Source organism: Oncorhynchus mykiss, chromosome 16 (assembly GCF_057628025.1).
Source record: "Oncorhynchus mykiss isolate SJ-2025 chromosome 16, ASM5762802v1, whole genome shotgun sequence".
Classification (NCBI taxonomy): Eukaryota; Metazoa; Chordata; class Actinopteri; order Salmoniformes; family Salmonidae; genus Oncorhynchus; species Oncorhynchus mykiss.
Genome location: NC_143037.1, coordinates 22,812,625 through 22,863,470, shown reverse-complemented (window position 1 = coordinate 22,863,470; position 50,846 = coordinate 22,812,625). Strand labels below are relative to the sequence as shown.

The following is a 50,846-nucleotide window of genomic DNA, read 5'->3' as shown; positions in this document are numbered from 1 at the left end:
ATATATTATATCGTAGGGTTCCATAATATACTCTTAGTACTAATTGTAATTGATCTCTATGACTGCATTATATAACTGAAATATGTTTATAAAGAAAAATAATGGAAGTGGACTTTAGGGTCCGTTGCTGCTGGGTCTCATTTGGATCCGGACCGGAGACCGCCAGTCGAGAAAGTCCAATATACAGACGGTGACATTCACCTGCTTCAAGATGGCCTCACTCACAGCAGGATCACTGAAGTTCATAGGCGAATCAGGGGTCAGCTCCAATCTCATCCATCTGTTTCTTCTCAATGGGAATCTTAGTGGTGGGGGGGAGGAGCTGTAACACTTTTTTGGTGCTGTGTCTACAGACAACACAGACGGGTACACCATCCTGCTATGGGCTTGGAGAAAACAACAAACGTTTCAGGGGTTCCAAAGCTAATCTGCGTAATCTGTATCTTACCGTTGTTGCAATAAAAAAGGGATTTTATTATCAAATGGCCAATCATCCCACTGTCCTGTCCATTTGTCATAACCAGGACAGTTCTCATTCCCATTTTCCAACAACAAATGGATGTACCAAACACAGACCCCTCTTAACTGACTTTGCCTAGTTAAATAAAGGTTCAAATCAAAAATAAAAATGATGCTTCCCAATATCTGAAGGAGGAGTAACTCTGGTCTGACCACATCTAGATCTTACTGTCTTTATACAGTCCTATCCAACTCTCCACTGGGCTTGACCACAGTGTTCATTAGCCTTGGCATCTCCTCCATGCTATCTGTGGCCAGGTCAATGAAATTATTTTTACAGTAACTATGTGCTTTAGTCCAGTTCTTCTCCAGGTTCACCAGATAATACTGGCATTGAGCACAACCAGGGAGCATCGAGAAAGAACCCTGTAAAACACAGACATTTTGGAAAAGTATTTGGAACCATGTGGAAGTCTATGGACAAGGATTTTGGTGGAAATTAGCTTTGTGTTTGTGGTAAATTATCTTTATGGGAAAGCAATTGATGAATGTACTTAAGTTGTAATTGACAAGAACTTGAAATGAATCATTGATTGCCCTTCTCCTTGAACAATTATCCAACCTTTTTTTATCATATCCAAAATATATGACTAATCCTGTGAAAAAGCACCCTGATTCCATTAAACATTTAGTTGTAACAAGTGAAATAAACAACACAGTAATACAAATCAGTGCATGGTCATGTTTGATGGAAGTAAACATTACATGTAGCCAACTTGTTTTAAGAGGTAAAGTCCTCTGATAAATAACTTGGCATAAAAAGTCTAATTGGGACAGGGCCTTGTCACATACAGGAATGTTAAACTCGAACATAACCTACCTTTCGGTAGACCAACAAAAATATGATCTTGTGATGGACCCCTTTGTGTGATGTCAGCCTTTGTGTTGTGTATTATTTATCATCCTCTCATTGTTCTGTCACTCCATTTTTTTCTCTAGATGTATGCAAAACGTGCCAAGCTATGCCCACAAAACCAATTTGTTTATGAGTCATGCATTGTGTAGTGTTACATGCTGAGAGGAAGGACATTATGGGGTTTGTTTTGCATGCAAGGATGTTGCTCCTACCTAAACTCTTCTATGTTACATTTTAATTGTCTCCGGCAATGTTCCATCCCAAAAATGTAGGCACTGAGCAAAGTTCATGTCTGCTGAGTGTACATTTGAATGTTGTGAAAATTCTGTGCAACTTCCAGCGCTTCGTTTACTTTGAACACTGAGGCTTGTACCCACTTTATGTTACAGTTTTTACAGTGGCCAAGTATTTGATCATAATGTGGGCCTACCAGAGTGGCCTACCATAAAAAAAACAATGCATCCCATAACATTTTAACATGGAAATAGCTGTTTTATCAGTCAGCCTACATTAGCAGCCAATGTGTGGTGCTCAATGTAGGCCTACATTCCATAAGACTTTTGAAAAAAAACATGCAGGGCTTGACATGAACCTGTTTATCCACTTGTCCTTCAGACATGGTGACTGAACATTTTGTTGTGTTGTTCGATGCAAGAAACCATTTTACAAAACAAAATGCATTATTTCCATAGCATTATTACAGAGAATCAGACAAGTTATGCTACCCTCTGCCTATTGGCTACTTAGCTTATTCACGCCTGTCTCAAAATACAACACTGCCCCTTTAAGAAGAAAAAAAAGCTCTTTACCTGACTCACTTTTAAAAGATGTCTAGAAATGCACATATTATGCTTTCGTAGGCAGCAATCTCTTCCCTATTGCTGACTACAAACTATCTATAACTGGGTTAATAACTCACTACCTAGCAAAGGATCTGAAATAAATGTGCACACGTGGCTACATGCAGTTTTTACTTTGATCTGAAAACAAGCACATCTTCTCACGACCGCTCATGCTATAAACACAGTCCAGTTCCAAGTAAATGGCACAGATCCATATATGGCAATGGTCTATTTGCCGATTGGCCTACTGCAGCACTGATTGGTTATGCCACACCGGTCTGTGTAAAGTACGGGCTGAGTTGTACAGGCTGAGTCTTACATGTCAATTCAATAAAATCATACTCCGATGCGTTCTGCCTACAACAAAATCTCTTGCATAATTTGTTTTGTTTCGGTATGTTGCATTGAAAGTAACTAATATTACATTGATTCGTTCCGAATTGCCATAGTAAAGAGAAACGTTGAGAGTGTTAACATTTGAGGTTGGCTATATGATCACACCGGTAATAGGTCCATTGTTGTATTATTGAGAGAGCATACATTTCAATCATTTACTTCTTATTTTACTGGGCTGATGGTGCCTGCATCTGATGGTCAGTCTTAGCTGAGGGAGAGATCAGCAGACTGAGGGTCCGCCTCTCAACATCCCTCCTCTCGTCCTTTCCTCCACTGACACTGACCAAAAAGGGACACCGTCTTCCAGTTGATGGCGAAACTCGAGTCCCACCGCACTATTTCTGCCTCATGCACAAATTTGTGTTGTTACTTCTATGAACAGAGAAAGTGAAATATGCCTCGATATTAAAAAGGACCCAAGCTGCTAATAATAACAACAACGCAAGCCTATCGATACACTTTGCTACTCATTCATTACTGCTGCAGTGCGTGTTGTAGTGCTGAGCAGGGACGAACTGGGAGTAAAAAACGGCCCTGGACTTTAATCCGGACCGGCCCACCAGAACCGGCCCCTGAATAATCCACCACGGCCCCCTGCTAATGCACTGTTGAAGGAATGTAATTCCTCTGTTTTAATTCCCAATTAAAATTAAACACTCTGTCAATTCATAAGAATTTGTAAGACCCTTATTTTATAGGAATGGACAGAGCCCCGGTCTTAAAGTCAAGTAACAGCCTTTAATCAAGAGAGTACTCAGTACATACACATTTTACCACAGGTTATAAACTGAAAATGACGTCCTTAGTTCCAGCCCCAATCCGTGCCATATCCGTTCCAGTACAAAGGCTGTCTCTCCAGCCTTCCCACATCCGCCTCCCTACCAATTTAATATAATTTATGACTCAAGGCCTTTTCGAGTAGATAAGCATTCAAATGGCAGTCTGAAGATTTGCACCAAGGAACAGACAGTCATTGTTCTAACTTTTGCCCACGTTCACACACATTATTTTCTAGTACTGGGATCAACAAAGGAAACTTATACATATACAGTAACATTTAGTATTCTGATTAGTACATGTACAGTAACATAATAGTATTCGGATTAGTCAGTCCTGATTGAAATGTATACATAATTAGTCATCATTGATAAAAATTCCCTTAACATGCACGCACGTACACACACGACCAGCCCCTAATACAACCAGCTAACTGCATCACAACCATTGATCACTATTGCAGTACTACTTTAACAAGGCTGCAGAACAAACACACAAACACTGCACATTATTATAAAACATATACAGAACACACACTGAATATGTCATGATTGAACTACCTCATATCACCTGAAGCCTAGAGTGGGGAAAAAAAAGATGATTAAATACCCACAATTCTCGCTGAGACACAGAACTGTCTAACTGCTGCTCAGGGTCAGCTGGCTGGCTTTGAGTCATGGGAGTACACCTTCTAAAAAAACAATGGTTGAACACCTCTCCGAAAATAGAACGTATCCTGTGACTTAGAGCAGCACAAGCCATCATGAGTCATGATTCATCTACATCACCTGAGGCCTAGAGTAATAAAGAGATGCTACAATATCCACAATAATATCCACAGTACTGTGCGGCCGTCTTCATCAACCTGGCCAAGGCTTTCGACTCTTGTCAATCACCCTATTCTTATTGGCAGACTCAACGGCCTTGGTTTCTCTAATGACTGCCTCGCCTGGTTCACTAACTACTTCACAGATAGAGTTCAGTGTGTCAAATCGAAGGGCCTGTTGTCCGGACCTCTGGCAGTCTCTATGGGGGTGCCCTCTACAGGGTTTTCTCTGTATATATCAATGATGTCGCTCTTGCTGCTGGTGATTCTTTGATCCACCTCTACGCAGACGACACCATTCTGTATACATCTGGCCATTCTTTGGACACTGTGTTAACTAACCTCCAAACGAGCTTCAATGCCATACAAACTCCTTCCGTGGCCTCCAACTGCTCTTAATGCTAGTAAAACGAAATGCATGCTCTTAACCGATCACTCCCCGCACCCGCCTGCCCGACTAGCATCACTATTCTGGACGGCTTTGAATATGTGGACAACTACAAATACCTACAGTGCCTTGCGAAAGTATTCGGCCCCCTTGAACTTTGCGACCTTTTGCCACATTTCAGGCTTCAAACATAAAGATATAAAACTGTATTTTTTTGTGAAGAATCAACAACAAGTGGGACACAATCATGAAGTGGAACGACATTTATTGGATATTTCAAACTTTTTTAACAAATCAAAAACGGAAAAATTGGGCGTGCAAAATTATTCAGCCCCCTTAAGTTAATACTTTGTAGCGCCACCTTTTGCTGCGATTACAGCTGTAAGTCGCTTGGGGTATGTCTCTATCAGTTTTGCACATCGAGAGACTGACATTTTTTCCCATTCCTCCTTGCAAAACAGCTCGAGCTCAGTGAGGTTGGATGGAGAGCATTTGTGAACAGCAGTTTTCAGTTCTTTCCACAGATTCTCGATTGGATTCAGGTCTGGACTTTGACTTGGCCATTCTAACACCTGGATATGTTTATTTTTGAACCATTCCGTTGTAGATTTTGCTTTATTTTTTGGATCATTGTCTTGTTGGAAGACAAATCTCCGTCCCAGTCTCAGGTCTTTTGCAGACTCCATCAGGTTTTCTTCCAGAATGGTCCTGTATTTGGCTCCATCCATCTTCCCATCAATTTTAACCATCTTCCCTGTCTCTGCTGAAGAAAAGCAGGCCCAAACCATGATGCTGCCACCACCATGTTTGACAGTGGGGATGGTGTGTTCAGCTGTGTTGCTTTTACGCCAAACATAACGTTTTACATTGTTGCCAAAAAGTTCAATTTTGGTTTCATCTGACCAGAGCACCTTCTTCCACATGTTTGGTGTGTCTCCCAGGTGGCTTGTGGCAAACTTTAAACTACACTTTTTATGGATATCTTTAAGAAATGGCTTTCTTCTTGCCACTCTTCCATAAAGGCCAGATTTGTGCAATATACGACTGATTGTTGTCCTATGGACAGAGTCTGCCACCTCAGCTGTAGATCTCTGCAGTTCATCCAGAGTGATCATGGGCCTCTTGGCTGCATCTCTGATCAGTCTTCTCCTTGTATGAGCTGAAAGTTTAGAGGGAAGGCCATATCTTGGTAGATTTGCAGTGGTCTGAGACTCCTTCCATTTCAATATTATCGCTTGCACAGTGCTCCTTGGGATGTTTAAAGCTTGGGAAATCTTTTTGTATCCAAATCCGGCTTTAAACTTCTTCACAACAGTATCTCGGACCTGCCTGGTGTGTTCCTTGTTCTTCATGATGCTCTCTGCGCTTTTAACGGACCTCTGAGACTATCACAGTGCAGGTGCATTTATACGGAGACTTGATTACACACAGGTGGATTGTATTTATCATCATTAGTCATTTAGGTCAACATGGGATCATTCAGAGATCCTCACTGAACTTCTGGAGAGAGTTTGCTGCACTGAAAGTAAAGGGGCTGAATAATTTTGCACGCCCAATTTTTCAGTTTTTGATTTGTTAAAAAAGTTTGAAATATCCAATAAATGTCGTTCCACTTCATAATTGTGTCCCACTTGTTGTTGATTCTTCACAAAAAAATACAGTTTTATATCTTTATGTTTGAAGCCTGAAATGTGGCAAAAGGTCGCAAAGTTCAAGGGGGCCGAATACTTTTGCAAGGCACTGTAGGTGTCTGGCTAGGCTGTAAACTCTCCTTCCAGACTAATCTCCAATCCAAAATTAAATCTAGAATCAGCTTCCTATTTCACAACAAAGCCTCCTTCACTCATGCTGCCAAACATACCCTCGTAAAACGGACTATCCTACCGATCCTTGACTTTGGCGATGTCATTTACAAAATAGCCTCCAACACTCTACTCAGCAAATTAGATGCTGTCTATCACAGTGCCATCCGTTTTGTCACCAAAGCCCCACCACTGCGACCTGTATGCTCTCGTTGGCTGGTCCTCGCTACATATTCGTCGCCGAACCCACTGGCTCCAGGTCATCTATAAGTCTTTGCTAGGTAAAGCTCACCATAGCAACACCCACACGTAGCACGCGCTCCAGCAGGTATATTTCACTGGTCATCCCCAAAGCCAACACCTAATTTTGGCCGCCTTTCCTTCCAGTTCTCTGCTGCCAATGACTGGAACGAATTGCAAAAATCACAGAAGTTGGAGACTTACTGTATATCTCCCTCACTAAGCATCAGCTATCAGAGCAGCTTACCGACCGCTGCAGCTGTAAATAGCCCATCCGACCAACTACCTACCTCATCCCCATATTTGCTTTTGTTTTCTGCTCTTTTGCACACTAGTATTTCTACTTGTACATCCTCATCTGCACATCTATCACTCCAGTGTTTATTGCTAAATTGTAACTACTTCGCAAATCTGGCCTATTTGTTGGATGTTATTTGTGTGGAAGGACCACCAGAGGGCAGGCTGGGCTCATGGATAGTAGCCCAACAAGGCATGGGAGACAAGGTAACCAGAGGCAATTAAGCACAGCTGACGGTACTAATGACATACTCTCCTTCCCCTATAAGAGAGAGAATGGAACCAGCAGAGATGGGGGAAAACTATCTCTGGAAGAGGGCCACCGAGAGAGAGGAGCTATCCAGGAAGAACCACTAAGACGGTGACAATCCCGTGACTTTTTGTGGTAGTTTAAAGATAATCCTATTATGTTCTTGTTTCATCTGGAGAAGAAGATGTATGTTTTTCCTTGGAAGATTTTCATTGATTATGTTGGAGTGTTTGTGTAGACCAAATGCCCTCAATAGAGAACTGTGTTCAATCAAGAAAACTTACTCCTGACTCGTTTATTCCACCTTCCCGCTTTAGAGTGACGCCCAAATACTTGGTCCGCTCACATTTGGTAGACGTTTCTAGGGTCCAGAAGGGCTAGGTCAGCATATAGAGTGCCATGAGACAGAAACCGCCTGTGGATACTATCTGTGACTGTAACCATAATGTGGACTTGAACTTTATAGGGCACTCTCTGTCTCTGTCAAAGCTTCATCTTGAGCCATCTCTCCAGACATTATTTCCTTCTTTCTTGCCCTTTTCTGTGGCAGTGGCTTCCACCTCCTCCAACTCTGTATCCTCATCCTGTTCGTTGATGTTCTTATTTGCAAACTGAACAAATGTGTCTGTAATTGCCTTAATGGTGTCAACGTCTCTTGACGTGCCTTTCAGGGTTTCCTGTGTAGCCACAACCATTCGATGAGCAGACAGGATGTCCCTCCCACTTGTCTGCAAGTATTTGGACAGTGGTGACGTGTTCTCAAATATCAGAAGAAATATTTGCGCTGTCAGTGTCGTCTCATACCGGAAAAGAGCCTCAGTAAATCCTCTTGCCTTCACCCGAACAGTTGTCTTCACGTTGGCCTGTCCTTGTATGGCTGATGGTGTGAGGAGCACTTCAACATAGAGACCCTGGTCTGGTTTTTCCAAAGGATCCAAAGACCTTCTTCAAAGCACTATCCTTAGCCCACCAGCGTGCTTCTCCGATTGAAGATAGGCGTCTGCGTCGCGTGTCCTGGCTCTTCTTCTCCCGCACATCCATCCTTTGGTAGGATTCACGGAGTAACACAGCAATGTCGTCAAGGAGAGCAAACAGTGACCCACTTGCCAAGACAATTTCAGTTGTGTCAAAACCAGATTAAGGACATGTGCATAGTACCAATAATGCACTTGATTGGGGGACTTTGAGGATAACAGAGTAGAGGAGCCCTTATATTCGCCTCTTGGATAATGCTCTGAATTGTGTGAATGACGGTGTTGACAGTATTTTTTTTGAGAGGAGTGTGATTAGAGAACCTCTGCCTCTTGCCCTAGACTGATGTAGGTTCTTGCTTTTCTCAATTGCATTCCGCAAGATGTTTTTTTTCTTCTCACTTTTATTTAACCAGGTAGGCTAGTTGAGAACAAGTTCTCATTTACAATTGCGACCTGGCCAAGATAAAGCAAAGCAGTACGACACAAACAACAACGCAGAGTTACCCCCGGAATAAACAAACATACGGTCAATAACACAATAGAAAAAAAGTCTATATACAGTGTGTGCAAATGAGGTATGTTTTTTTTCAAGCAGACGTCATACTTTCCCAGCAGTATTTATCATCTCCAAGAAATGACCGAGATCGATACTGGTGTCCTTTAACGTATACGCAGCCTCAGACTGCATCCCCCTGTAACTGAGAGCCCCCTCTTTGCCAATGACTTTCACTCTGTCTACGACACGTTCCAGCACCTGCCTTCTCCTGCGTACCTGTTCTCTGTGGGCAGACACCTGACTTGCCACTGAGCAGACTTTGAATGTCTACTTTGGAGGACCATAAAAAAAGTAGGCCTCAGCACTACTTCTGTGCAGGTTGCGCTTCACGTGCTCCTCTACCCTTTGGTGAACATTTTTTTCCAATCCCGTCATTCCACTCCTAAAAATACGGCTGTCGGTGGGCTTCGCAAAATGCAATACAAATTGAACAGTGTAACGCATGGCTTTCTTCATTGTATGACAGACATTTCCGATTGGTGCCGCCTATTAAAAACCGAAAACCCTCTGTACCATTTCTACAAAGGGTGGAAACAAAAAAATGTTTTTAGGTCATCTTTTGAAATAGTCAAAAGTTGGTCTGGCATCCTGGCCTTCCCTGACTCTCTTCCACTGACACTGGACTGGACCTATCATCAACCTAGATATGAATCAAATATATAAATTAACTACTGTAATAAAGGCCCAATTTTGAAAAAACGACAAAAACCAAGGCAACAGCCCATCTGTTTCATATCAAGTGAATGAATGACAACGTTTGACAAAGTTTTTTTGTATGGCTCCAAAGATTTTCTTTTGGATTCAGGTCTGGAGACTGGCTAGGCCACTCCAGGACCTTGAGATGCTTCTTACGGAGCCACTCCTTAGTTGCCCTGGCTGTGTGTTTCAGCCACGACCCATCTTCAATGCTCTTACTGAGGGAAAGAGGTTGTTGGCCAAGATCGCGGTACATGGCCCCATCCATCCTCCCCTCAATACGGTGCAGTCTTCCTGTCCCCTTTGCAGAAAAGCATCCCCAAAGAATGATGTTTCCACCTCCATGCTTCACGCTTGGGATGGTATTCTTGGGGTTGTACTCATCCTTCTTCTTCCTCCAAACACGGCGAGTGGAGTATAGACCAAAAAGCTCTATTTTTGTCTCATCAGACCACATGACCTTCTCCCATTCCTCCAGTCTCTGAGCTACTGCATGCCCACGGAGAAACGCAGCTTAGAGGGAATATTGGTCTCCAGTAGAGGTCGACCGATTAATCGGAATGGCCGATTAATTAGGGCCGATTTAAAGTTTTCATAACAATCGGTAATCAGCATTTTTGGACACCGATTGTGGCCGATTACATTGCACTCCATGAGGAGACTTCGTGGCAGGCTGACTACCTGTTACGCGAGTACAGCAAGACACCAAGGTAAGTTGCTAGCTAGCATTAAACTTATCTTATAAAAACAATCAATCTTAACATAATCACTAGTTAACTACACATGGTTGATGATATTACTAGTTTATCTAGCTTGTCCTGCGTTGCATATAATCATATAATGTTAATTACTCATCGAATCACAGCCTACTTCACCAAACGGGTGATGATTTAATGTGTGTACCTAACCATAAACATCAATGCCTTTCTTTAAAATCAATACACAAGTATATATTTTTATACCTGCATATTTAGTTAATATTGCCTGCTAACATGAATTTCTTTTAACTAGGGAAATTGATTCACATCTCTTGCGTTCCGTGCAAGCAGTCAGGGTATATGCAGCAGTTTGGTCCGTCTGGCTTGTTGCGAACTGTGTGAAGACCATTTATTCCTAACAAAGACCGTAATTAATTTGCCAGAATTGTACATAATGTAACAGCAATATTTAGACTTAGGGAAGCCACCCATTAGATAAAATATGGAACTGTTCCGTATTTCACTGAAAGAATAAACGTTTTGTTTTCAAAATGATCGTTTCCGGATTTAACCATATTAATGACCTAAGGCTCGTATTTCTGTGTGTTATTATGTTATAATTAAGTCTATGATTTGATATTTGAGCAATCTGACTGAGCGGTGGTAGGCAGCAGCAGGCTCATAAGCATTCATTCAAACAGCACTTTCGTGCGTTTGCCAGCAGCTCTTCGCTGTGCTTCAAGCATTGAGCTGTTTATGACTTCAAGCCTATCAACTCCCGAGATAAGGCTGGTGTAACCGATGTGAAATGGCTAGCTAGTTAGCGGGGTGCGCGCTAATAGCGTTTCAATCGGTGATGTCACTCGCTCTGAGACCTTGAAGTAGTTGTTCCCCTTGCTCTGCAAGGGCCGTGGCTTTTGTGGATCGATGGGTAACAATGCTTCGAGGGTGGCTGTTGTCGATGTGTTCCTGGTTCGAGCCCAGGTAGGGGCGAGGAGAGGGATGGAAGCTATACTGTTACACTGTTTTTGTTTCACTGTCTACTCTCCTCTACCTTCTGTTTTCAGTTCCTCTTCTGTTTGTACCACCATCCTCCCTTTTCTCATCCTCCCTGCGGTCGTCTTGCCTGACTGCTCACCCTGAATTTATTTCCGCTGCTCTGATTCAGAGGGGTTGGGTTAAATTTGCGGAGGACAAATTTAGGTTGAATGCATTCAGTTGTGCAACTGACTAGATATCCCCTTTCCCTCTATCAATCGCTACATACATCCAGTGTGAAACTGCCATCCTAGATGTCGATTGTGTGACTTCAAAATGAGGGGCATTGTAGAAAACATTGGAATTAGCGATTGAATGGTCTCTAATAAATCAAACCAATCAGAGCATCAAAGCTCTGGCCCAACCCATTGGTTTCTTGGACCAATCAGAACGGTCCGAATGTGTTTGCGTTCCACAAATCGTCGGGGAGGGAGGCGAATCCAGAATCATTGTGGAGAAGAACGTCAGTTGGCGGAGCAATGTGGATGGGAAGCCAGGCAAGTGGTCGTACCCTCTGTCTGTCTATCCCGCCACCTGTCCCGTTGTCTCTTGTTTCAGATGGGAGCGTTGATCCCTGTGACTCATTATCCTGCCTATCAGACCTCAGTTTGCACCCAAAATCCTCCAATAATCAAGCCAGTCCCCTCTGTCACACACACAAGCAGGCACACACTCACTCACTCACTCACTCACACACACACACACACACACACACACACACACACACACACACACACTCTCCCATGGACCCCCTATTCACTATATAAGCCCCAGTCAGTTCTGTGCTCTCCCGCTCTTCTCTCATCGCCAGGAAGCACCATTGTCTTTTCCATCTTTATTCTTGGGGCTGGTAAGACTTCTCACCGTTTTCATTGTTTTCAACATGCTGTGTTTGAATGTTGCTTGATGTCAGGCCATAGCAACTGTAGCTACAGCGACTCTGTCGCTAGAAGTACCTGAGAGTAAGTTATTCCCACAAGAACTGTATACGTCTGAGAAATTTGTCTGGTGTCGTGATTTAATATGTGGTGTTGATGCCGGCAATTGTTTTTTTGTGGTTGAGCGCTATGTCTTTCCTGAAGTTTCTTGGCATGGAAGTAGTTGGATGAGCTAAACAAAATATTGTAGGCCTATTTACGGAATGTTCCTTCAACCTCTAGTATCTGCCAGACTGGAAGCACTGTATGTGCATATGAACTTGTGTTTTCTATGTTTAACAGTTTGTTACATGTATGTGCACCTAAAACAAAGGCCGGGATTTATTCGGCCCGACATCGGGAGCGTTTGCCATTAATGCAATCTCATCGAACGTTGGGGAAATTGCCTTTCAAAGGCACATTGCCAGTAATGCAGTGTGCAGCACTGCAACAACCCTCTGCATGAAACCTGGCACGGGTGTTTTACTGTAATGACATTCAAACCACTGTTGCTCTAAATTAGGGATGGGCAATTCCAGTCCTCGGGGGCCAGATTAGTGTCACACTTTTGCCCCAGCCACAGCTAACACACCTGACTCCAATAATCAACTAATCATGATCTTCAGATTAGAATGCAATTAGTTTAATCAGCTGTGCTTGTTAGGGATGGGGAAAAAGTGGGACACCAGTCCAACCTCCGAGGACTGCAGTTGGCCATCCCTGCTCTAAGTGATTATTCACCTGGCTCTGTCTGTCTGAATGTCTTTCCATCTATCTGTCAGTTTGTCTGTCTGTCAGTCTGTGTGTCTTTAACCGACTTAACACACTGAAATAACGAAGCAATGTGATGTGATCCTTCCCCAATCCTCTGTCTGTCGTTCGTTCCAGCACCATGTTTGTTCAGTCACACATACTGATCCATTGAGGTCAGGGCTAAATGCCAACTATAGAGGGATAGAAATGACTCAACCGGCTTGATTCCTTGATCTTCCAAGTTAATGCTCTCAAAGGAAGTTGGTCTAGGCAGCTCTCCAGTTGTTGACTGTGGGTAATCTGGGGATGGTGTCAAAAAATGGTCTCATTGTTCTGCTGTCTGGTCTGCATTGGTCTGGATGTTTATGAATCATTAAATCTGTATAGGCTAGGCCTATATGAATATTAATCTAATTTTGAATCTGACTACATACAGGATCTCCTACAGTATATAAAGTAGACTTTACATTCAAACCCATTGAAATAACAAATAACTGGGATATGAATTGGCTTCCAAATTGTGTTTAAAAGGGAGAAAATGCATGTGATATACAGTCAGGTCCTAAATTATTGGCACCCTTGATAAAAATTAGCGAAAAAGACTGTATACAACTTAACAATACAAAAACTGAGCTATATTGTATGCTCCAAAACATTACAAAATTATATTATTTTATACTAATACAATTTTTCAGAAAAATAGATTTTGTTTAACAAGTATTCATGTTTTGTTTCTCAAAAATATATTGGCACCCCTGTTTTCAATAACTTTTAATACCTTAACTTGCGAGGATAACAGCACTGAGCTTTTTCTAAATTGTTTTATGAGATGGCCAAAGAGCTCTATTTTCATGTCATATGACCAGAGCACTGGATCCAATCTAAGTGGCAATGTCGTTTAGCAAACTTCAGGCGTTTACATTTATTGGATGACATGAAAATTTAGCTCTTTGGCCACGCACACCAGCGGTGGGTTTGGTGTCAATATGAGAATGCAAATGCAGAAAAGAAACCCATACATACTCTAAAATATGGTTGGTGGGTCATTGATGGTCCTGGGGCCCTCTTTAAGGTTAACCGCATCATGAGCTTTACCCAGTACAAGGACACCATTTTAGCCCAAAAAACCTGGCTGAAACTTGGCCGCAAGTGGATCTTCCAGCAAGACAATAACCTCAAGAACACGTAAAAATCCACAAATACAGTGCCTTGCAAAAGTATTCATCTCCCTTGGCGTTTTTCCTATTTTGTTGCATTACAACCTGTAATTTAAATGGATTTTTATTTGGATTTCATGTAATAGACATACACAAAATAGTCCAAAGTGAAATGAAAAAACTAACTTGTTTCAAAGAATTATAAAAACTAAAAACCGAAAAGTGGTGTGTGTGTGTGTATGTATTCACCCCCTTTTCTCTGACTCCCCTAAATATGATCTGGTGCAACCAATTACCTTCAGAAGTCACATAATTAGTTAAATAAAGTCCACCTGTGTGCAATCTAAGAGTCACATGATCTGTCACATGATCTCAGTATATATACAGCTGTTCTGAAAGGCCCCAGAGTCTGCAACACCACTAAGCAAGGGGCACCACCAAGCATGCGGCAGCATGAAGACCAAGGAGCTCTCCAAACAGGTCAGGGACAAAGTTGTGGAGAAGTACAGATCAGGGTTGGGTTATAAAAAAATATCAGAAACTTTGAACATCCCACAGAGCACAATTAAATGCATTATTAAAAAATGGAAAGAATATGGCACCACAACAAACCTGACAACAGAGGGCTGCCCACCAAAACTCACGGACCAGGCAAGGAGGACATTAATCAGAGAGGCAACAAAAAGACCAAAGATAACCCTGAAGGAGCTGCAAAGCTCCACAGCGGAGATTGGAGTATCTGTCCATAGGACCACTTTAAGCCGTACACTCCACAGAGCTGGGCTTTATGGAAGTGGCCAGAAAGTGCCATTGCTTAAAGAATAAAACAAGGAAACATGTTTGGTGTTCACCAAAAGGCATGCAGGAGACTTCCCAAACACATGGAATCAGGTACTCTGGTCAGATGAGACTAAAATTGAGCTGTTTGGCCATCAAGGAAAACGCTATATCTGGCGCAAACACAACACCTCTCATCATCCCGAGAACACCATCCCACAGTGAAGCATGGTGGTGGCAGCATCATGCTGTGGGGGAGTTTTTCATCAGCAGAGACTGGGAAACTGGTCAGAATTGAAGGAATGATGGATGGCACTAAATACAGGGAAATTCTTTAGGGAAACCTGTTTTAGTCTTCCAGAGAATAGTTAGGCACGCTCAAGTTTTCAGTTTTGTTGCCTTACATAAAACAAATTTTGCATCTTCAAAGTGGTAGGCATGTTGTGTAAAATGTTTTAAAAAATGCCAAGGGGGGAGGAATACTTTCAAAAGCCACAGTAAATGGTTTATTGACCACAAAATTAACATTTTGCAATAGCCATCTCAGTCTCCGGACTTTAACCCCATTGAAATCCTGTGCTTTGAATTGAAGAGGGCAGTCTATAGGTGCAGATGAATGATCTCAAGGATCTGGAAAGATTTTGTATGGAGGATAAGATCCCTCCCAATGTGTCAAGTGTTATTGAAGTGTTGTGGTTGCAGGTTCACTTGGCACGTCTAAAGGCTTTTCTTTGGGGTGTTGCTATAGTCCACCAAGGGCTAACAGTCAGTATCTAAATAATGTGTGAAATGCTTTATAGTGTACAGTATGTGATGTAAACAGAGAGGTCTACTTTCTTGGGGAGCTGAATATTGACTGGTTTTCATCAAGCTGTTCGCTCAAGAGGAAGCTTCTCACTGTAACCAGTACCTGTAATCTGGTTCAGAGTATTAATCAACCTACCAGGGTGTTTACAAACACTACAGGAAAAAGGTAATCAACATGTATCGGTCACATTTTTACTAATACTGAAGAACTTTGTTCTAACGCTGTACCCATTGGAGGCAGTGATCACAATGTGGTGGCTATATACAGGAACGCCAAAGTTCCAAACGCTGGGCTTAAAATAGTATCATACAAAATATTTTGCTGTGACTCTTATGTGGATGGTGTTAAACATATTTGTTGGTCTGATGTGATTAATAAGGAGCAGCCAGACACTGCACTAAAGAATCTGACTGTTAGAACTGTTAAGGCTCCATGGATTGATGAGGAATTGAAAAACTGTATGGCTGAAAGAGATGGCTAATAAGTCTGGTTGCATATCTGACTGGCTGACCTACTGCACATTGAGAAAAAGAAGAAGAAACTGTATTATGATGCCAAGATCAATGACATAAAGACTGATGTAAAAAAAACGTTGGAGTACTTTAAAATAAATTATGCGTAGAAAGACATTCAATTCCATCTTTCATCGATTCAGATGGCTTATTCATCACAAAACCATTTGATGTTGCCAATTATTTTAATGATTATTTCATTGGCAAAGTGGGCAAACTTGGGCAGGAAATGCCAACAACGAACAGTGAGCCATCATATTCATGCATAAAAAAACTAATAATGAAAGAAAAGCATTGCAAGTTTGAACTGTGGGAGGGAGAGGTGTCAAAAGTATTGTTATCGATCCAATTATTGTTAATGACAAACCTCCTCGCATTGACAACTTAGATGGAAAGCTACTGAGGATGGTAGCTGACTCTATAGCCACTCCTATCTGTCATATCTTTAATCTGAGCCTGGAGGAAGGTCTTTGTCCTCAGGCCTGGAGGGAAGCCAAAGCAATTCCGCTACCCAAGAGTGGTAAAGTGGCCTTTACTGGCTCTAACAGCAGACCTATAAGCTTGCTGCCAGCTCTTAGCAAACTGTTGGAAAAAATTGTGTTCGACCAAATGCAATGCTATTTCTCTGTAAACAAATTAACAACAGACTTTCAGCATGCTTATAGAGAAGGGCACTCAACATGTACTGCACTCACACAAATTACTGATGATTGGTTGAAAGAAATTAACAATAAGAAGATTGTGGGAGCTGTACTGTTAGATTTCAGTGCAGCCTTTGATATTATTGATCATAACCTGTTGTTGAAAGAATGTATGTGTTATGGCTTTTCAACCTCAGCTCTGAGGTTGTCCTATCTATCTATCTATCTATCTATCTATCTATCTATCTATCTATCTATCTATCTATCTATCTATCTATCTATCTATCTATCTATCTATCTATCTATCTATCTATCTATCTATCTATCTATCTATCTATCTATCTATCTATCTATCTATAGCTCAGTATTTGTAGAATTCATTTTATACAGTCTTTTTTGCTCATCTTTATCGAGGGTGTAAATAATTTTGTACCTGACTGTATCATAGCAATACAGGTCTTGTTTACATGGTGACTTTATGTGTTTAAGCTATCTCCACAATCCAGCCTGGTGCAAGGCGATAAGGTTATCATAATTGACTTGGCTAGTGTAAATCGTGGCATGGGGCCCATCCAAATCTCTCCATCTTGCCATCACTCTTGTAAATTAAATCAACTGAGTGGAAATTCAGCGGCTGATGCCCGTCTTATCCCGGGCAACTTGATACCGCCACACCCTCACCCTCTCTGTCCCCTTCTATTCCATTATTTACAGTGGTCTTTCCCTCATCTCGACCTTCGCAATAAAAAAACATCTTCCCACGTTTACCTGGCTACTCATTTCACCCACTGCTAAAACAGTTAATTCAGTCACTTTACAGTGAGGTCGTGATCCTTTGCTTAGTTAAATGCTTAAGTTTCTCCTAATGGTCATCTGAGGCTTGTACGTTTTGTTTAATGTGTTTGTGGCACGCATCTCTCTCTCTCTCTCTCTCTCTCTCTCCAGATTAACTATGTCTGATGTAGAGGAAGAGAATGAGTGAGTAATCGTCAACTATTCTAATTCAAAGAACTGTTAGTGATATTCTATAACTACATTTTAATACTCTGTTGTGCATATGTATTTAAAACTGATGATGCATCTTTTCTCTTTTTTTTTTAAGGGATCAGCGGGAGGGTAAGGGCATTTTCTGTCACTTGTCTTGTTTCGTTGTCTCAATGTCACCCATTCCTCTCTTATCTGTTATTTTCTTCTCACCTACTCGCTCCACAGAGGACGAGGAGGAAGGAGGTGAGTCACGACTTTATGTCAACATGATCCTTGATATTACACATCCTCCCAATATTATTACTCCATTTAGACCCCCCCGAAACATGACAGTGTTTGCCCTCAACCAATCTCTCTAGAAGGGACATCTGATTGTGACTCTGCTTCTTGCTGCTGGCCCTGCCCATGGGAGGGGTGAACATAATAATCCTCCTTGAATATGTTAAAACAAAGGGCCTGCTCATACACTTTACCACCATGTTGAATCCACTATCTGGAAACTCAGAGACATAGTATTTTGCTCTGTCTGTCAACCTCATATTCAGGGACAGCAAATAATAGCACCCGTCGATCGTGGAGGGTTAGTGAGTAATGAACTCAATGGTAGAGTTTCGTGAACATAAGTTATTTTTGTGTCCCCTGGATCCGTTCATGGCTGCCCCCTGTTTCTCCCTCTCCCCCGTCTCTCCCTCTCCCCCGTCTCTCCCTCTCTCCCTGGGCCTGGTGTTGATCCTGGTGAACAGAGCCAGAGCATTTAGAGTACAGAGAGTGTCAGGTATTGTGCACCAGTAGTGGTGCGTGGGTAAAATCCTCGGGGAAGCCAGGGGGGGATTTCTTTTTTTTTTTACAACCTGCTGTATGTGTTGTGATCATTGTGTTGTTTGCTCTTTAACCTGTTAGTTCATATGCCTTTCCACCATGATATATTGGCCTAAGGCTGAGACAATGAGAAGACACGCCTTTTGTTTCATCACAAAATCGAAGAGCAAAATCTGTCCGGTGAAGTCCACAAAGCATATTGCATGTAACAAACAGTTACATGACCTACAGCATGGTCAAGAAAGTGAATGTTTATGACATTTTCAGAACCACGGAGAGTTACCGCAAGTCCAGTCTGTGTCACAACCGGCCGTGATTGGGAGTCCCATAGGGCAGCGTCGCCTGGGTTTGCCCGGTGTAGGCCGTCATTGTAAATAAGAATTTGTTCTTAACTGACTTGCCTAGTTAAAGGTTAAATAAAAATATATATTTTAAAAAATTGCAAAGAAAACAGGCGCTGCCTCCACTATTCCAGCGCCCTTTCAACTTCAACATTTCAACATCATCTAATCACGTATGCTGCTTAGTCTAATACAATGACAACTAAAAGATACCAAAAACAATTTACTACAATCAATGTAAGCTAAATATGATGTGGCTGTCCATGTTATTGATTTGTGTGTGTGTGTGTGTGTGTGTGTCTGTGGTGTGTGTGTGTGATTGCAAGTAGAAAATCATGCTGACTCCCCCTACTTGTAGAGAAATGCCAATGCCATCCACCTCTTTCATGTTCTCTAAACAGGCTATGACTCTGTCATACAGTACATGCTTTTAGTTTTTGTTGTGCTAGGCTATCTGGCTAAAATGCTTGCTCGCTAGCCTAACTTCATTTCATGAGCAACGATGCGCCAGGCCAGCTAGTTATCATTAGTCTACTACATCCATCTAGATACATGTTGAACTGCCATCCTCTAAGGCCAGGGGCACAATGTATGAATTCATGGTTGGATCAGAATCGCCATTATAATCATTGGCCAGTATGGAGAATAAAGTAAAACCACAAGCTTATCTCCATCCATGGCTAATTTAAGAAAGGGACGATTTGAGCTCGCTAGCCACCAGAGGACATAGACACAAAAAAGACGCAACAATTCTAGTTTTTTTCTGTCAATGTTTGGCATCAAACTGGTTTCCCTTGACTCCTTTTTTCTGGTGAGCCAGGACCATTCACAGCTGAGCTCACTCAGTTTAACTCATTGGCTGATTGGCTATTATTTGATACTTTTTTGCTCGCTGGCTTCCCTTGAATTCAATGCAACAATGTCATACTATTTTTGACCAGAGAGCATCAGATAGATGGGCTATACATACTGAAACAGAGGGGCGCTCTTATGTTCGCTCGTATGCTTTCACCGGTGCGAAACATCCCCTTGTGAATTGAAGAACATTTATGAAACACATTGAGACGAAAGATAAGTGATTTTGTATGGGGTTTTTATCTTGGTCAATTTTTTTGGCACCCATGACTACACGCCACAGTTGTGCACAAACATACCTGCCTGACTTCAAGTATCTTCTAACGCTGTCTGACTTTCCCTTTCTCCCCTCCTACCTATTTTGTAATAGTTTGTTCACCATTGTAAACATGTTAATTGTTGGTGTGTAATATCTGTTTCTCATTTATTTCTCATTTGAAAAAAACGAATTTGAAGGATGATATCCCCAGTCCCACTCAAACCAATTACCTACAAGGAAGTTGAAATCGACCATTGCAAACTATTAGTTGTGTTTTGGTTCGACATTGATTTTCTCTGTCGTTTCTTCCACTCCATGTACTAAGAAGAAGAGGAGCGTCCTAAATACAAGTATGTCTGTCTTCACAAGTCAACAGTTGCTGCGAAATTTGTGAATTAAGTCGTGTTCCTTTTTCTTTTGAGGATTTGCTCTGTCATGACACAGAACACTTGGGGCCGGTTTCCCAGACAGATTAGGCCTAGTGCTGGACAACAAAAATATTCTCAATGGAGAATCTTCATTGAAAGCACCTTTTAGTACAGGACTAGGTCTAATTTGTATCTGGTAAAACCGTCTATTGAAGTTTGATTTCATATTGTACCTGAATACAAAGCATATAATGAAATAGAACAATTTGAATTGAATGTATCTTTACAGTACAAAGTACAACATGCACAGTTGATCAAATCCAAATACTTTAGTAGCAATTTAAGTATATTTAGTAGTTTGGCATTTAGGTGGCCAGTGTGTTTAATCCTGATGTAACTCATTTACGTCATCTGGTTTTACAGGCCCATGGTCTCCCAGCTCGCTGCCCCCAAAAATCCTGAGGGGGATAGGGTGGACTTTGACGTGAGCCTACATGTGGGTTTTATCTCTGTGTTTTTGTTTTACTTTTCTGATCACACTTACGGACAGTTTCCCAGACCCAGATGAATCATAGTCCTGATCTAAAAAGCATTCTCCATAGTCTCCAATGAAAATGCTTATTAGTCCGGGAGTTAACTTAACCCGGGTTGTGGAAAATGGTGCCTTATATGTGTATATATAGACCATTTAATTGATTTACTACTTGTCTTCATTAGCTCTGGTTTGTGACAGGACATCCACAGGAAAAGAATGGAGAAGGATCTTCTGGAGCTGCAGACCCTGATCGACGTCCATTTTGACCAGAGGAAGAAAGAAGAGGAAGAGCTCATTGGACTCAAGGACAGGATTGTAGGTCAATCATCCCATCGCTCTCTCTCACTCTTTCTCTCTCCTATATCCTGTATGTTTTGTTTAATGTTTCATTTAATGTGCTTGTTGCAGGCATCTCTCTCTCTCTCTCTCTCTCTCTCTCTCTCTCTCTCTCTCTCTCTCTCTCTCTCTCTCTCTCTCTCTCTCTCGTGTATACAGTATATACATTGATTCTCCATGGACAAGTCTATGTCCGAGAATAATGTATGTGTATGTGTTTAGGGAAAGGCTGATATGTGATTAGTGTAGTGGTATGCATAAATTAAATAATTAATGGCTATTACGAGGCGAGTCTGCACTCGGTTTCTGTTCCAGGACAACCGCAGATCAGAGAGAGCGGAGCAGCAGCGTGTGCGAGCAGAAAAGGAACGGGACAGACAGTCGAGAATTGCGGTAGGCCTAAGCCGCAATACAGAGCAACTGCTTAAGCTAGCACTATCGAGGCACCTGTTGTAAATGTGCATTGGCAGTCAAAAACAATTAGTCACAGAAATCAATTGAATACATGTCGATATGATAAAACTAGTGTAAACAGATTCGACTTTTGTTACTCAGGAAGAGCGGCAGAGGAAAGAGGACGAGGAAGCCAAGAAAAGGGCGGATGACGAAGCCAAGAAGAAGAAAGTGCTCTCTAACATGGGGGCTCACTTTGGGGGTTTCTTGGCAAAGGTCAGAATGCTAATGATATTGCAGAGACAAAGTGGAATAGCTGTTAAGCATAAACTTTACCAATGCTTACACTTTGTTGGTTGTAAGCGTTTACAGTATACTGCAGGTGCTTTAGTTTGTGTGTGTGTGTGTGTATGTGTAAGAGGGAAAATGTGTGTGAAATACGTGTTAACTTAATTAACCCTCGTAGTGCTATTTTATTCACTGATCGAGTTCTGGGTGATGATGCCCCCCCAGGCAGAGCAGAGGAGAGGGAAGAGACAAACAGGGAGGGAGATCAAGAAGAAGACACTGGCGGAGAGGCGCAAACCCCTCGCTATTGACAACCTGAGAGAGGACGGCCTGAGGTCAGTGATATCCTTTTCGGACTACTGAGCCGAGCCAAGCTGAGCCGAGCTGGACTGCGCTGGCCTGGTTACGCATCTGCCATAGGTCCTGGACCGTGCTGTTTAAGATTAAAATACCATTTGTAAAGAAAATAACTGAGTTAGCCCAGTACAGTTCGGGTTAGAATGATAGTATGAAAAGGGAATTCATGCCCTCTTAGAGATTAGAATGTATTATTTGTTGTTGAAGCAGTGAAAGGGGATACTTAAAATCGGAGCCAGAGCCTTCTGCCATGCCTGCTCCCGCTCCCCCTCCCTGGCACTCAAAGGCGCCAGGCTCCCCAGCATTATGCACTCCTGCCACCATCATTACGCACACCTGCCTTCCCCCGTTACGCGCATCAGCAATTATTGGACTCACCTGGACTCAATCACCTGTGTCATTACCTCCCCTATATCTGTCTGTTCCCAAGCTCTGTTCCCTGCTTCAGGATTAATGTTCGTATGTCGTTATGGTACCCGGTGCTGACGCTGGTCAATGTCTGTGCTATATTAAATGTTGACTCCCCGTACCTGCTTCTCATCTCCAGCGTTGGTTCTTACACCTACAAATGGAATAGTAGGCTTTAATGAACTTCACTTGCATTATCAAACTCCTTGTTCTCCTGAGTGAGCAGCGATTGAGAGTACAAGTCCTCTTTCTCTGACTCCTAATGCTCTGTTTCTTCTCAGGGAGAGAGCTAAAGAGATGTGGGAGTGGATTTACCAGCTTGAGTCAGACAAATTTGACCTGACTGAAAAGACGAGACGACAGAAATACGAGGTGAGAAGACTGCGATTGTACACCACAGTTATTTACGTTAACGTTTCAGTGTAGTTTTCCCCCCTGGAATGTCTGGTTTAGCCCTTAAAATATTTGCTATGTGCGTTGAAATGCCTTTTATATTATTTTTGCAGATAAACGTTCTTCTGAATAGAATTTCTCATGCCCAGAAATTGTAAGTGTATTTCTCCAATTCTGTCTGCCTTAGCACTGAATGATTATAGCACTGAATGATTATAGCACTGAATGATTATCGCACTGAATGATTATAGCACTGAATGATTATAGAACATACATTCAAATCAGCTGCCAATAAGAAAACAAAATATTTTAGCGTTCTTTGCAGGTTATATGACAATTTGCATGCTGTGCCAACTCCTCAAACTTTGAATGTGTCCTCTAATACCTGAAAGCAGAATAGGGTTAGAGGACAGGAAATGTAGGTTATGTAAGGATATATAATGCAGTACCAGTAAAGTTTGGGCACATCTACTCATTCAAGGGTTTCTTTATTTTGACCATTTTCAGCATTGTCGAATAATAGTGAAGACATCAAAACTATGAAATAACACATATCGAATCATGTAGTGACTAAAAAAGTGTTAAACAAGTCTATGCTTTTTGAGATTATTCAAAGTGGCCACCCTTTGCCTTGATGACAGCTTTGCACACTCTTGGCATTCTCTCAACCAGATGAGGTAGTCATCTGGAATGCAATTCAATTAACAGGTGTGCCTTGTGGAATTTCTTTCCTTAATGCTTTTGAGTCAGTCAGTTGTGTTTTGACAAGGTAGGGGTGGTGTATAGAAGTTGGCCCTATTTGGTAAAAGTCCATATTATAGCAAGAACAGCTCAAATAAGCAAAGAGAAACGACAGTCCATCATTACTTTAAGACATGAAGGTCAGTCAATGCGGAACATTTCAAGAACTTGGAAGGTTTCTTCAAGTGCAGTCGCAAAAACCATCAAGAGCTATGATGAAACTAGCTCTCATGAGGATCGCCACAGGAAAGGAAGACCCAGAGTTACCTCTGCTGCAGAGGATAAGTTCATTAGTCACCAGCCTCAGAAATTGCAGCTCAAGTAAATGCTTCAGAATTCAAGTAACAGACACATCTCAACTGTTCAGAGGAAACTGCGTGCATTAGGCCTTCATGGTGGAATTGCTGCAAAGAAACCACTACTAAAGGACACCGATAAGAGACATGCCTGGGCCAAGAAACATGAGCAATGGACATTATACCGGTGGAAATCTGTCCTTTGGTCTGAGTCCAAATTTGAGATTTATGGTTCCAACCGCCGTGTCTTTGTAAGATGCAGAGTAGGTGAACGGATGATCTCCTCATGTGTGGTTCCCACCGTGAAGCATTGAGGTGTGATGGTGCTTTGCTGGTGACACTGTCAGTGATTTTATTTAGAATTCAAGGCACACTTAACCAGACTTGACCACAACATTCTGCAGCGATACGCCATCCCATCTGGTTGGCGGTTGGCGCAAAGTGGAACTATCATTTGTTTTTTAACAGGACAATGACCCAACACACCTCCAGGCTGTGTAAGGGCTATTTGACCAAGAAGGAGTGATAGTGCTGCATCCGATGACCTGGCCTCCACAATCACCCGACCTCAACCCAATTGAGATGGTTTGGGATAAGTTGGATCGCAGGGTGAAGGAAAAGCAGCCAGCAAGTGCTCAGCATATGTGGGAACTCCTTCAAGACTGTTGGAAAAACATTCCAGGTGAAACTGCTTAAGATAATGTCAAGAGGGTGCAAAGCTGTCATCAAGGAAAAGGGTGGCTGCTTTTGTAGAATCTAAAATATATTTTGAATTGTTTATTAACACTTTTTTTTGGTTACTACATGATTCCATATGTAATTATATAGTTTTGATGTCTTCACTATTCTACAATGTAGAAAATAGTGCAAATAAAGAAACACTTGAATGAGTAGGTGTGTCCAAACCTTTGACTGGTAGTGTATGTGTACTACCGTTCAAAAGTTTGGGGTCACAAAGAAATGTCCTTATTTTGAAAGAAAAGCACATTCTTTTGTCCATTTAAAATAACATCAAATTGATCAGAAATAGTGTAGACATTGTGAATTTTGTAAATGACTATCGTAGCTGGAAACGGCAGATTTTTTTATGGAATATCTACATAGGTGTACAGAGGCCCATTATCAGCCCCCATCAATCCTGTGTTCCAATGGCACATTGTGTTAGCTAATCCAAGTTGATCATTTTAAAAGGCTAATTGATCATTAGAAAACCCTCTGCTTTTTTCACACCCAAGCTCCCTCTATCTCTGCAGTAAAAAGGTCCATGGTAAGGGAAAGGTTGGAGGTCGCTGGAAGTGAGCACACAGTGGAAGCAGTGAAGAAAGAAGACCATATATTCTGTTTCAGGAACGCTTTACAAACACAATGCCTCAACATTTTTCTCTTGAACCCATTGAGGTGACACGATTTACTGTGTGACATTAACTGAAACAGATTCTATGTATTACTGTACTCATTAAAACATGTCTATATTTAACAAAACAAGTTACCTTTACTTATTTAACACTAGAGGGAATTGGGTAGGCTACAAATGGGTACAACTCACCTACAGGTCCTTAGAATCATTCGTGAAGCAGACATGCTCTCATTTAATAGGCAATTAACAGAATTAAGATCAAAACAGATGGATCAACAGGCCTAAAATGTGATGGAACTCTCACAAAATGCTACCTTTGCTTTCAATCGGCTATGAACAGAATTGTCTCCTCTGTACATATTTTCCGTATACAGCTCTGCCCCTCCTGCAGTACCGAAGACCGACCTAATCAAACGGGTTAAAGTGTCGGAGTAAAGAGTAGAGTGTCTGCTGGAATAGAACACATTCACTCCTCCTGTAGCGCGAACGTGGCATAAACATCCCTCTTCTCCTCCTGTGAGGGCTCAAACCCCGCCTCTTTGGCGACATCCTCGACTTTCTCAGCAAACCCCACCTCCTGCTCCTTGGTAAGATCCAAGAGGTACCTGAGACATATGGAGAGGACACAGTCACTGAACAGCCTCAAACACAGGAATAATTGATAGGAAAAATTGTGACCTGTCAATAGCAGCAAATCACCCGTTGACAATTTTTAAGTGCATATTCTTATGTTAATTGCAATTAAAAGTATGATATGCAATTAAACAATTATTGTGTGGGTGAATGAATACAAACTGATTTGCAAACACAGTAAAATATAATGAGCATTGCACAATGAGTGAAATATAATAAGTCAATCTGTCTTGTCTAGATGTCCAGCCTGTTGCCGTGGCAACAGTCACAAGTATGACAGAAACTCACTTGGCCAGCTCCACCACGAGGGCGGCTTTGGGTGCAGCAATCTGTCTCAGTGTCGGGCTCAAATGGTGCACCATACTTCACAGTGTAGAAGAGGAATGAGGAAGAGAGAGAGAGAGAGAGAGAGATACAGGCTATAAAACTCACTGGCAGCAGAACCGTGGAACCACAGTAACCCTCACTGCTCGAGTGAGGATCCCAAGAAGGGATTGCGTTTCACATAATACACTGTTCCTCATTCCAGGTCATGGAGTTCACAACGGTAATAGGTTTTTATAAATACGCTTGTGTGATAATCGATGGTTTGAAATGAATAGGGAACGTTGCTGGAGTACCTGGCAGCACAGTAGATGCTGTTGAAAAAGTGAGAGTATTTCTGTTTCTCTGGCAGTTTGGAGAGAGAGTCCAGGGGCAGGAAAGTCACTGACACCCCATTCAGGTGCATGAGTTCTGAAATTGTTTTATTGTATAAGATAAAATAAATATACATAATACAATTCATTTTATCGGATAAAATACATAGTGTAATAGTGGGTGGTACAGTATTTAACTGTGTCAGGTATATGGTATAGTACTTTGAAGTCAACACCAACTTTATAGGCTATATACTATAGCTTAGGGCAGCAAGACATAGTATACAACAGTGTTATTCAAGGCAATGTTCAGCATTGGGAGTTTTACCGTTGATTTGTGATTTGTGATGAGCCTCTGGTTGTGACACTGGCTCCAGTGCTACAAGTGCTTTCCCCTCCTCACTGCATGCCTGAGTAGGGGGAGTGCCCCCTCTACAGGACAAAGACTTGAACAGCGCCTGCACGTTCACATACGAGATATCCTGGGCTGTCTGTCAGCGATGGAGAGAAGGTTGCATGAGAGGGAGGGGGAATACATTTGAAATCATATCTCTAGCTAGGTTTCCATTCATTTGTCGAAAGATTTTCAAGCCAAATATTCTAATATACTATAGATATGCACATCTTACCGGCAAAGGTGTGTTTCCATCAAACTGTATTTTTGAGAATACAAAACGGTGTGTAATGTTGTAGTGCACATTTAACAAAAATTTGCCACACCACTTTTAATTTACCCAATAAAAAAAACATATGTTTTTTTTGTGTGTCTCCATCCCATTTTTAACTCTTTCAATGGTTTTACCACAAAAAGTATTGCGATAAACAGCAAATTAGCCCACTCTGGTCTGGAGAGCACATGCATTCTAGCCAACGGCTCGTAGATACAGTGCATGATGAGATTACGGCTAACAGAACAATCCCACTGGGCACACACTGTTTGAATCAACATTGTTTCCACGTCAGTTCAACGAAATTACGTTGAACCAATGCGGTATACACGTTGAATTGACATCTGTGCCCAGTGGGATAATTCTCAATTGGCAGCCAAGCACTGATAATCAGGTCACCAGTAAACAAATTAGGACACTCGATATTTAATGGAAATGAGCATCAAGCTTTCAACTTGCACTGTCACCACCCTGTGAAGGTCATTATAACGTATTTCATTTGTAGACTTCTTTGCATGCTTTTCCCAGTCCTAGTGGCAGGACCACACAACATAGCATCAAGTGACTGCAGTTTACTTCGGCATGACGTTTATCAACAATTGCGTCAAAAAGCGTTTCCACTGCCATTTGTCGCCAAATGTATTTCCCGTAATTGTCAACATCGAAGAAAGTTTGCTGACAATTTTCTGTTTCTATCAAGCCTGTCATGAGTTTTCTATCTGAAAGGTACTTTACGAATAAAAATGGTTAGATGAAAACTTGTTTTTTCATTAAAAAAAAAAAACAAACATACAGCACCTGTCAAAAGTTTGTACACACCTACTCATTCAAGGCCTTTTCTTTATTTTTTTTAACCATTTTCTACATTGTAGAATAATAGTGAAGACATCAAAACTATGAAATAACACATATAGAATCATGTAGTAACCTCAAAAGTGTTAAACAAATCAAAATATATTTTATATTTGAGATTCTTCAAAGTAGCCACCCTTTGCCTTGATGAGAGCTTTGCACACTCTTGGCATTCTCTCAACCAGCTTCATGAGGAATGCTTTTCCAACAGTCTTGAAGAAGTTCCCACATATGCTAAGCACTTATTGGCTGCTTTTCCCAACTCATCCCAAAACATCTCAATGATTCACGCAGTCTCATCTGAACAGTTGATGTTGAGATGTGTCTGTCAACTGATTGGCTCAAACCCATTAAGAAGGAAAGAAATTCCACAAATTAACTTTTAACAAGGCACACCTGTTAATTGAAATGCATTCCAGGTAACTACCTCATGAAGCTGGTTGAGAGAATGCCAAGAGTGTGCAAAGCTGTCATCAAGGCAAAGGGTGGCTACTTTGAAGAATCTCAAATATAAAATATATTTTGATTTGTTTAACACTTTTTTGGTTATTACATAATTCCATATGTGTTATTTCATAGTTTTGATGTCTTCACTATTATTCTTCAATGTAAACAATAGTAAAAATAAAGAAAAAGCCTGGAATGAGTAGGTGTGTCTACACTTTTGACTGGTACTGTACATACATACAGGATAACAGGATAAAGACATAAAGCTTCATTATTTATGAGATATAATATTTGGATATACCTCAGGCATGATCTCCTCAATATCTTCCCTTTAACAATAAACACAATATTATTACAAGTTAATATAAAGAATTGCAATGTTTAGACAATGTTATGGCAGGTTATACCTTGACGTGTTGCCCATTCTGTTTCTGCAGCAGTTTCTCGTCATCTGTCTCGATGCCAAAGGAGAGGTAAGGACTGGACACAATGTCTCCCCAGTATCCCCTCAGTGCCATTTTGTCACCCCTCTACACACAGGCATGCATGCACACACACACACACACACACACACACACACACACACACACACACACACACACACACACACACACACACACACACACACACACACACACACACACACACACACACACACACACACACACACACACACACACACACACACACAGGAAGAAGAGGGTAATGATACACCACCATTCTTTACCCCAACATTGGCATTGACAAAATCGTCAAAATGATAGTTTTACCAAAGAAACAATAACTTACATGACTGAATACTCTCGTAGAGAGTAAGCTCTCGTTGGCCATTTGATAGATGCCCTCCCTCATCTCAAAGGCCACGCCCCGCTCCCTCCACAGTTTGTAGTGCTGTTTGTTGATGACGCCACACTGATGTGAGGAGAGAGCGGGAAAGGGAAAGAACATGAGGACTTCAATAGTCTGATTCACGACAATCAGTGTGGTGTCAAAAGCATCCCCTTGATTGTGCTACACTATGCCACATACCTAGCCTTGTCCCAAAATGTGCCAACTTCACTATCTTTGTCAGGCCATGTATGTGTAACAGTATAACTTTAGACCGTCCCCGCGCCCATACCTGGGCGCGAACCAGGGACCCTCTGCACACATCAACAACAGTCACCCACGAAGCATCGTTACCCATCGCTCCACAAAAGCCACGGCCCTTGCAGAGCAAGGGGAACTACTACTTCAAGGTCTCACTATTTAGCGTGCACCACCGCTAACTAAGCTAGCGTTTCACATCCGTTACATATTGGACCTGCAGGCTAACACACGCATACCCCTTTCTGGTGTAGCTTCATGGTGAGGTCCCAGTCGAAGCAGCCCGCCCTGGAGTCATAGCGGGTGCCCAGGTGCTGCCGGACCCGGCCGTCCCAGGCCTTGGCTATTGATACATGGGCAGAACGTGCAGATGGGGGAGGGTGGATCCATTGTTTGAATATCCTGTCCAAATCGTCGCGCTCCTTGAACTGTTAAAGTTTAAAGGTAAAAGTGAAATGGGATTTATGGATGATGGATAATTGAAGCATTGGAAACGGTGGAAGAACACTGGTTTACAAGCTCAGCGGTCATTTATCAACATAAGATTCCTCATATTCACTCTGTCCCCAAATTTATTGTGATGGTAGATTTTTCCAAGAATTGAAATATAAACTCTGACAGACAGGTAAGCAGAAAGACGGACAGTTTCTCACTCTGAGATGAGTGGTGTCCAGGCAGGGATTTGTGGGTGTTTCTAGTGTCTCAGTGACTGAGAGAGACAGTTCTGTCGCCACGTGTCTCAGTGTCTCCTCTGTCTGACTGCGGACCTCACTGTTACCAAACAACTCCAGGAAAACCTCAGTCTTTTCTGGGAATACAGACACAGTATAATAAGCACACAAAGTACGATAGGATTTAAAGCCTACTTTAACATACTACAAAGTCCGAATGTATTGCAACATGCATCAGAAAAGAATGTCGTTTTTGCAACCCATTAGTGGATATAAGGCTACTTAGATTTTTCTATTGCAGTTTCTATGGATAGTCTATGGATTATCGCTATAAGGACTAACCGTGAAGTCCCATGCTCTCCTGGGGTGTCAGAGCCAGAAAGAGGAGCAGCAGTTGTCGAGCCACCACGTCCATGCTATTCTCTATCACCCATATCTGCCAGGAAACAGAGACAGGTGATAGTTTATTTGGCATTTTTTACCAGAGTACGAAAAAGATAACCATAGACTTAATATTGGTGAAGCAAATTCAGTCCAACCACTGAAGACATGAAAGACTGAAATCCTTTGGTTTGGGCACTCAAGAGGCACTTGCCATTATGTCACGTTCATTATAAGGATAGGACCAAGGCGCAGCGTGGTATGCGTACATTCTTATTTATTTAAAGAATGAACACTGAACAAACTAACAAAATAACAAAGCGAAACGTGAAGCTATATAAACGAGTGCTGACAGGCAACTACACATAGACATACAAATACCCAAGATGACCCACCCTAGTCATTATCATGCTCCAACCAACACAGAGAAAAAACAGCTTACTAAAACAGCTTACATTAACATAGGGCAGCGACATTATGATGTTATTGTGTTACTAACAGGGACAGTCAGACATTAAGGTTACACATGGTATAACTCACATGAAGGGTATCTGTGTCCCTCAGGCCAGCAATGGTCTTGAGTATGTGTCTTGGGTCGCCACTGCCCACCAGTAAAACATTTACCTCACCCTCCTGCCTCTCTGAGCCTGAGCAAGAGAGAGATGAGAGATGAGAGATGAGAGAGAGAGAGAGAGAGAGAGAGAGAGAGAGAGAGAGAGAGAGAGAGAGAGAGAGAGAGAGAGAGAGAGAGAGAGAGAGAGAGACTTCACCATTAATATGACAAGGGGATTGATTTACATTGGGATTAAAATGCAGCAATCTGCAATATTGTGGCTTATTATTGTTGCAAACAGCTGGCAAGACACCATGGCATCCCTTACCCAAGCTCACTCACAGTCACTACCAATTCAACATCTGTTCCACATTGGTTCAACGTAATTTCATTGAAATGACCCAGAAACAATGTTGATTCAACCAGTGTGTGCCCAATTGTTTTGGGTATGGGATTCATTTTGCACTGGTTAAAACAAAAATACAACATAACATCTCACTTTGCCAAATAAGAAGATAAGCTTTTGAAGATGTAGCACTAACGATAATACTTCATGTTATCTGATAATGCCGTTGACATAACATCTCCTGCAAGTATTTTTCTATATGTATTAGCTATATTGTGGTATTTCTATTTTTTTTAAAGAACGTAGGTAAGAACAAGGTCAAGGCAAGTCATCCTCACCTCTGCGCAGGAGGTCAAGCGCAGGACTGAATCCCCACCAGGTCACACAGCCCGCGCCCTCCATAGTGCGTCCAGTGCTCATTCTGAAGACGACATGTTGTAACGTTAAATGTTTTATTTCCACTGGGTAAATTGCAATGTATCATTTCCTTGTCGCGCATCAATATATAAACATGAATACGCTTCCTCTGGTAGCTTGCAGTAATTTAGTTGATCAAGTTTCAACGAAGCTTATTCCAAATAAATATTAGCATGCTGTTAACAAGACAATTATAGCAATTAGTTAGTTAGATAGCTTACTAGCTAACTTAGCTAGCTAACGTTACAGTAACTTTCTCAAGATGTCAGAATGACTTGACTGGCAATGTTGTTACCATGCATACAAACTCTTGAGCGAAGATACATCATTTTCATCATGATGAATGGTGGAAAGGAAACACAAGTCAAATACAGTTATTTTGAATTCGGTGCTTCTTAAATTAGCTAGTGTCGTGACATTTGGATAAACTCACCTCTCTTGTCAGGGCACTTTCAAGCCAAACCTTTCTGTCTAGTTTATGTGTTGCTAAGCAACCCTTTTCAAATAAGGAAGAGTAGCGCCCTCTATGTCCCTCTTGTGTAACTGCAGCATTTTCCATAGTGGAGAGCAGATGCATGAGACGAAACCTAACACTTTTTTGAAATGATTATTTATTTTGTGTAGTTGAAGTCACTGAACAAAATCATTTCTAGGCAAAATAGGGAGCATTATTTAGCACATTGACATAGCATCTCACACTGAATTTTACTTGTTTACTAACATAAATATACTGCATCGATTTTACTGATTTTACTGAGTTACAGTTCATATAAGGAAATTACTAATTTTCAAATAAATTTATTAGGCCCTAATCTATGGATTTCACATGACTGGGCAGAGGCTCGCCTACTTGGGAGCCAGGCCCAGCCAATCAGAATGAGGCTTTCCCCACAAAATGACTTAATTACAGACATAAATACTCCTCAGTTTCATCAGCTGTCCGGGTGGCTGGTCCCAGACTATCATGCAGGTGAAGAAACCGGATGTGGAGGTGCTGGGCTGGCGTGGTTACACGTGGTCTGTTACAGTTGGACTTCTCTAAAACTAAATTCTCTAAAACTATGTTGGAGGCGGTTTATGGTAGAGAAATGAACATTAAATAATCTGATAACAGCTCTGGTGGACATGTGTAACAAAACTGTACATTTTAGAGTGGTCGTTTATTGTCCACAGCACAAGGTACACCTGTGTAATGATCATGCTGTTTAATCAGTTTATTGATATGCCACACCTGTCAGGTGGATGGATTATCTTGGCAAAGGAGAAGTGCTCACTAACAGGGATGTAAACACATTTGCGCAAAATATTTGAGAGAAATGCATATGGAACATTTCTGGGATCTTTTATTTCAGCATATGAAACATGGGACCAACATTTTCCATGTTGTGTTTATATTTGGGTTCAGTATAGTTGAAGTATCTTACGACCAACAAGCAAAACATAATGCAATCTTAATTCTAACTATAACCACTGCCACTAATTATGTTTTTAATGTAGGCCTACATGACAGTTCACAAAATCAGAAGTAGTATATGTGTGCGGAACGGAAGGTTGTCAATGAGTCAAAAAACAATTGAATTCCTTCATCTGATTGTCTGTAGCCTATAAGGCCATATAACAAGGGTGCATATTTGACATATTTGTTTATAATATTGATTTTTTTACATCTAGGCCTACATTTAGAAACCAACAGAGGGGTGTTTTATAAAACAAAATAACATAGTATGGGCTATAATCAGTCCTGAACATTCAGACAAATCAAATGCAGGTAATTTTAAAAACATCCAATGGCGTCAGAGACACAAACACATGAACGCTCATGCTGCAATGCGTGCACATGCACACACGTACAAACATACGCGTACAAACACACACCCACTTAACAAAAAAAAGTACGCCAAAAAGAGATGACAGAAAAACAGACAGAGGCAAACATACAAAGAGGTCTTAATAACACTGAAAGACATATCAAAATGTTTTGCTTTCCTCGTGGATAACATTAATGATCCAAGGATGTTGAGGGATCATTAACGAGGTGGGACCTTCAGAGCTGCATCCACCTCCTCCTCTGGGCAGAGGACATGCCATTGGGCAACTGGACGTCTGGGATTGGCCAACATTTCGGACCAATGTTTGAGACCAACTCCTGTGGCACCGTAACCCATGAAGGTCTTCCCGATTGCATCGTTGCTCCCAAGCTTGTCGTAGTCATACACTGTTATGACGACCTGCACTTTCTGAATAAGAAACACAGAAGATACATTGAAACACTTACTATACTTCCAGACTACTGACCGGGTACTCTGCAACTACATATGGATTGATAAGGCAAAGATGCAATACCTGAATCTGCTCGAAGGGAATCTCAAAGCTGAAGCTCTCATTGAAGTAAGGGTTGAGTGTGTTCTTCTTGACAGTTGTCTTCTTCTTCTTGATTCGTTTCCCATTGTGCTGCAGAACAATCTTCACAAATGGATCTGAGGGAAGGGGGGATGAGAAGGGAGCAAGCCAATTTGACAATGTTTTTTGGTAGACTTTGATCAGACAAAGCTGCAGTAGACTCACGAGGGCCGATTTTTTACACATATGTCATTGGATGAATCTGCAATTGTGTGAACTGAAAACGTTGCTGATACATTTGCGAGGCCACACAACCTTAGAGGGAATGAGAGAAGACCACTATTTGTTGAGAGATTTAAAATCACCTGATAAGCCACCAACATCCATCTTCTTTAGGTTCTTGGCCTCCATGATGTTGATAGTGAGTTTGCCAGCAGTAGGTACGTAGCGCAAGGAGATGCAGACATCACCCAGTTTCTCTGCCTTACAGGTGCACACCGGAACAACATGGTGTTAAACCACCAGCCAGAATCGGATCAAATAAGGAGGAATCTATTACATTAGGTTGTGATCTATCCATCATGCAAATGTGAGGGTGACTGGATGGATGACCAACGGGTTAGTAATACCACATTACATCATACCTCTTCTTTTTCACTGTTCTCCAGGTCCCTCCAACATTGCATTGGTTGTCCCAGATCCACACTGTTCATGGGGATCTTTATCTCCCCAATCACATCATGCTTGGAGAAACGGTCAAAGTCGAAGACCTGCAACACCAGGATCTTCCCTCCCAACTCCGTGTACGGGATCTTGGAGGAAAGGCAGGGGCATTAGTCACAAGTGCATGTCTGGCCAACTGATGCTCCTCGATAGAGAGAGATTTATTAAAAAACAGCATTGGTTAGTGCAGTTCTTAATAGGTATATCAATGTTCGGCGGTTTTCCGGAATTGATCAAAAACAGTTCAATGTAAAATAATAATTATACAATTAAACTTAACATGCCAACATATGAATACATATAACTAATATATAACTAATATATAATATATAACATATAACTAACTAACAATTCCAGACAAACAAATGAAAACATGCATTGACAGGAGACAAGTAAAAATGCATTCTTAATTCTGCATTTTTAAAGTTGTTCGGGGATACCTTGACGGACGGCAATCAGAGTACGAGAGACAAACTACGAAGGGGAGCACGGACATGGGCTCGACTTCTGCCCACGTGAACTCAGAGACCAACAAGTGATACATCATCAACAACCTGGAACACCAACCACAAGCTGCTACAGAGACAGAAAACAAACAAACAGACCCAGACATGAGACAAACAAACAAAACCACAAGGCCAAGACACCACGTAAACCTTGAAGATGAAGGTCTCGTTGAAAACCGGGCACAGGTTCTTGCGCTGGACCTTAGTTTCATGCTTCTTCTTTTTGTCTGGGAGCAGGTAGACTTTTACATAGGGATCTGAGGTACCCCCCATATCCATGGCAGCTAGATCCTGAGCCTGGAGGATACCCACTATAAGCTTTGGAGAGAGAAGACCAAGAGGATGAGTCAGGATGGTCAGGTGAAGATTAAATCGCCCAGAGGTTCAAGACATTTCTCCCAGAAAGTCTCAATTTCAGACATGGTTGATATTAAAACCTTATTGAACATATATAAAGTAACAGTCAAAAGTTTGGACACACCTACTCATTCCAGGGTTTTTCTTTATTTTTACTATTTTCTACATTGTAGAATAATAGTGAAGACATCAAAACTTTGAAATAACCTATGGAATCATGTAGTAACCAAAAAAAGTGTTAAACAAATCTAAATATATTTTATATTTGAGATTCTTCACATGTGGAGATCATCCGTTCACCAACTCTGCGTCTCACAAAGACACGGCGGTTGGAACTAAAAATATCACATTTAGACCCAAAGGACAGATTTCCACTGGTCTAATGTCCATTGCTCGTGTTTCTTGGCCCAAGCAAATATCTTATTCTTATTGATATCCTTTAGTAGTGGTTTCTTTGCAGCAATTCGACCATGAAGGCCTGATTCACGCAGTCTCCTCTGAACAGTTGATGGTGAGACGTGTCTGTTACTTGAACTCGGTGAAACATTTATTTGGGCTTCAATTTCTGAGGCCGGTAACTCTAATGAACTTATCCTCTGCAGAAGAGGTAACTCTGTGCCACGACTTCCGCTGAAGTCGGTCCCTCTCCTAGTTCGGGCAGCGTTTGGCGGTCAACGTCATTTTCCATTGGTTTTGTCTCGTCTTCCCTCACACCTGGTTTCAATTCCATCAATTACATGTTGTGTATTTAACCCTCTGTTCCCCCCATGTCCTTGTCCGGAATTGTTTCTTGTAGCGCTTGTGTACGCTATACTGGTGGATACCGGGTTTTGTTTGACCCACTCATTTATTGGTCTGTTTACGGTGGTTTTAATGTTTATTAAACGACACCGTTGTAAATCAGTTTTCGCTCTCCTGCGCCTGACTTCTCAGCCGCCAGTACGCACACCGTTACACTCTGGGTCTTCCTTTCCTCATGGGTCCTCATGAGAGCCAGTTTCATCATAGTGCTTGATAGTTTTCGCGACTGCACTTAAAGAAACGTTCAAAGTTCTTGACATTTTCCGCATTGACTGACCTTCATGTCTTAAAGTAATGATGGACTGTCATTTCTCTTTGCTTATTTGACATGTTCTTGCCATAATATGGATTTGGTATTTTACCAAATAGGGCTAGCTTCTGTACACCACCCCCACCTTGTCACAACACAACTGATTGGCTCAAACACATTAAGAAGGAATGAAATTCCACATATTAACTTTAAACAAGGTACACCTGTTAATTGAAATGCATTCCATGTGACTACCTCATGAAGCTGTCTTCAAGGCAAAGAATCTCAAATGTAAAATATATTTTTATTTGTTTAACACTTTTTTGGTTACTACATGATTCCATATGTGTGAGAGACGCAGAGTTGGTGAACGAATGATCTCCACATGTGTGGTTCCCACCGTGAAGCATGGAGGAGGAGGAGGAGGAGGTGTGATGGTGCTTTGCTGGTGACACTGTCTGTGATTTATATAGAATTCAAGGCACACTTAACCAGCATGGCTACCACAGCATTCTGCAGCGATACGCCATCCCATCTGGTTTGCGCTTAGTGGGACTAGTATTTCTTTTTCAATAGGAAAATGACCCAAAACACACCTCCAGACTGTGTAAGGGCTATTTGACCAAGTAGGAGGGTGATGGAGTGCGGCATCAGATGACCAGGCCTCCACAATCACCTGACCTCAACCCAATTGAGATGGTTTGGGAGGAGTTGGACCGCAGAGTGAAGGAAAAGCAGCCAACAAGTGCTCAGCATATGTGGGAACTCCTTCAAGACTGTTGGAAAAGCAATCCTCATGAAGCTGGTCGAGAGAATGCTAAGAGTGTGAACTAAGAGTGTGAAGTGTGGCTATTTTGAAGAATCTCAAATATAAAATATATTTTGATTTGTTTAACACTTTTTAGGTTATTACATGATTCCGTATGTTATTTCGTAGTTTTAATGTCTTCACTATTATTCTACAATGTAAAAATAAAGAAAAACCCTGGAATCAGTAGGTGTGACCAAACTTTTGAGTGGTACTGTATATATAATCAGGGTTGGGTGGGTTACTTTCTAAATGTAATCCTTTACAGTTACTAGTTACCTGTCAAAAATTGTAATCAGTAACGTAACTTTTGGATTACCCAAAGTCAGTGACGTAATCTGAGTACCTTCCGTTCCTTTTAGATTACTTTCCCCTTAAGAGGCATTAGAAGAAGACAAAAATGTATGTTACCAATTGATCTATTGCAGGATAAATCAATGTTAAAGTTTACATAGCTGGCCATAAATGGATGTTCAATTCTTATTTATGGGTTGGTTATGTCGGCTTCTTTTAACCCATCGCTTTCTACTACATGTAATAATACGACAAAATGATATCTGTACATTAAAAACCAAAGTCTATCAGAATTCCAGTCATTCCAATATACATTATACCCCTTGATCTTCAAGAATAGGACTTATGGAAGTATAGGTTAGCCAAATTATGTTACCGGAGCATGACCCTAAAACTAAGGATTTATTAGCCAGCCCTACTCTGTTGTTTATGATTTTGTTGTCATGGAGGACAGATTGGGCTCATTGATTCAAGTTGAAAATGAAATGCTGCGCTCATGGAATGGCATGCTATTTACATGTGAAGAATGAATGCCACATGCTACATTTTCTATAGGTCTATTGTTTATCTTTTTGTTGATGACATTTTGATATCTTGATAATATGCAACTGTTTAAAGGGCAAATCCACAGATGAAACAATACTGTCGCCCCGCCTCTGTTTTGGTAAAAAGCTGAGGGATGGGCCTGGAGAAATGTAACCACTCTCAGATTAATAGACAGGGCTCTGGATGCAAGGACGGACCATCCATGATATGAAAAGGATTGTTTTAACCATGTTATGAGGCTACACAGTGTTTGTTTACATTTACAATGTTTACAAACATTGGAATAAAACAAGTTCATATTTTGGGTTCTCATGGAGTGTGACAGCTAAACTAAGCTCATGAGGCATTTATAAGTTATATTCTTCAAGAATCAATGGATATATATATATATATACATATATATTTAATTTATAAGTCCAAAAATGGCTGTAGCAAATACAGATTGCCCATTTAAGTCTATCAGAAGTGTGAGCATGTGTCCATTAGGCCTATGGATGATTATTTTTTATCAGTATATATTCCATTGAGCAATAAAAGCATCACTTTTATTCCATAGGCTTGATTCGCACTATGCAGCTGTTGCAAGGGCACATTTTTCACTGGCTGTCCACTGGTTTCAAAAACAATGATTGATAGGCAGCTTAAACTTCTTGAATTCAACCATTATTGGGTTCAAATACACATTTAGATTTGTGAACAGCAAGGCGAAACAACATTTAATTTGCACCTTTTTTCAATGCTGATTTGAATGTCATTGAGAAAACGGAGAAGTGTCAAAGATTTCTTTTCCGCAAACATCCTTTCTGAATTTTAAAGTACTCCTCTAAGTAATCATCTAGTTTTTCAAAAGTATCTGTAATCTGATTACAATTTTTTGTCTGGTAACGTAACGGAGTAGTTACCGTTTTTTGTAATCCCTTAAATTGTAATCCCCACCCCCCTCCTCCATGTGTTCTGTACACTGCTGCTACTCGCTGTTTATTATCTATGTATAGTCACTTCACCCCTACCTACATGTACAAATTATCCCAACTAACCTGTACCCCCGCACACTGACTCGGTACCGGTACCCCCTGTATATAGCCTCGTTATTGTTATTTTACTGTGTTACTTTGTATTTTTTTTTACTTTAGTTTATTTGGTAAATATTTTCTTAACAGTTCTTGAACTACAATGTTGGTTAAGGGCTTGTAAGTAAACATTTCACAGTAAGGTTTATACTTGTATTTGACGCATGTGACAAATAAAGTTTGATTTGATGTAAAAGATTACATGTAATCCGTTACTCCCCAACCCTGTATATAATATACACACAGGACATGGCCAAAGGTATGAGGTCACCTGCTCATTGAACATCTCATTCCAAAATTATGGGCATTAATATGGAGTCCTTTGCTGCAATAACAGCCTCCACTCTTCTGGGAAGGCTTTCCGCTTTGGATCATTGCTGCAGGGACTTGCTTCCATTCAGCCACGAGAGCATTAGTGAGGTCGGGCACTGTTGTTGGGCGATTAGGCATGGCTCGCAGTCGCCGTTCCAATTCATCCAAAAGGTGTTTGATGGGGTTGAGGTCAGGGCTCTGCAGGCCAGTCAAGTTCTTCCACATCGATCTTGACAAACCATTTCTGTATGGTCCTCGCTTTGTGCACGGGGGCATTGTCATGCTGAAACAGGAAAAGGCCTTCCCCAAACTGTTGCCACAAAGTTTTAAGCACAGAATTGTCTAGAATGTCATTGTATGCTGTAGCGTTAAGATTTCCCTTCACTAGAACTAAGGGGCCTAGCCTGAACCGTGAAAAGCTGATGAAGCGTGATTGATCACTCCAGAGAACACGTTTCCACTGCTCCAGAGTCCAATAGCGGTGAGCTTTACACCACTCCAGCCAACGTTTGGCATTGTGCATGGTGATCTTTTGCAGCTGATCGGCCATGGAAACCCATTTCATGAAGCCCCTGACAACAGTTATTGTGCTGACGTTGCTTCCAGAGGCCGTTTGGAACTCGGTAGTGAGTGTTGCAACCGAGAACAGACAATTTTTACGAGCTCGTGCATCAGCACTTGTCGGGTCCCATTCTGTGAGCTTGTGCGGCCTACCACTTCGTGGCTGTGCCGTTGTTGCTCCTAGACATTTCCACTTCACAATAACAGCACTTACAGTTGATCGGGGCAGCTCTAGCAGGGCAGAAATTTGACGAACTGACTTGTTGGAAAGGTGGCATCATATGACAGTACCACGTTGAAAGTCACTGAGCTCTTCAGTAAGGCCATTCTACAGCCAGTGTTTGTCTATGGAGATTGCATGGCTGTGTGCTCGATTTTATACACGTGTCAGCAAGTGTATAGGCTGAAATAGTCGATTCCACTAATTTGAAGGGATGTCCACCTACTTAACTAATGTCACACACCAGTTAGGTTAGTATTTTGCTGTTTTACATCTTTGCTAAGTGTATGTACTGATTGTAAGTTGCTCTGGAGAATAGCATCTGCTTCAGTAAATAACAGAATTGGAACAAAAGTGCTGTGCTGTCATATATAAGGCACTGTGTTTTGCTCAGTCATGAGACATAGCAAGACTATCCAGGAATGGGAATTCCACAAAAAATGTAAGTAATTGTCTGAGGATGGTGCTGGACCATCTGAGGTAAAAAGAAAAGGGGACTGTTTGATGGAAAAAGCTTTAAATAGAGGTTCAAATCCAGGCCATGTGACATGATTGCGCAAAACGCAGGGCGCTAGTCATACAGTATTAGTACAGGGGCCTCTTTTATCGTACCATACAACAAGAGGACTTGGCACTACCTGGGCATCTGTGAAGTTGTAGTCCAAGGAGAACTCCAGTTTCCCCAGCTTCTCCTGCTCCTTCTCCTCTCCTTCCCCTTCTTTCTTATCCCCTTCTTCCTGAATAATAGAGCACAGACACATATTTTCTGTTTTTGTTTGATACTGCATGGCACTGTCTATGTTCCTCACGTCCATGGGAAATGTGTGTGTTTCATCTCTTCCCCATCTTTCCCCCGTATCCATCTCACCTTATCGCCACCCTCTCCTCCCCCTTCGTTGTCTGCCTTCCTCCGGCGGCCAGCCTTCCTCTCCCTCACTTTCTTTGTTTTTTTCTTTTTCCCAAAGCATTTTTTGAAGAGGCAGAAGGTGCAGCATCCTACCAACACCAGCACCACCACGACGATGGCCCCAACTGCCCACATAGGGACTACAGAAGAAAGAGGCAATACAATTTTACACCTAATGACGTACTGTCTATCTTAACATATGACAAACTATACCAAGATACTTGAAACGGGGAGGGAAGCATAAAATATACCGGGACAAGTTGGAAGTCTATTCTTTCACCTCTAACGCGCTCGATGTTGACTAGTGGATCCCGTCTGAATAAAGGACGAGGTTTGTTACTGACAGCGAAAAACACATCTTAAAGGAAAACATAATTGCTATAGACTTTGATGGGGTTGTAATGTCACAATGTACACAGGAGAAGGGAGGCTGTACCAATATACAGTTGCGGTCAAATATTTGTGGCACCGTTGCACGATTCACTATTTCTTCTCAAATAAGTTGAAATTTAAAAATAAAATTTAAAAAACGTTGGTGTATTTGTTTGATTTACATCTACACAGGAACAACATCAAAACTGACATATTGACTTTTCTCAACGAGGTAAAAAAAAAAAAAATGTCCTGGGCTAAATTATGAAAAATTCAAATTAATTTGATTGGAGGCAAGTCATTCTTGTTTACGGTGTAATTTATGTCACCTGTGGTAAGTTGTAGGTGCCTACAGGGTAACAATAGTCATTCAAGCAGTTTTGAAAGACTAAACAGAAATTTCTTCTCCATTGCACTCCATGATAAAGTGCAGAGGTGCCAATATATTTGTCCGCAACTGTAGGTATATTCAAAGTAAATGCACATGGAGAATGAAAATGTTATTACTTCTTTGAATCATTCCTGTGAGAAAAGAGGAATGATATTATAAAAGGAAGATGATGAAGAGACATTGTGGATTCCGTGTTCCATTCCATAGTTCTAACATCTGTCATGGCTTATATGTACGGTCCTATAGCTCTTATTCTATTTTTGTCACCAACTCTCACTCAGTCCCTCCACCCCAAACAATCCACGAGAGATTTAAATTGCCACATCAGGATCAGGACCCAAGCAGATTTCAACCTTCCACGATAGCTACAGAGATGACATAAAAGTTAGGAAAACAGCATCTGTGTAGTCCTCAGTCTTGTCCAATTCCATCTGCATGCCAGGAACTACTTACGTGGCAGATGGCCAATCTCATTCATGAACTTGTTCTTCATGTGGTCATAGTTGTGGTGGCCGGGGTGGTGTGCTGGAGGGACGTGGGCAGCTGGCTCCTCTACTTGCTCTGGCTCTTTTTCATGTTCAGGTTCTGGTTCTGCCGGTTCCGCAGCCCGACGGGTCCGGAACTGCACACTGGCCATCCTCATTCCAGCTGATAAATAGCAGGTACAGGGCAAGGAAGCATAGGGTTAATTGGCCCCAAACAAATTCTTGTTGACCAGGCCATGTTGACACACATAATGATGATTGATAGAATAAGATCATTCGTTGTCTCATGTGTTTATATGATCGTATGGATAGTTCTGAACATTCAGGTTTCTAGTTGCAGTGTGTGAATTCCAGTAGGCTAAACGTGTATGTTTTATCCAAAAGTGTGTGAGCGTCACCTCCTTCAGAGAGCACCGGACAATAAACCAGAAGCTCAATCAGGCTGACCTTAATCCCTCTTCCTCTCATCCCACCCCTCCCCATAACCCACCATGTCGCCCCCCCCCTCTCACTCCCCTTCACTCCCTCTCTCGCCATATCTATCTATCCCTCTATCTATCTATCCCTCTATCGCTCTCTCTCTCTGCTGACACTTAACTGGATTACTACACTATTAATCCAAAATCCCAGACCCCCGATGCTTAACTAAGAGGTGGTTTACCCCCCTCCCATTCCCCGCCCTCCCAAGCCACAGTCCCAGCATCTCCTACCCTCTCTCTCATAACTGGCACTGGTTTCAGGAGTAGTGGGTCTATATCTAGTAATTTCAGAAGATAATGTCCAATGGAATGTACTGTGAAGGGAAAGCTCAATCACCAGCTTAACATAACATTTCCTTGGCTTGTCCATCCTCCTTCCTTACAATTCTGCCTATTTCTAGACCATCTTTAAAATGCAATAGATGCATCTAGCGCTTCACCATGAATACATTTGAAAATGGAAATTTGAGGAAGATAAAAAAATATTAAGATTATACAGCTGTACAGCTAATGGTGATTGCTTCATGAAAGCACGCCTTCCTCCACCAAACTTTACAGTTGGCACTATGCATTAAGGCAGATAGCATTCTCCTGGCATCTGCCAAACCCAGATTCGTCCGTCGGATTGCACTTCGTCCGTCGGACTGCACTCGTTTCCATTGCTCCAAGGTCCAATGGCGGCGAGCTGTACACCTCTCTAGCCGACGCTTGGCATTGCGCATTGTGATCTAAGGCTTGTGTGCGGTTGCTTGGCCATGGAAACCCATTTCGTGAAGCTCCCGACGAACACTTCTGCTGACATTGCTTCCAGAAGCGGTTTGGAACTCAGTAGTGAGTGTTAGAAAATAAAATGTTATTTGTCACATGCGCCGAATACAACAGGTCTTACAGTGAAATGCTTACTTACAAGCCCTTAGCCAACAATGCAGTTTAAGAAAAACAAGTGTTAAGCAAAACATTTAAAATAAAAGTAACAAATAAAGCGAAATAAAGTAAAATAACAAAAGCGAGGCTATATACAGGGGGTACCGGTACAGTGTCAAATGTGCACTGGTTGGTCAAGGTAATTGAGGTAATATGTAGATGCAGGTTGAGTTAAAGTGACTATTCATAGATAATAAACAGAGAGTAGCAGCAGGGGGGGGCAATGCAAAAAGTCTGAGTAGCCATTTGATTAGCTGTCCAGGAGTCTTATGGCTGAGCAGTTGCCATACCAGTGATGCAACCAGTTCTCGATGGTGCAGATGTAGAACTTTTTGAGGAACTGAGGAGCCATGCCAAATCTATTCAGTCTCCTGAGGGGGAATAGGCTGTGTCATGCCCTCTTCACGACTGTCTTGGTGTGTTTGGACCATGATAGTTTGTTGGTGACACCTAGCAACTTGAAGCTCTCAACCTGCTCCACTACAGCCCGTCAATGAGAATGGGGGCGTGCTAGTCCACAATCATCTCCTTTGTCTTGATCACGCTGAGAGAGGTTGTTGTCCTGGCACCACACGGCCATGTCTCTAACCTCCACCCTATAGGCTATAGGTCTCATCGTTGTCGGTGATCAGTGTCATCGGCAAACTTAATAATGGTGTTGGAGTCGTGCCTGACCGTGCAGTCATGAGTGAACAGGGAGTACAGGAGGGGACTGAGCACGCATCCCTGAGGGCCCCCCATGTTGAGGATCAGCGTGGCGGATGTGTTGTTACCTGAAAAACTCCACGGTCCTTAACGATTACAAGCATACCCATAACATGATGCAGCCACCACTATGATTGAAAATATGGAGTGTTCAGTAATGTGCTGTAATGGATTTGCCACAAACATAACACGTTGTATTCAGGACAAAAATGTAATTGCTTTGCCACATTTTTTGCAGTATTACTTCAGCATTTTGTTGCAAACAGGATGCATATTTTGGAATATTTTTACTGTACAGGCCTTCTTTTCACTCTTTCAATTAAGTTAGTATTGTGGAGTAACTTGAATGTTGTTGATCCATCCTTAGTTTTTTCATATCACAGCCATTAAACTCTGTAACTGTTTTAAGGTCGCCAATGGACTCAAGTTGAAATCCCTGAGTGGTTGCCTTCCTTTCCTGTAACTGAGTTAGGAAGGAGGCCTGTATCTTTGCAGTGACTTGGCGTATTGATACACCATCTAAAGTGTAATGAATAACTTCACCATGCTTAAAACAATATTCAATGTCTGCTTTTTTTTTACCCACCCACTAATAGTTGCCTTTCTTTGAGAGGCATTTGAAACCTCCCTGGTCTTTGTGGTTGAATCGGTGTTTAAAATTCACTGAGGGACCTTACAGATAATTGTATGTATGGGGTACAGACATTAGGTAGTCATTCAAAAAATCATAATAGACACTATTATTTCACTCAGAGTGAGTCCATGCAACTTATTATATGAATTGTGAATCAAATATTTACTTCAGAAAGTATTTAGGCTTGCTCTAACAAAGGGGTTGAATACTTATTGACTCAAGACCTTTCAGATTTTCATTTGTAATTGATTTGTGAACATTTCTTAAAACCTAATTCCATTTACAAATTATGGGGTATTGTGTGTCGGCCAGTGACAAAATATCTCAATTTAATTATTTTTCAATTCAGGCTGTAACACAACAAAATGTGGAAAAAAGTCAAGGGGGTGTGAGTACTTCCTGAAGGCAATGTACCTCTTTATTTAGGTTGATGGTATGACGTTGAAACAATGACATTCATTCAAACAAAACATTTTACTATCTACATTGAAACAAGGTAAAAAATAAAATGTCTAATCAAATATGGAATTAATCTTCTTTTCAACCACCCCAATATATTATACACTGAGTGTACGAAACATTAGGAACACCTGCTCTGTCCATGACAGACTGACCAGATGAAGCCAGGTGAAAGCTATGATCCCTTATTGATGTCACTTGTTAAAATCACTTCAATCACTGTAGCTGAAGGGGCGGAGACAGGTTAAAGAAGGATTTTTAAGCCTTAAAATAAATATATATGTTTCTGCGTGGAATTTCCTACATCATTTTAAACAAATACATAGTTATGATTTTTATGTTGAAATTAGATTGATGAAACAACCTGTTAGTCATGTTAAGTCATTGTATTTAAGTTACATTTTTACCCAAATGTCAATGTTTACAACGCTGGTTGAAAAGAGATGAGAACAGTACTGATGACTTTTTACAAATCCATGTTGGTTCCACGTCACAAATGGCTATGAAACAACATTGATTCAATAAGTGTGTTCCCAGTGGGAAAAGCAATTCTCATCTATGCAACTGCTAACAATTCTTAGTGAGCTTCAAGAGATTTCAGATGATGATTATGAAATGAAATCGCATTGGGCTTACCTGTTAATATTTTCCCCTCTGTCTTTTATATCATCAATTTGTGTCAAAATGGCCCTTGGGAACCCTCACACACCCATCGTTCCTTCCTTCGTGAATATTCCAGTGACTATTATGCCTGTCAGCTTGCCCCCTGCCCCCATCCCCCCTCCCTTCTAAGCTAAAGCGCTGTCAAATCACTAAAGCAGCCCTTGACGTTAATCTCGCTCTCCCCCACCCTCCCTATAGGGGTATGTCAACAACACATCTGTTGCTCTATCTCTTGGTTTAAATTGAAATTCCATAAGAGCAACAGTCGTAGCCTTTTATTTAACTTCCCTCACTTTGTAGGGAGATCAAACTCATTGATCAGTCTGTGGTTCTCGACGTGAGAGTGGAAAAGTGCCTGTTCGATCATTAGATTGAAGTGGTGGTTTTGTTTATCCATCAAAGCTGAGATTGAAGTGCATCCCTCATCTCCCTCCACTAATCCTCAGGACATAGCTATCCTCTCAGTCAATCATCTATCTGGGGAGTACTTTCATTGAGAGTGGATAGTTCATCCATTTTAGAGTACAGAAAACACTCATTCAAAGGAATCTGACAATGAGTGAATATCGTAAAATAAGAAACCACACAAATGTTTATTTTCGCCCCCTCTGAATCTGGCATGTTGGAGCACCAATGTAAACAAATTGAAATGGGGAACATTCTAATTTAGGAGTTGGACTCAAAATGATTAATTCAATTTTTACGATCCATTAGATTTATATGATCATTAAAACAAATATTGTAAAAATGAATACATATTTCCAACTTCATCTGCTTCACTGTGGGCACTGGGAGAGATACTCATTCACCACCTAAGTCCCTCTCAGCTATTAATCTTAATAAACCCATGTCTTTGGTCATTATTTAAGCACATTCGTTTTTGGGGTCTTTGTTATGGGTGGGGTCCTACACCCGCAGAAGACCATTGCCTCCCTTTAGTAGTGACTGCATGGAAAATAACACATACAAATACTCCAATGGGTTTCTAATGTAGAGTGAGTCAGAGATCCTCATTTAGTAGAATTCACAGCGTTGAGATTGTCTGCAATGACAACAAGCTCAATCCAATGATGCTGTGACACACCACCCCAGACCATGACGGACCCTCCACCTCCAAAAAGATTCCCGCTCCAGAGTACAGGCCTCAGTGTAACGCTCATTCCTTTGACGGTAAACGTGAATCCGACCATCACCGCTGGTGAGACAAAACAGCGACTCGTCAGTGAAGAGCACTTTCTGCCAGTCCTGTCTGGTCCAGCGACGATGGGTTTGTGCCCATACAACAGGCCTGCAAGCCCTCAGTACATTCTCTCTCAGCCTATTGCGGACAGTCTGAGCACTGATGGAGGGATTGTGCGTCCCTGGTGTAACTCGGGCAGTTGTTGTTGCCACCCTGTACCTGTCCCGCAGGTGTAATGTTCGGATGTACTGATCCTGTGCAGGTGTTGTTACACGTGGTCTGCCACTGCGAGGACGATCAGCTGTCCGTCCTGTCTCCCTGTCTTAAGCATCTCACAGTATGGACATTGCAATTTATTGCCCTGGCCACATCTGCAGTCCTCATGCTTCCTTGCAGCATGCCTAAGGCACGTTGACGCAGATGAGCAGGGACCCTGGGCATCTTTATTTTGGTGCTATTCAGAGTCAGTAGAAAGTGTCCTAAGTTTTCATAACTGTGACCTTAATTGCCTACCATCTGTAAGCTGTTAGTGTCTTAACGACCGTTCCACAGGCGCATGTTCATTAATTGTTTATGGTTCATTGAACAAGCATGGGAAACAGTGTTTTAAACCCTTTACAATGAGGATCTGTGAAGTTATTTTGATTTTTACAAATTATCTTTGAAAGACAGGGTCCTGAAAATGGGACATTTCTTTTTTTGCTAAGTTTACTGAGGGAAATATGAGAGGTAAAGTGAGGTAAAGCAACAGTACACCCATCATAACTACTTTTAATGAAAACAAACAATCGGCAGTTTTATAACCGAAAATTTACAAATATTTGCGTAAAATACTGTGCCGAAAATACGACAGATGAGTTGCTCCCTCACAACAACGGACATACAGGGGGAACATAAACAGAGGTGCACAAGACAAGTACGGGGAGGGTCATTGCCACTTTCAAGACAACTCGGAAACTGACATTTCCGACTTAAACTCGTAGAAAAATGAGCTCAGTTCCCCACTTGGAAAATATCAGAATTGACCAATAGTAAGCTCTACGCAAAAAACATATGTACATTTTAACTCAAGCGTTGTCTTGAAAGCACCATATGGCTTTCATGACAATACGCAATGCAAGTGACACATTCTTACGTCATATTTCTGTGTTTACATCCCTGGTCTCTTGAATGGGTTTCAAGATGATTTCAAATTCATGAAAATGCGGTCATATAAGATATACACAATTATATTTCTGCCAGATGCATTTTATTAAGTTTTTGCCATTCAAAGCCTACAAAAGTTAAACTACAAGGCTACTTGCACTGTATTACACTGGCATACATCATTTATTTTATTTTATTGAACCTTTAGTTAACTAGGCAAGTCAGTTAAGAACAAATTCTTATATTAAGGCCTAAGAGGGTTTTATAAATAAGCATCAACCAGTGGGTCTTGCGACTGGCATACAGAGATGACCAGTTTACAGAAGAGTATAGAGTGCAGTGATGTGTCCTATAAGTAGCATTGGTGGCAAATCTGATGGCCGAATGGTAAAGAACATCTAGCCGCTCGAGATCACCCTTACCTGCCGATCTATAAAGTATGTCTCCGTCATCTAGCATGGGTAGGATGGTCATCTGAAACAGGGTTAGTTTGGCAGCTGGGGTGAAAGAGGGGCAATTACGATAGAGGAAACCAAGTCTAGATTTAACTTTAGCCTGCAGCTTTTATATATGCTGAGAGAAGGACAGTGTACCATCTAGCCATACTCCCAAGTACTTGTATGAGGTGACTACCTCAAGCTCTAAACCCTCAGAGGTAGTAATAACACCTGTGGGAAGAGTGGCATTCTTCTTACCAAACCACATTACCTTTGTTTTGGAGGTGTTCAGAACAAGGTTAAGGGCAGAGAAAGCTTGTTGGACACGAAGAAAGCTTTGTTGTAGAGCATTTAACACAAAATCCGGGGAGGGGCCAGCTGAGTACAAGACTGTATCATCTGCATATAAATGGATGAGAGCGCTTCCTACTGCCTGAGCTATGTTATTGATGTAAATTGAGAAGAGCGCGGGGCCTAGAATCGTGCCTTGGGGTACACCCATGGTGACAGGCAGTGGCTGAGACAGCAGATGTTCTGACATTATACACGGCACTCTTTGAAAGAGGTAGTTAGCAAACCAGGCCAAAGACCCCTCAGAGACACCAATACTCCTTACGCCGGCCCACAAGAATGGAATGGTCTACCGTATCAAAAGCTTTGGCCAAGTCAATAAAAATAGCAGAACAACATTGCTAAGAATCAAGGGCAATGGTGACATCATTGAGGACCTTTAAGGTTATAGTGGTAAAGGTAGAGATACTCTGAATTGATCGGCTATGAAAAGCAAACTGACATTTACTCGTGAGGTGCTGACCTGTTGCACCCTCGACAACCACTATGATTATTATTATTTGACCTTGCTGGTCATCTATGAACATTTGAACATCTTGGCCATGTTCTGTTATAATCTCCACCCGGCACAGCCAGAAGAGGACTGGCCACCACTCATAGCCTGATTCCTCTCTAGGTTTCTTCTTAGCCACTGTGCTTTTACACCTGCATTGCTTGCTGTTTGGGGTTTTAGGCTGGGTTTCTGTACAGCACTTTGTGACATCAGCTGATGTAAGAAGGGCTTTATAAATACATTTGATTGATTGATAGTGACACATCCATAACCTGAGCGGAAACCAG

At 41.6% G+C, this 50,846-nt stretch overlaps 3 protein-coding genes across 3 annotated transcripts; 1 reads left to right on the top strand and 2 right to left on the bottom strand.

Moving 5' to 3' along the window:
• Window positions 1–20,309: 20,309 nt before the first annotated feature.
• Window positions 20,310–25,448, top strand: LOC110491657 (troponin T, slow skeletal muscle). Its single transcript, XM_036946545.2, has 9 exons — window positions 20,310–20,331; window positions 20,773–20,845; window positions 21,083–21,199; window positions 21,536–21,613; window positions 21,776–21,889; window positions 22,127–22,236; window positions 22,948–23,038; window positions 23,173–23,213; window positions 25,350–25,448. Exons 2-9 carry the CDS (start codon window positions 20,777–20,779, stop codon window positions 25,393–25,395), a joined length of 666 nt encoding a protein of 221 aa, XP_036802440.2. The 5' UTR covers window positions 20,310–20,331; window positions 20,773–20,776; the 3' UTR covers window positions 25,396–25,448.
• Window positions 25,416–32,647, bottom strand: dnaaf3l (dynein axonemal assembly factor 3 like). The gene is made up of 12 exons (XM_021565265.3): window positions 32,579–32,647; window positions 32,067–32,149; window positions 31,370–31,476; window positions 30,791–30,884; window positions 30,431–30,585; window positions 30,017–30,205; window positions 29,481–29,603; window positions 29,099–29,221; window positions 27,053–27,215; window positions 26,707–26,821; window positions 26,375–26,449; window positions 25,416–26,058 (listed from the first exon to the last, which is right to left on the bottom strand). Exons 2-12 carry the CDS (start codon window positions 32,146–32,148, stop codon window positions 25,920–25,922), a joined length of 1,365 nt encoding a protein of 454 aa, XP_021420940.2. The 5' UTR covers window position 32,149; window positions 32,579–32,647; the 3' UTR covers window positions 25,416–25,919.
• An 823-nt stretch (window positions 32,648–33,470) lies between these two features.
• Window positions 33,471–47,078, bottom strand: syt5b (synaptotagmin Vb). Its single transcript, XM_021565264.3, has 9 exons — window positions 46,926–47,078; window positions 43,057–43,251; window positions 41,802–41,980; window positions 41,572–41,670; window positions 35,865–36,032; window positions 35,130–35,297; window positions 34,851–34,968; window positions 34,489–34,622; window positions 33,471–34,382 (listed from the first exon to the last, which is right to left on the bottom strand). Exons 2-9 carry the CDS (start codon window positions 43,244–43,246, stop codon window positions 34,173–34,175), a joined length of 1,266 nt encoding a protein of 421 aa, XP_021420939.1. The 5' UTR covers window positions 43,247–43,251; window positions 46,926–47,078; the 3' UTR covers window positions 33,471–34,172.
• Window positions 47,079–50,846: the final 3,768 nt, after the last annotated feature.

What these genes read in the sequence shown, in the direction of transcription:
- syt5b (XM_021565264.3), bottom strand. Translation starts at nt 43,246, where the DNA reads ATGAGGATGGCCAGTGTGCAGTTCCGGACCCGTCGGGCTGCGGAACCG. An exon ending in GAGGAGAGGGTGGCGATAAG is followed by an intron (nt 41,671 to 41,801) that starts GTGAGATGGATA and finishes TCTATTATTCAG; the next exon opens with GAAGAAGGGGATAAGAAAGA. An exon ending in TTCCCTTCGAGCAGATTCAG is followed by an intron (nt 34,383 to 34,488) that starts GTATTGCATCTT and finishes TTTCTTATTCAG; the next exon opens with AAAGTGCAGGTCGTCATAAC.
- LOC110491657 (XM_036946545.2), top strand. Translation starts at nt 20,777, where the DNA reads ATGGTCTCCCAGCTCGCTGCCCCCAAAAATCCTGAGGGGGATAGGGTG. An exon ending in TTGGGGGTTTCTTGGCAAAG is followed by an intron (nt 21,890 to 22,126) that starts GTCAGAATGCTA and finishes ATGCCCCCCCAG; the next exon opens with GCAGAGCAGAGGAGAGGGAA. An exon ending in ATTTCTCATGCCCAGAAATT is followed by an intron (nt 23,214 to 25,349) that starts GTAAGTGTATTT and finishes CTATCTCTGCAG; the next exon opens with TAAAAAGGTCCATGGTAAGG.
- dnaaf3l (XM_021565265.3), bottom strand. Translation starts at nt 32,148, where the DNA reads ATGAGCACTGGACGCACTATGGAGGGCGCGGGCTGTGTGACCTGGTGG. An exon ending in TGGACACCACTCATCTCAGA is followed by an intron (nt 30,206 to 30,430) that starts GTGAGAAACTGT and finishes AAACTTTAACAG; the next exon opens with TTCAAGGAGCGCGACGATTT. An exon ending in TGAAGCTACACCAGAAAGGG is followed by an intron (nt 29,604 to 30,016) that starts GTATGCGTGTGT and finishes TCCTCACATCAG; the next exon opens with TGTGGCGTCATCAACAAACA.